Raw genomic sequence first — 71,381 nt, 5'->3', positions numbered from 1 at the left:
TCGTTTCAAAAGGAAATCGACACTAAATCCTGATTTTTTCACCTTTGTTCCAGTTTGAGTTTTTTTTTTTTTTGTTTTGAAGGATTGGAGTGAATTGTTTGGGTTTTGGACAGTGTGTGTGTGTGTGTGTGTTGGTGAATCTGCGTCTGATTGGTGGATCAAACATGTGGGCGTGGCGTGGTCTGCTGTGTGTGTCGCTGGTCTGCGGTTTGGCCTTGGACTCCAACACCATCCGATCGTCCAAAGAGGCGTCCAGCACCGAGAACACGGTAACAACACTGAACGATCACACGGAAAGGGACGAAAACGTTTGACGATAAAAACATTTCCTTTAAAATCGTGACTTAATTTTCTATTATTAGGAGAAATGTAGTTTATGATTTAACTAATAAAAGATGATGTCATCATGAGAGTTTCAGTGTATCGTTAACAAAAACAAACAAAATGATGAAAACTAGAATTGTAAAAACATTTTCGTTAAGTGAAATAAATAAAAGCTATAATTAAAAGAAAAAAACATAACTAACTGAAACTGTATTGTGTGTTTACAGAACTAACTAAAACAGATAAAAATTATGGATAAAATTCCCTTCGTTTTTTTCCCTTCGTTTTTGTCTTTGTCAATGTCGGATTGATATAAAATCGATTTATTTCGCTCAACAAATTTTAGCTAGCGGCACCATACGACACTTTTTGCTCCGTCACTTGTGTTCACTTGTGGTTTCCAGTCGTCTTCTGGTCCCCACTCTACCTGGAAACCATGGAGACTAAAGCAGCAGAGTCCTGTCTGGGATTGATTTGAATAGGAGCACAGAGAAGAAGAGAAAAGAGACCACTGAAACTACAACTGAACTACAACTGAACTACAACTGAACTACAACTGAACTACAACTGAACTACAACTAAGCATTTAGAAAAAAATTTAAACTAATAAAAACTATCAAACCTGCTCTAAAAACCAATTAAAATGAACTGAATTAGAGGGGAAAAAAAGTCAAACTAAATAAAACTAAACTAGAATGAAAAATCCAAAACTATTAGAACCTTGTGGTGTTTTTTTACAGTTAACAAGTGGAAATTAATGTCAAAAAAAAAGGACCAAATCATTATGCAGCGAAAAACTAAAACTGGTTCAGATACTCTGTGGGAAACAGCTGATCATTTCAGAGGGTTTTCAGAGGGGGGCCAGAATTTCAGAAAAATTCTAGAAAAATCCAAAATGGCTGCCAAAAACAACCAAAATAATAATAAATGTTCGACAGCTTGGACTTTATGGCTATTCTGTTTATGGACATAGACTGCCATCCCATAATATGTGCAAAATATACCATGAATATAATGTTACATGGCTTTTGAACAGCTTTAAAAAACAAACAAACAAAAAAAAAAACACCAGAATGAGACAACTCTTCAAACGGATCCTCGTTTGAGTGAGAAATTACATGGAAAATAAAAATATAAATTTTAGGTGTAAGTTTTAAACACTTTTACTGGAACTCATCTGTCACTTTCAAAGAGTAGTTTATTGATAAAATGTTCATGTGAGCAGAAATAAAGCCTTAAAACTCATAGACAGAACTTTATGCTAATGTTAGCATTAGCATTAGCCAGTGTAGACTCAGTGTGCTACCCTGATGCTTAGTTACTTAGTTACTCCACCCCCACCCCACCCCACCCCACCCCCAGTACTGAGTGTCCCTATAGTCGTCCTTTCATGTTCCTATCCTGTTTTTTTTGAGGGTCTCAATTAGCTGACAATTTTATAAGAATTTTTTTCAAAAACTCACTTCCTGTTTGAGATTTTTGGGACTCATTTTCCAGGATGTCTTCGGTCACAGGTGTCAAACATGCGTCCCAGGGGCCAAAACTGGCCCACCAAAGGGTCCAGTCCGGCCCTGGGAGAGTTTATGAAAAGCAAAATTACACTGAAGATATTAACGATCAAGGATGTTAAAATCATTTTAGTGGCTCAGAACCAGTCAAATACTATCATAATAACCTATAAATAATGAGAACCGCAAATTTTCCTCTTTGTTTTAGTGTAAAAAAAAATTGCACAAAAATGTTTACATTTACAGACTAGCCTTGTACAAAAAAATGTGAATAACCTGAACAAACATGAACCTGAAATGTCTGCAGAGAAGTCTGTGGAATTATACCAACATTCTACCTGTTATTAAATGTTTTGTAGATTCACTGTGATCTGTAAGTTATAATGAACATGTATGAATGATACACTAAGGCCTAATATTGTTAAAATTACACTTATTTTTCTGAAGTATTTTCAGGTTGTTCATATTTGTCCAAGTTATGTTCAATTACAGTTCGTAGCTGTAAACATTTTCATTCCAGAATTTTACTTTTTTCACTCAAAAACAGAGAAAACTTTGGTGTCGACATTATTTATCAGTTCTTATCCTTATGTTTATTATTTAGATTGCTTTACTGGGCCGGCCCACTTTAGATCCCAGTGTTCTGTTTTTGGCCCATGAACTAAAATGAGTTTGAGCCCCTGTCTCAGCCTCAGGAACAGTACACACACCCACGTTCGTGCTTTTGAGGTCGGTCTTCGGTGCATTTTATTCAGCTGCCAATTGTATGGACGGGCCTTTTTTTTTTTTTTTTTGTAATTCAGGTTTTTAATGGAGTTTTCACTTGGTTCGTGACAATTATACAATGTTGCTTAATGTTAACAAACAACATACATGAAAAGTATCCAAAATGCTACAAAGTGTGGAAGTTCTTAAAACGGAAACATGAATAAATAAAATGGATAAATACATAAATCAACCCCAGTGGCAGTAGCTGTTGTCTGTCTGTCATAGTTCTGTCTCCAACTGCTTCTGTGCTTCTATCCACATGCACTCAGATGAAGCAGTCGTTTCATCATGTTGAGCCATTCTTCAACCAGGGTTCTAAACTCCTGTTCTGTCAGGTTCCACATTCAGTCTGATCTGATCTGCAGTGGACCCAACCAGGAAAAGAAGAACAGAAGAACCCAGAAAGAATGACAACTGCACGAAACAAAAAAGATGTGAATAACCTGAAAAAACTGAAACTTCTTCAGATAAATCAGTGTAATTTTCTCAGTCTTCTTCCTCCACTTCTCATTAGTCCATGTGCATTCTGGATCAGATCTCCAAAGACACTAAACACTGAGGAACAGGAAGAAAAGAGTTCAAACTGGACTGAATTTAATACAGACATTTCAGGTTGGACCATTTGTTCAGGTTAGTCACATTTATTGTTTCAGGATAGTTTGTAAATGTAAATATTTTCATAATTTAATGTGATTTTTTTGCACTAAAACAAAGACAAATATTTGAAGTTGTCATTATTTACAGACATAATGTCAGATTTTCTTCACATCAAACTCAGAAGAAAACCTGGAGTCATTATTTGTTCGTAGGATATTTGACTTCAGATCATGTCGGTCTGGATGTGGAACCTGAATTTAAAGGAATCTGTGGAATTTTTGCACTTTGTAAATTCATCCCAGGGGTCGGACTGGAACCTGGGACGCATGTTTGAGACCCCTGCTTCAAACTGGGGCTTTTCCAGTGTAACAGTATGGGCGGCCATTTTGAATTTCTTCCAGAACTCACTTCCCGTTTGACATGTTTGTGGCCCCACCCCCTTCTAGGATGAGCATCCGCACTTCTCTCCACCGCTTGACGACTTTTCCCTTAACTCCTCCTACTGTTATAACTGTGTTGGTATTCCTTTGTTAGGTGGAAAACAGGCGTTGTCATGACAACAGAAGCAGCATCATGTGATTTAATCTGATGATTCATTCGTAGTTTTTTTTTATTCGTCACCTGCAAAATTCCTTCAGTTTCAGTTTTAGAAACAGGATCAGTGGGTTTTAAGTGTGACCTTTGACCTGTCCGTCAGGATCGTTCCCATGACGACCGCCGCCAGACGGAGACGACGTTCAACTCCCGACGGCGTCCGTGTTTGACGGCGGACTGCGCCACGCCCACGGTGAGTATGAAAAAACCAAAGGACGCCGACGTTTACGCCGAAGCCACGATCGAACAATGAATGAATGAATGAATGAATGAATGTGTTCCACAGAAGAACGGCTGCAGTAACAGAGCACAGAGGAGGACGACCCCGCTGGACGGACAGGTGGACGGACAGGTGGACGGACAGGTGGACACAGACAGGCTGAGTGACGTCCATTTGAACAGGACCAGAGGTGAGTCCAACTGAAACTGATTTAATGATTTAACGACGAAAACTGAACAGATAAGCAGGACTGTACGCAGAACGACTGCTTCAGCTGCATGCCTTCTGTTTCAGCTCTGTTCTCTCAGTTTCAGCTCAGTTTCAGCTCAGTTCTCTCAGTTTCAGCTCCGTTCTCTCTGTTTCAGCTCTGTTCTCTCTGTTTCAGCTCAGTTTCAGCTCTGTTCTCTCAGTTTCAGCTCAGTTTCAGCTCAGTTCTCTCAGTTTCAGCTCCGTTCTCTCTGTTTCAGCTCTGTTCTCTCTGTTTCAGCTCAGTTTCAGCTCCGTTCTCTCTGTTTCAGCTCAGTTTCAGCTCTGTTCTCTCAGTTTCAGCTCAGTTCCAGCTCAGTTCTCTCAGTTTCAGCTCCGTTCCCTCTGTTTCAGCTCAGTTTCAGCTCAGTTTCAGCTCAGTTCTCTCAGTTTCAGCTCCGTTCCCTCTGTTTCAGCTCAGTTTCAGCTCCGTTCTCTCTGTTTCAGCTCAGTTTCAGCTCTGTTCTCTCAGTTTCAGCTCAGTTCTCTCAGTTTCAGCTCAGTTCTCTCAGTTTCAGCTCTGTTCTCTCTGTTTCAGCTCAGTTTCAGCTCCGTTCTCTCTGTTTCAGCTCAGTTTCAGCTCTGTTCTCTCAGTTTCAGCTCAGTTTCAGCTCAGTTCTCTCAGTTTCAGCTCCGTTCCCTCTGTTTCAGCTCAGTTTCAGCTCTGTTCTCTCAGTTTCAGCTCAGTTTCAGCTCTGTTCTCTCAGTTTCAGCTCAGTTTCAGCTCCGTTCTCTCAGTTTCAGCTCAGTTTCAGCTCCGTTCTCTCAGTTTCAGCTCAGTTTCAGCTCTGTTCTCTCTGTTTCAGCTCAGTTTCAGCTCTGTTCTCTCAGTTTCAGCTCCGTTCTCTCTGTTTCAGCTCTGTTCTCTCTGTTTCAGCTCAGTTTCAGCTCCGTTCTCTCTGTTTCAGCTCAGTTTCAGCTCTGTTCTCTCAGTTTCAGCTCAGTTTCAGCTCAGTTCTCTCAGTTTCAGCTCCGTTCCCTCTGTTTCAGCTCAGTTTCAGCTCCGTTCCCTCTGTTTCAGCTCAGTTTCAGCTCCGTTCTCTCAGTTTCAGCTCAGTTTCAGCTCTGTTCTCTCAGTTTCAGCTCCGTTTCAGCTCCGTTCTCTCAGTTTCAGCTCTGTTCTCTCAGTTTCAGCTCCGTTTCAGCTCCGTTCTCTCAGTTTCAGCTCAGTTTCAGCTCTGTTCTCTCAGTTTCAGCTCCGTTTCAGCTCCGTTCTCTCTGTTTCAGCTCAGTTCTCTCAGTTTCAGCTCCGTTCCCTCTGTTTCAGCTCAGTTTCAGCTCTGTTCTCTCAGTTTCAGCTCCGTTTCAGCTCCGTTCTCTCAGTTTTAGCTCAGTTTCAGCTCTGTTCTCTCAGTTACAGCTCCGTTTCAGCTCCGTTCTCTCTGTTTCAGCTGCAGAGATGGCGTCCTGCGTGCGTTCCTCGGACTGTTCCTCCGGTCTCTGCTGTGTTCGGTATCTTACCGGTAAACGCTGTCAGCGGATCCCTCTGGAAGGTGACGTCTGCCTCCTCAGAGGTTCTACCAAACGCCGGCGGAACCTGGGCCGCTGCGACTGCGCCGCCGGGCTGAGCTGTGGCGCCGGCGGGCAGGGGGCGGAGTCGGGCCAGGTCAAAGGTCAGGGGGTGTGTCTTCCCCGGCAGAGACAGAGGAAAACAAGGCATTCTGGGAAGAAGAGGAGGACGGCAGAGAGAAGCTGCTGAAGCTGAGTTCAGTTTCAGTTTCAGACTGCATCTGTTTCCACCTGGTTTTAAAATGTGTTTGTACTCCAGTTCATTTAGTGTCGAACGCTTTGTGAACTTTTATTACCTCCACCAGGAGGGGGTGGGACCACTGCTTTGTGTGTGTGTGTGTGTGTATGTGTGTGTGTGTGTGTGTGTGTGTATGTGTGTGTATATGTGTGTGTGTGTCATTCTTGTGTATTTTTGAACACACCAGTATAACTCTATCAGACCCATCTTCTGTCAGATATTCGTTCTTTTTTTCCATTTGGACAAACGTTGACATTAAATCTCTTTTTAAACCCTGTTAACTCTGTCCCATTATGTGTAAAATATGTCACTAATTATTTTATTTTATATATTTTATTTAATTATTTAAAACTCCATTTTATTTAAATATTATCCACATGAGGATGGTTTGACCTGCAGTTCTGTTTACATTTATTTTCTGTTCGTTTTTTTAGGTTTTATTTTGTTTTGGTTGATGGGCGTGGTTTGTATTAACGTGGTCCACATTTTAAACCGGGTGGAACCAGAACGGTGTTGGTTTAAACTCTAGTTCTGTCCATGAACAGGAGGACGTTCTCACTGATTGATCTGAACTTCAGTCAATAAACGTTAGTGTTGAATTAAATAAAGTCTGTGTTCGACTGTTCGTCTTATTGTTAAATAAGGACAGGAGAAAAGAAACACAAAACACAAGTACTGGGTTAAAGCTAAAGGGCGCCCTCTACTGGAACATGAGGAGCATCACTCATCATCTGTCCCCTCAGTGCAGGGCTGTCCAACCCTGGTCCTGCAGATCTACTGTCCAACCCTGGTCCTGCATGTTTCAGATGTTTCCTCTTCCAGTCCACCTGACAGTCGTCCTCAGTCTTCTGCAGAACTGGAGGACAGACTGAACATTAGGATCAGGTGAGTTAGAAGAGGAAACATGCAGGACAGTGGATCTGCAGGACCAGAGTAGGACCAGGGTTGGACAGTCCTGCTCTGGGGGTTCATCTTCAGGTGTTCTTCTCTTTGAACTGCAGGTAAATACAGACGTTCTCTTGTTGGATCACAGGTTCAACACAAAACTAGGGTGATTCATGAAGAGTAAACCTATGACTGTAATCAGATTACTTTCAGGTCTAGTATGTTCATTACATGAGACAAAGTTCCATGTTCCACTTTGGAATCCTCGTCCTCACACCTGGTGTTTCACGTCTACTGACCTGAGGACGTTCAGTCCAGTTCCTCCAAACACACCTTCGACTGAAAACCTTCAGTTTGATGAATCCACCACAGACGTTCTGATGACGAAGCGACAAACGGACACATGAAGACCGGCTCAAAACATATGAACTGCCTTTTCCACAGCAGGACAAAACTGTTTTACACTTGTTAAAATGTTTGACTTCTATAGAACCTTCACTGAATTTAAAGTCAGCCCAGTCCAGGTCATGTGGTTCCTGGTGGGGTTTTTTTACCTGTCACTGAAGCTCTGCAGATGAAGCTGCTGAAGTCGTATTCTCCACAGACACTGATCAAACTGAGGGCATCAGAATCTGCAGACGTTAGTTGAAAGTTCAGACTCAGAGGAACGCAGTGGATGAAGAGCTTCAGCAGTTCACATTTAAGCTTTTACCTTCAACACATGAACTTTATCCCAAACTGGGATTTTACAGCCGAGCAGCAGCACCACACGTACAATAAAAACAGAACAAACATGAGGACAAGAGCAAATTAGAACCAAAAAAACATGTGGGTAGAACCTGGAGAACTCTAATGTACTAGAACAGCAGAACCTGCTGCTTTGGGGTCACTTCATTCACACTGTCATGGTCCTGGTGAGGATGGAAGAGCTCGTCGCTGTTCCAGATGAACCGAAACCGTCCCGTTTGTCAGCGGACCTGTAGATCTGACAGACCAGGTCCTCCAGTATGTGTGGGGCAGGTCCGGCTGGACTTCACCTCCAGGGCCTGGACACACCTGGTCCAGCTCATGAAGGGTTTGTTTGGTAGACCTCCATGACCACAAACCCCACAGACCTGCTGTGGAGCCGGTTCTGGTCCAGGTGCGAAGCAGGTCTACAGGCGCCACCTGCTGGAGCTGAAACTGACACCAGTGAATTTAACCACAGACACCGAAACGGACCAGATCAGACTTCAGCGGTCTGCGCACACATTCAACTCATCCACACCAAGGTTAGAGTTAACGAAAACTAGAATTATAAAAACATTTAACAAATAAAAACTACAAAAGAAAAAACAATAACTGAGACTGCATTGTGTTTACAAAGCTAAAACAGAAGTTATGGATAAAACTCCCTTTGTTTTCATCTTTGTTAATATCAGATATGAAATTTATTTCCCTCAAGCAATTTTAGCCACTGGCACCATATGATATTTAAGGGTCCGTCACTTGTGGTTTCCAGTCGTCTTCTGGTCCCCACTCTACCTGGAAACATGGAGACTAAAGCAGCAGAGTCCTGTCTGGGATTGATTTGAATAGGAGCACAGAGAAGAAGAGAAAAGAGACCACTGAACTACAACTGAACTACAACTGAACTACAACTGAACTACAACTGAACTACAACTGAACTACAACTAAGCATTTAGAAAAAAATGCAGACCAATAAAAACTAGCAAACCTGCTCTAAAAACAAACTGAATTAGAGAAAAAAAAAAGTCAAAACTAGAATGAAAAATCCAAAACTATTAGAACCTAGATCCACACTTCAGAATCAAACAGAACACACTTCAACTGTCAAGGCAACATTTCCATTTTATTCTTATTTATCTTTTTACTTGAACAAAAAAAACCGTCAGGACTTTGAGGAAAATGCAAAAGAAGACTTTTTTAAAAGGCAAAGTCACAATGCATGGTTGGAACAGAATAAAAAAGGAAGGGGAGGGGGAATCTGTCAAATCTCCAATAGGAATGTAGAATGGCAGGTGGTGGGCGGGGCTAGAGTAGAGGGGTGTGGCTACAGGGTGAGCAGAAGGACTAAGTGCTGAGCTCAGAGCTGCCCGCAGTCAGCGATGACGATCTTGCAGGTGGGTTTGCCGCTGTTGGATCCTTTGCTTTCCATCTTCTTGACCACGTCCAAACCTTCAACCACGCTGCCGAAGACCACGTGTTTCCCATCCAGCCTGAGAAGAGACCACACGTCAGACAAACAACCTCACATCTACAGAGCCTGAGGTAGACCACCAGGTTACAGATGAACAGTTCCTGAGCAGGACGTAGTCTGGTGTTGGCTCCTCAGGTCAGTCTATTCATGTTGAATGAAGACATGAGTGAAGACGTTGGTATTTGAGGTTCTTTTCACCTCCTTGATTAACTTCTGAACCAAGAAACTATGTAGGACATGTTCATTCTTTGTGGACAAACTACGACTGAATACAGACAACGCCTGTAGAAGTCTGATCAGTGATTGGATAAAACTGATAAAAGGCGGGACATAAGAACCACGCTCTCAAAGTGAAGTCATTGAAAATAATTGGATCCAGTTCATTCTACGTTCACATTAATTCTGATAAAAGCAGTGACTGTTAGAACGTGTCGGTTCAGATGAGGTGGTTTATTTTGTACATGTTGAACTTTGACCTTTCCTCAGGTGAAGGGTCTAGAAGGTGTCAGAGGTCCACACTGATGAATAAAAGCCCCTTCTGTTCTTACCAGGCTGTCTGTGCGGTGCAGATGAAGAACTGGGATCCGTTGGTGTTTGGTCCAGCGTTGGCCATGGACAGGATTCCAGCTCCGGTGTGCTTCAGAGTGAAGTTCTCATCGGCAAACTTGTTGCCGTAGATTGACTTTCCACCGGTTCCGTTATGGTTGGTGAAGTCCCCACCCTGAAACATGGAGCAAACTGTTGGACCGCTGCAGTGTCACAGGTAAGATGTTTGTTTACTGCAGTAGTGAAGCCTTCTGAGGTAAAACCAGCTTCAGCTGAATTGTGTTTATTCATGGACTGAATCCTCATGTAAAACCGTCCAAACCAGGATGGAACCCTCTGAGGTTCTGAGTGAGCTGTAGTCATACCTGGCACATGAAGTTGGGGATGATGCGGTGGAAGGAACACCCCTTGTAGCCGAATCCCTTCTCGCCGGTGCAGAGAGCGCGGAAGTTCTCAGCTGTCTTCGGCACCACATCAGGACGGAGCTGCACCAACAGAGGGAGTCGGAATTAGTGTTAATGGACAGAGTTAAGTACTGACATTCACAGAAACCACAGAAGAGCTCCACAATCAGGAAAAAAAAAAGGCAGATATTTCATCTACTGCATCTCCAGTGTGCCACCTGTTGGACTCCTCCATCACCCTCATTTCCATGAGTTCCAGTTCCATTTCACCTGCTTCCATCCACACCAGCCAAAGACAGTCGAGCAGGGGAACATTTAAAAGCCAAGCTACTGAAGGGATCAACCCAGTCATGGAACAGCACAATTAAGTTATCAAACCAAGACTCAAATTAATGTAGTTCACTTTCTCTGGGGCCGACCAACTGCCATCAGCCTCTTAAAACTGATCAGATCAGTCTATTTTACTGGCACGGCCCCACTGAGACCAGAAATAAACTGAAGGAAAAAAAAAACTCTGTCCATTAACACTAATTCCAACTTCCTTGTGACACCTAAAGTATAACATACAGGTGGCAGTAGTACAATAACCCACAGATTCTAAAACCAGTGAGTGGAGACAAAGGTCAGTTCACTCAAAGCCGGATCAGATGGAAGAGTCCTTTACACACCCAGTAGTTCAATAAAGCAAACAAGTCATTGTTTATTCCGTGAACAGTGGATTAAGAGTTGGCTGAGCAGGTTTATCACATACTGTGCACTTTGTCCTGTGGAGCAATATCTAAACTGGATAAAAACAGTCAGCAACTTTACCAGAACCCTGAGCACCGTCCTGCAACATGTACGACCACTCGGACCAATCTGAGCTTTAAAGTGCTGGCCTTAATTCTAACTCCACATCGAGACTATTTAAATGAGGCAACTGTAAAACTGCTGTATAAACATTAATGCTTTAATAATTAGAGTTAGATTCATCTTTAACTGCATGTGTAAACGCTGCATGTATCTGGTTGCAGCTGCAGTTCGACTTCACTGGGGCTGCTTCAGTCCTCTGACACCATCTGTTAATTATCTCCATCTCTACTTTCAGTTTTCCTGCACTCGCTGAACCCTGGGACGACACTTAAATGAGCAGAGGTGAAACGTGAACGCAGCACTGCACCAGACTGAGTATCTGCATGGCCTGCACCACCGTGACGCTACCATGCAAGTATGAAGAGGGAGGGGCTGCAGCACATGGGACAGAGCTGCAGCTGATCCTGGACCAGCGCTGCACCTCACCTGTTCTGGAACTGAGGCAGCTTTATGCACCAGGCGCCACAAGGCAGACAACCTGCAACACTGCAGAGTCATTCAACACTGGGCAGTGTTAACCCTGGAACAGCTGCAGCCGTGGCATTTTAATGCACGGTTCATGGAATCTACTCTGGTTCAGTGTTCAGGACTTTACTAAACAGACAGACGGGTAAGAAGAGTTCAAACAGAATATACTTCTGTAGTAAAACTCAGTAACATTATGCCTCCAACTGACAGATACCCTCACACTTTAAATACTCTAATAAACCTTTAATAAACAAAAGCACATGTTAGTGTTAGTGCAGCAGAGTTGAGTCTGAACTGACTTTACATCAACATCCTGTTTTAATGGATCCACTTCCTTCAACTAGTCAAATATGAGCACACAAAACCTGTGGGTTCAAACAGACTCACATGGACCAGAGTGGAAACCCAGTTCACTTCTGGACACTTTCCTTCAGAACCGTTCTAACACTGACTGGAAAGGGTCCAGCCTTTAGACCTGTTCCAACACTGACTTGAACGGGTCCAGCCTTTAGAACAGTTCTAACACTGACTTGAACGGGTCCAGCCTTTAGAACAGTTCTAACACTGACTTGAACGGGTCCCTTTGGGTTCACTGTTCCATTTCCATTGAAGGAAAACGGGTTTTGATGGTTCAGACTTTAACCCGTTCCAGTATACCCTCCCGGACCGGTTTCTTGTACCGGTACATCTCGTTTGAACCCGTTCGCCTGTCCCGGGTGCTGTGGCTCGGTTCGGCCCGGTGTTGCATCCATTCCGGTTACGCCCATCACGAACACAAAATGGCTGAGTGTTAGCCGCATGCTAACGGCTCCGACACAAAGGACGGGTCCGGTCCGCCAGCATGTGGACCGGGCCGGACCCGTTCCACAGATAGACCTCCTAATGAACCCCATACACCCGGCTGCCGTGCTCCGGTGAACCGGGGACAACGGCACACAGAAGTGCGTCCCGGTTCGTTCTCCCACATCCGCATTTTTCGGTATGCTAATGCTAATGCCCTCCTCCCTCCGCCGCCCTGGAACTTTCCAGAACTGAGCCGGCTCCTCCGCCCGGCACCGCCGCAGAAGCCCATCCGCCGGCACCGGGAGCTTTAACCCCGGTTTTAACGGAGGAACCCGGTGGTATAGCACCGGGGAAGCGGCGGACAGCGGCTGCGCTGAAGGCGGTTTTCCCGGGCTTTGCAACAAAGAAATGCGCAAACACGCGGTGCAAAGCGACGGCGGCGGCGGTTTAACTGCGCATGCACGGTTTCATTAAAACTAAAGGATCAATGAACGGCCACTTTCTCCCGCCGGTTCCGTCCACCGGAGGGCACCCCGGTAATTTGACACATTTTCCCCGTTTTCAGTGTGAAATGGCGGAAGGTCCGGATCCGCTCCACCGGAGCCATTTCCTCCGGGGCTCGGACACGTGCACGCTCCCCTCCCCGCCTCGTGCTCCTGACACGCGGATAACGGGGCTTCCCGCGGCCCGGCACATAGACCGGACCCGAACGGCACCGAACGGACCCGGACCGACAGAGCGGTTACCTCCATGACGACGCGGCCGAGGGGGGCTCCGTCCGCGGTGACGTCGAAGTAGACTCTGGGGTTGGCCATGGCAGCAGGCTTCAGCAGGGTTACCGGCGACGGGACTCACGAGGCCACAATGAACCAAAAAAGATGGAGGACGGCGGATTAATTTTATATATGGAGCCGGTGGGCGAGCCCGAGCCGCAGCTGGCCAATGAGGAACCACCGCGTCTTTGATTGGCTGATGTTCTATCCAATCAGCAGCCGAGCTTTTCCGTGATCCGGTTTGCCGCCCTCTGAGTGGACCGCCGTAGTTCGGGATGTGTTCGGTTTGTACACGAGCTTCGGCGGGTTTTGCCCACACCGGCAGATCCGCCTCGCGCCGCCCGTTCGGGGACCGCGATGATTAAAACTCCAACAACGGGCTCCGAGATCAGGACGCACCGCCTATGACTGACAACCCGAGCGGCCAATCAGAGCAGAGCGGAGGCGGGACGCCGAGTCCCGCAGTCCAAGCGCGGGCCCTGGTTCACAGGAAAACGTGGGTGCGCGGTCACGCGGCCAGGGCGCGGTCCGTTCTGCGCAGATAGGACAGAAAACAGTCAGACACACGCAGTCCGAACCGAACTGCAGTACTGGGGGTACTAATCCTGCAGCATAGGGAGTACTAATACTGCAGTATTGGGGTACGAATACTGCAGTTCAGGGGGTACTAATACTGCAGTACTGGGGTACTAGTACTGCAGTTCAGGGGGTACTAATACTGCAGTACTGGGGTACTAGTACTGCAGTTCAGGGGGTACTAATACTGCAGCACTGGGGTACTAGTACTGATGTTAAAGTGGAAACCCACCTGACATTCACCAGGGTTCAACTCCTGGAGGGGCGGGGTCATTACATGGGGGCGGGGTCTGTACTTAGCTGTGTCATGTGACCAGGGTCAGGGGGTTCAAAGGTTCCATGTGGTTCTGGGCCTGATCCGGGTCCACAGACCTCCGGTTGGACAACACCGGTTCCTGCTTCACATGAACTCGTCTCTCGTTTCAGGTCCTGATCACCTGGTGACGTTGCCGTGGTAACCGGTGCTGCTGGACCACTGTGATCCGGATCCGAGGACCATCAGGATGTGGGTCATCGATTGGTGACCTTTAACGCTGGACTGAAGAGTTGAACGGTGGTCAGTGAACGCACCACGGGCTTCAGAAAACATGGAATAAAGGATTTACATAAAAGTGGAATGTATTCATTTATTTTCATATTTAAGGTCAAAAACTGAAGAAATAGATGAAAGATGAGTTAGACTTTATATTGATTTATTATTATTTCTATATTTCCTGTTGTGTATCTGTTCCTTTTACTGACTGAAGGCTCTGTTTTGCTCATGTGTGCTGTGTTTGAGTTCCACTCTTGCTGCTGTAAATTTGGAATTTCCCCTTGTGGGATTACTGAAGGAATATCTTATAACAAATTAAACTACTTATTATTATTATTATCATCACTACTAGTTTGTCACTTGTTTGTGCTTGTATTTTCCATGTGCCATTGCGTTTTTTTTTTTTTTTTTCACTATTGTTTTTTTATAGCTTTTTTTTTCTTCTCGTTTGTATTCGGTGTTTGTGCAGCTTTTGGAACCTCAATTTCTTGATGGCTCTGCCCAAAGGATCAGTAAAGTGAGTTCTATCTAATCTTGTAAGTAATGCATTAAAACATATTCAGTCTAATTCTTGTCACTTCTTTAATTAAATATGAAATAAAATGTGTGGAATGAATGAGTTGTGTTAAATCATTATCATGTTAATTATGCTGTGTATCATATTTTATAAACCACATTAAAGTCCTTTTTATATCAAACCACTGTTTAAACTCATTTATTCAGTTTAAATGTACTTTCTTTTGGTCGATGTTAATGCCTGTTTCACTAGAATAAACCAGAACACACGTCATCAATATTAATATTCATTAAAATTAATATTCATTAAAATGTTTTTTATTTGAATGAGTCTCAGTGACTCATTTCAGAGTTTCCTGATCTAAACTGTTTAATTCCTGTTGATCCACTAATCCTATCAATACGTGTCAATAATTGGTGTCAAATACACTTCATCTGTTCATGGTCATCAGATATGACTGTATTTGGACGTTCAGAGTCTCCGTAGTTACCGTGGAAACACCGTCATCTTCTACAACATTGATTCCCCAGTAAAACCCATGGAGTTGGATCAATGACAGTGGATGGACACACTGGGGTTATGATCAATAAGAAAAAAATGAACAAAAATGAAAAATAAATCAACAAAACAAATAATATGAACAAAATAAACCACAAACTGAACAAAAATGGAAGAAAAAGTCATGAAACAGGCAACAAAATGAACAAATAAATTTTTTTAAAAAAATCAACAAAATGAATAACAAATGTCCAAAAAAGTTGCAGATGTTTGTTTTTATGTTCAGTTAATTTGACTGAAAAAGTCCGTTTTTCTTCAGTTTTCTCTGTTTTGATAAAACCTTTGATTTTACTGAGTTTTAATAAACATCTACACGATCATTGAATTAAATACAGAAAATACAGGATTTACACTGAAAAAATCTAAAATACAGAATATTACAGTGAAAGAAGCAGAAAAAAGTATTTGTGAACTGAAGTAAAAGCTTCTTTGCTTCTTTCTGAGTTAAAAAGAAAAACACAAACTATGGAATATTTTCCCAAAGTGGATTATTCATCATTAAAGCCTCGTCTCCGTCAGTTAATTATAACGACACTGGTTTTGATGCTTTATTGTGTTTTGAGCAAAAACAGTTTATGAACAAATACGACACCTGGACCGTCGTGTCCAGAGCAGTTCAAGAACCTTCCAAAGTTCTGTAAAAATGTAATAAATTAACTTTTTTTTTTCACTTGTAAAGGTTCAGATGTTGAATGAGCAGGAGAACGTGTGTGTGGATCCGTTCAAGTCCAGTGTGTGTTTATTAAACTACAAAGGTTATTAGAACGTTATTAGAACAGACACCGATCCACCGCAGGGACAGAAGTGGACCACCGAACTGGACCACAGACCTGGACCACCGAACTGGACCACAGACCTGGACCACCGAACTGGACCACAGACCTGGACCACTGAACTGGACCACAGAACTGGACCACAGACCACCACCAGGAAGACGAGGAGGATGAAGATGAAGACCAGGACTAGGACAAGGACCAGGACCAGAACCAGAACCAGGACCAGGAGCAGGACCGGGACCAGGGCCAGGACCAGGACCAGGGCCAGGACCAGGACCGACCCTCAGCTGCTGCTCTGCTTTTACCTGAGGTGAGTTTCAAAAGTGGGAGGAGCCAGTTATGACGTGGTTGCCTTGACAACGTGTCCAACAGGTGAACGAATGAAGAGCCGAGCCCTGTCTGTTTTCCGTTGAGGCTCCTCCCACTTCAGTTCAGACTCCATGATGCTTTCGGTCCAATCGTCACTTCCCGTTTCGTGTCATGTGACGCAGTGTTTGAGGACCAAAGCCCCGCCTCCATTCTGACATCGCATTAGAAACATTTGAGGAAACGGTAAAATGAGAAACTCCTCAGTCCGACGAAAGAACTGGAACCGAAGCTGAAACGTCGACAGAAGAAACGAACGTTCACAACGTTCAGAAGAAAACTTCATCCAGAAAGTGAAACTGAAGCAGATTCATTTAGCAGAAACTAAACAGAACCTCCATACGGGTCCATCAGCAGGTTCTACTGGGTTCTGCTTCCTTCAGTCTGAACCATCCACAGTTTGTCCTCAGGGCTGAAGTGGGTTCAACGACCACTTTACTGACCCTTCACACTGTGGGAAAACATAGGCTCATTCTCTATTACGTCTGTGGACGTCACTGACAAATAGGACTGGTTCTGTTCTGGTTCTACTCTGGTTCTACCTTGTTCTACTTTGGTTCTGTTCTGGTTCTGTTGTGGTTCTACTCTGGTTCTGTTCTGGTTCTATTCAGGTTCTGTTTTGGTTCTATCTGGTTCTACTCTGGTTCCTCCTTCAGGTTGGAGGTAGAACTGAGCCTATGTGTTCAGTTCAGTTCCGGTCCGTTCCAGTTTTTGTTTTTGTTTTCACTCAGTTCACAGATTCTCCTTCAGGTTCATTTGGATCCAAACACGTTCTTTAAAATCATTCATCATTATTTTTTTGTCTTCATCTTATTCTTCCAGAGCGTTGGATCGAGGAGGATCTGAGGTTAAATGTTTCCTTCTTCTTCTTCTTCTGTCGTTCAGGGTTACGGTTGTGTCTGAAACAGAACCGGTTCTACTGGACCCGGTGTGTGTCAGAGTTCGGTGTGTCCTACCACCAGTAGGTGTCAGTAAACGTCACACACTGAGCCTCCGTCCAATCGCAGCAGAGTCTGAACCTGACGTCTAAACACCGACAAACGGACAGGAAGCGCTGACGCTTGTACACCGAGAGCTTCGTCAACAGGTCGTCATCTGGACCGGAACCGATGGTTTCAGCGTGGACGGACCGGGCCGAGGCGACAACGTCCTGGAGATGAACGTTCTAGAAGCAGACGGCGGAAGGATGAAGCAGGTCTGAATGAAGGATGAAGCTCAGACAACAGGCTCAGTTCAAAACAGTAGAATACAGTCACAGAGGTCAGAGGTCACAGCTCTGAGCTTCAGCAGGGGGGGGGTGGCCTGTGGGCGGGCCCGGACCCGGTCAGGTTCTCCTGCCCAGTCCGTGGCGTCGGGGGTCAGTTGTTCTCGAACAGTGACAGCAGGTCGTCGTTGTTGTTGCTGGGCAGGTCCGGGGGTCCGAGGTACGACAGCAGCTCGTCCGGATTGGTCAGCTCCGGCAGCAGCTGTAAACACAGGGGGAGGAGTCAGAATGGGGGGGAGGAGTCAGAACCAGGGGAAGGACCCAAACCACAACTGTTGGGACGGAAACGGTCCTGTCGTGGTCCGGGTCCGTCTCAGACACACCAACATATGGTTTAACCCTTTCTGAGTGAATCCAGCCCACATTCTGAAACCAGAACCAGGTTCGATCTGCTCTGTACTCACATCCAGAGATGGTTCTGGGACGTCCGTGGGACCGCCTAGCCCGAAGGGGCCGTCGCCGTGGAGACGGGGGTTCTGGCTGCTACGCTGCATCACCTGCATCCCACCACTGAGCTGAGCGTTACCATGGAGACTCTGAGACGACTGCTGGGGGACAGGGGCACCATGGGAAATGGAGTCCAGACGCCCTGTCATCTGGAGGAGGAAGAACAGGACCCAGACCCATCTAAGAACAACTGCAATGTGTCGGTGTTGGAGGTGGAAGTGTTGGTGTTAGTGTTGGTGTTAGTGTTGGAGGTGGAAGTGTTGGTGTTAGTGTTGGTGTTAATGTTGGTGTTAGTGTTGGAGGTGGAAGTGTTGGTGTTAGTGTTGTTGGTGTTAGTGTTGGTGTTAGTGTTGGTGTTAGTGTTGGTGTTAGTGTTGGTGTTAGTGTTGGAGGTGGAAGTGGAAGTGTTGGTGTTAGTGTTGGAGGTGGAAGTGTTGGTGTTAGTGTTGGTGTTAGTGTTGTTGGTGTTAGTGTTGGTGTTAGTGTTGGTGTTAGTGTTGTTGGTGTTAGTGTTGGTGTTAGTGTTGGAGGTGGAAGTGTTAGTGTTAGTGTTGGTGTTAGTGTTGTTGGTGTTAGTGTTGGTGTTAGTGTTGGTGTTAGTGTTGTTGGTGTTAGTGTTGGTGTTGGTGTTAGTGTTGGTGTTAGTGTTGTTGGTGTTAGTGTTGGTGTTGGTGTTAGTGTTGGTGTTAGTGTTGTTGGTGTTAGTGTTGGTGTTGGTGTTAGTGTTGTTAGTGTTAGTGTTGGTGTTAGTGTTGTTGGTGTTAGTGTTGGTGTTAGTGTTGTTGGTGTTAGTGTTAGTGTTGTTGGTGTTAGTGTTGGTGTTAGTGTTGTTGGTGTTAGTGTTGGTGTTAGTGTTGTTGGTGTTAGTGTTGGTGTTAGTGTTGGTGTTAGTGTTGTTGGTGTTAGTGTTAGTGTTGGTGTTAGTGTTGGTGTTAGTGTTGTTGGTGTTAGTGTTGGTGTTAGTGTTGTTGGTGTTAGTGTTGTTGGTGTTAATGTTGGTGTTAGTGTTGTTGGTGTTAGTGTTGGTGTTAGTGTTGTTGGTGTTAGTGTTGGTGTTGTCGGTGTACCTGGCCGGACAGTGGGTGGGGTGGCGGCTTGTCGGGGGTCAGGAGGGCACTGGACAGCTCAGACTGGTAGGACAGTGGGGGCGGTCCAGGTGAAGAGAAGTCTCCTCCCACCCCTGGAGTCCCAGGACCAGGACCTGCGCTGAAGTCTGAGAAGCTCCCCGATTGGCTGGGATAGGACGGAGCTGAGGGGGAGGAGCATATGTCAGCGTCACGACACACAGTCCTGGTTAAACCAAGACCTGGATCTGGACTCGGCCCGATCCACGCCCGAGGTTACAGTACCACTATAAACCACCTTTCCCTTTGGCCACGCCCCTGGCCACACCCCCTCACCTGGTCCACTGTAGTCTGGCGTGTTGCTGCTGCTGTTGCCGCCCCCTGCGGGTAATGACGGATACTGCATCGGAGAGGAGGCGGAGCTTGCTGACGCAGACGGGGTGGGGCCTAGCGACGCGATCATCTCCATGACGCTGGGTAGGACCATGTGACTGGGGCTGAGGGTCCGGCAGCGCTTCAGAACCGGCCCGTCCGACTCCTCCTTGACGTGGATGTCGGGTTTGACCGGGACCGGCTTCCAGCTGCAGACCGGGTCGATGCTGATCTCCTCGTACTCGGAGCTGCGGCGGAACAAAGGTTAAGGTCAGAGGACGACCCGGGCCCAGGTCAACAGGTCCGAGGTCCACCGGAACCGGATCGGATCATGTTTGACAGATGAACCTATTTGTGTCCAGGTGATGATAAACAGTCTGTTCACAGAAACCCTGAACTGCTTTTGTGACCACGTACTTTTACTCTGCGTAAAGTCATAGTTTTTAGAAAATCCTTCATTTTAAGTTCATTACATCAAACAGTTTCAACAGATGGTTCACTTCAGGAATAGGGCTGTGTAACGGCAAGAATCTGGTGACACGATACAAATCATAAAACTAGGATCATGATACCATATATCATGATACTGTTAAAAAGGCAATTTTTTTTTTCTTTTTTTAAATATGATTATTTTCTTGAAGAATGTAATTACACCTGAAATCTCCACAAATACTAAACACATTTTTGTTTAATCACAACAGGATCTAATGTTATATCACAAAACGTTCCTGTGTTCAAACTTAAAGGTGCTGTAGACTTTCATGACCAATTCTTCATCAGATCTGTGCATCCTCAGTCATACCCTCAGTCTCATGAATCTGTTGGTCTGTCTGTCATTCCTCAGCTGAATCTCTTCCTCATGCTGAACAGTTTCTTAGTTCCATCCACCACAAACAAACCATGTGTTTAAAAAAAGAGCCAGGAGGGAATTAGGCACCTGAGGAATTTTGTCACAACGTGCATTGTGGGAAAGTGAGGTTCGCGCAGCCCCCTGACAGCAGCAGTGGCAGCACAACCATATGATACATGGATGAAACAAACACGACGCAGAAACGGCTGAAACGGCTGGAGGAATATGTATGGAGGGAAGGGAGCTCCTGCTGTTTCAGCGTCGTGTCTATTCCAGCTGCCGCTGTCAGGTGGCTGCATGAGCCTTTGTTTCCCACAATGCACGTCGCGACAAAATTCCAAAGAAGTTCCCTCCTGGCTCTGTTTGTAAACACATGGTTTGTTTGTGGTGGATGGAACTAAGCAACTGTTCAGCATGAGGAAGAGATTCAGCTGAGGAATGACAGACAGACCAACACATTCATGTTACTTAGGCTACGACTGAGGTTTTACAGATTTGATGAAAAATTGGTCACGAAAGTCTCCCGCACCTTTAAACTCTGTTTTACAGACATTCCAGTTTCAGATCCTGTTCAAATGTTCATATTCTATTAGTTCACAACTAACATCAGAACAGTATTTTAGTTCAATCCCAACAAAGAAACGAACATTATTGAATAAAAGAGTGTTAAATACGAATAAATAAAATATACAAAAACAAAAATGAACCTCCACAATATCTGCATTTGAATAAATTCTTAAAAATATTGATACAGTACTTTTTAATATCGATACAGTATTTTGAAATGAAATATTGCAATATATTGCAGAACTGATATTTTCTTACAGCCCCATTCAAGAACTCTGATAGTTTTATTTTCAGCTGAATCCAGTTGAGTTAAAATTATTATTATTATTATTCTTGGTGTTAGTTCTTACTTCTGGACGTAGATGAGGATCCCCAGCATGTACTGATCCACCTCCAGACCCTCCAACAGCGCCGTTTTACTGCAAGCACACGCACATGTTAAACACCAACCACATCCACGCCTACAGGTCATGTGATCCAGGGTCTCTTACTTGCACACGGGACATCGCCACGTTCCCCGTTCACAGTTCAGCTGCAGGTACGACTCCAGGTCGAAGCACTGAAACATAAGGGTTCAACAGGTTAGAAACACCTGGAAATACAGGATGGACCCACCTGATTGGACGGTCGTTACCTGTAGGTGTCTGTGATTGGATGGTCGTTACCTGTAGGTGTCTGTGATTGGATGGTCGTTACCTGTATGTGTCTGTGATTGGACGGTCGTTACCTGTATGTGTCGACAGTCATGTCCTCTGGCCGGCAGCTGGATGCGTCTGAACGTTATGGGACACTTCAGGGACACTCTAATGGCGGTCTGTTCGACACCGTCCTCTCCGTTTAACCCCGGCGTCCCAGGGATGGAGCCACTGCTGAAGTTCCGCTTTACTGTGGGGGAGGGGGACAGTTACCCACAATGCACTGCATCACGACAGCATAAAAACCATGGGGGAAAAACCTGAACCTGGAGAATTAAAGGATTGATTACAAACCAAACTCTCCTTAAACCTGCAGCTGATGAACCTGAATCATACATCTCTGCTGGGTTCCATGTGTGTTTAATGTGTCCGTTTGTGTCTGTAGGTGTTTAATAGAGAGTCTGCACATACATCACTTCCCCCCAGGCCACGCCCCTCTAAATCAGACTGAGTGCCTTAAACCAACCTGCTCAACATGACGGAGTATAGCAGTAAACACAGCCAGAGCAGGAAAATGTGAAAAATGAAATGAAATTCAGGACAATTGGACTGGACATGGATCTGTACCAGCTACCAAAGAACAAGTGGTCCATGAACACTGACATGTGGACACAAATGGAGGATCCAGACCTGATCCAGAGTGGAGGGGATCAGTGCTATTTTTGCCTGAAACAAATATACATGGTTTCATCAGGACTGACAACCAGGGTCCAAAACTAGGGCCCAGAACCAGCTGATCCAAAGTGCATTTCCAGTAGACCATGGACTGAGCCCAGTGAATATATGCATGATCTACTGGGACTGAGCAGATTTAGTGAGTCTAGTTCAGATCAAGTAATGGATTGGATTTATATAGCGCCTTTCTAGACACCCAAAGCGCTTTACATTATTGACCCATTATTCATTCACTCTCACATTCTCCCTCTGGTGGTGGTAAACTACATCTGTAGCCACAGCTGCCCTGGGACAGACTGACAGAAGCGTGGCTGCCAATTTGCACCTACGGCCCCTCTGACCACCACCAAACATTCATACACCAGTGTGGGTGGCACTGGAAGCAGGGAGGGTGAAGTGTCTTGCCCAAGGACACAACGGACTGACTAGGACAGAGTGGGATTCAAACCGCCAACCCTTCAGTTATTAGACGACCCGCTCTACCACCTGAGCCACAGCCGCCCCTAAGTACTTTATCCAACACAGATACTACTGCTGTGGACCAGCAGGGCACCACTGGATTCTGGGAAATTAGCAGATTTACACCACCTGGTTTAAATTAACACATTATTCTGACAATATTATGGTTTTATTGTTGGAATATGACAACTTTAATCTCATAAACGAATGACATTTTTGTGAGTTTTTTTTTTTTATAACTACGACTTTATTCTCATAACATTGTGATTCTTTTTGTATTTGACTTTATTCTCATAAAATTACGGGTTTTATCTCCATATTTTCTGACTTTATTCTGGTAGTGACCAGTGTTTTTCTTTTCTTCTGTGGTGCTAATACTCCGTCGTAGCTTTATTCTCCAGTTCCCCGTATTTGTAAAACTAGGTTGGCCTCAGTTTCAGTTAGTTTACTAATCATGTAGGAGCACAAGGTTCAGAATCACAAAATGAGACAAAAACCAGGAAAGATCTGATCATGAAACCAAGAGCTGCACTAAGAAGGACCGTTAGCCAAAACAATAGGTCATTTCAGCTCTGATTGGACCCAAAAATACAGCATCAATGAATGCTAGCTGACACCAAACAGGATCCACAGATCTAGGTTTGGTTTCCTGGATTTGTGGATCCATCTCCTTCTCTTTTCTTTGTCTTTGGGTGTCTGTAAAACGATAGCTCCCACTGCTTTAAGAACCTGAAAATACAACCAACCAACAACAGCTCTGCCCCATTTATTAAATATTGTTCTTCAGCTTAGACAGTATTGAAGCCAACACTGTCACTCATCTCCCTCTTTCTGCCACTCAGTGGGCGGAACCACGGTGACTTCTGCTAGCGGTGACGTCAGCTGCAAACCCTCTATTAGTCATCATGGTTACACGTCTTACTCTTGGTGACGCAGTGCTCTGCAGCCAGAAGCCTCTTCTTCATCAGACCCTGCAGAACCGAGCGAACCGACGGGCGATGGACGAGTTGGAGGATGAACAGGTGAGACTGAAACACATACAGGTGACAAACATGAAACCGACTCGTTAACACGCAGATGAACATGCTGTGGGGCGTGTCTGTGGGCGTGTCCTTACGCAGCAGCAGGCCGTCACCGTGATCTGGATGGTGTTTCTGCCCGGTTGGCAGACTTGCTTCAGGTACAAAGGCTTATGGGAAGTTTTGTTGTCGCCTCGTTCGATGGTGAGAGGAGTGGCATTCACGCTCACCTGAAGACGAGGAGAAGGAGAACAGGTTTAACCTACAGACGTACGAAGCAGAGGCAGATGTGACAGGAGCAGCACAGAGGTCAGAGGTCAGACCTGGACGGATGCGGGCCAGTTGGTGTTGGTCTGCCGGTCCTCGTGGTGGTAACACTTAAACTGGAGCTCCAGGTCTGGTCTGAAGGATAGAACACCAACAACACTGTGAGGATCTGAGAACATGGTCCATGGAGCCAGGTCTGAACCAGAACCGAATGGGCTCTGAACCTGGTCTGAACCAGGTCTGAATCAGAACTGAATGGGATTTGAACCGGGTCTGAATGGGCTCTGAACCGGGTCTGAATGGGGACTGAACCTGGTCTGAATGAGGACTGAACAGGATCTGAATGGGGTCTGAATCAGTAACGAACGGGGTCTGATCCTGATCTGAACCTGGTCTGATCCTGGCCTGAATGGGGTCTGATCCTGGTCTAAACCTGGTCTGACTAGGGTCTGAACCTGGTCTGATCCTTGTTCGAATGGGGCCTGATCCTGGTCTGACTGGGGTCTGATCCTGGTCTGATCCTGGTCCGAATGGGGTCTGATCCTGGTCTGACTGGGGTCTGATCCTGGTCTGAACCTGGTCTGAATGGGGTCTGATCCTGGTCTAAACCTGGTCTGAATGGGGTCTGATCCTGGTCTAAACCTTGTCTGAATGGGGTCTGATCCTGGTCTGGACCTGGTCTGATCCTGGTCTGAATGGGGTCTGATCCTGGTCTGGACCTGGTCTGAATGGGGTCTGATCCTGGTCTGGACCTGGTCTGATCCTGTTTATGACCTGGTCTGATCCTGGTCTGAATGGGGTCTGATCCTGGTCTGGATGGGGTCTGATCCTGGTCTGGATGGGGTCTGATCCTGGTCTGGCCCAGGTGGTCGGTGGTGCCTGTACCTCATGATCAGAGTCTTGTAGACGGAGTCTCGCAGCTGGAAGACATGGTTACTGACGGCCAGGTTGTGCTCCAGTCTGAAGGCGTCCAGCACGACTCCGTCACGGACCGGAAAGTTGAGGCGCAGGTCGTCACTGGGGTTTCCTGGAGAGACCATTCACACCGCTTTAGTTTGGAACCAACACAAACTGGGATCAGAGGAAAATACGAATGGTTTCCTGTTCATTTTTGTTCTTGTCCTTGTTTTATGTAAAACATACCGTACCAACTTTATTCATAAAGCACTTTAAAAACTTTACAGCTGGCCAAAGTGCCAAACACAAATCGTAAAACAAGGGACAAAATAACTAAAACACTGATAACATGAGATGCAAAGTGGACTAAGAACAACAAAATACACCCATCGTAAAAACAAAGACCAATTCAAATCAGGTAAAAACAACACAGGAAATCTAAAAAAAAAATCTCACTCAATTAAAAGCCAATGAGAAAAAGTGTGTTTTTAGACGTGATTTAAATCCAGGCCCAGACTGAACCTGTCCAACATCTAAAGCACAGGTGTCAAACATGTGGCCTGGGGGCCAAATCTGGCCCACCAAAGGGTCCAATCTGGCCCGTAGGATGAATTTGTGAAATACAAAAATTACACTAAAGATATTAATCAATACTGTAAAAATCATTTTACATACACAAATAAACCAATTAGACCTCAACTGGGTAAAAAAAGTAAAATTACATGAAAATGTTTACAATAATAAACTATCCTTTCACAAAAAATGTGAATAACCTGAAGAAATACGAACAACGTGAAATGTCTTGAGAAAAGTAAATGTAATTTTATCAATATTATGTGTATTTGTAATTGTAATGTAAGCTGTAATGCACATGTGTAAATGATGAACTGAGGCAGAATATTGTTAAAACTGCTCTTGGTTTTCTTAAGACATTTCAACTTGTTCCTGTAATTCAGATTTTTAAGGAAACGATGTAGATATGAACATTATCCTAATGTCATTTTACTTTTTCACTTGTATTTTTTTTACTGGTCTGGTCCACTTCAGATCATACTGGGCTGAATATGGAACTGAAACGAAATGAGTTTGACAGTCCTGACCTAAAGGAAACTGGTTCCACAGCTTTGGAGCAGAAACAGAACAGGCCCGGTCCACAAACTGAAGCTGATCTGCGGACCTGAGAGCACGGGGGGGGGGTGGGGGTGGATCAGGTCAGACAGGTAGGAGGGGCCAAGGCCATTCCAACATTTAAGATCAAATAAAAGGATTTTAAAATCAGCACTAAAACACACCGGCAACCAATGGAGTGGAGCTCAAACCAGTGGGACACGTTCATGTTTCTGTGTTCCTGTTAAAGGCTGAGCTGCTGTTGGAGGTTGGGCGGTGAGCAGGATGTGGGTCATATGCATGTTTTTAGGCAATGCACAAAATTATCCCAATGTTGGAATAATATCAGTGACGAATGTAGAAAAATATTGGGATACGAACTATCAAGGACATGTTCTGTGTCATATTTGGGTCATTTAACAGGAAAAGACAAACCAAGTAAAGACAAATATTTGATTAAAATCCTCTTGGTAGCGTCTAAAAAAGCCATCACACAAAAATGTGTAAAGAGGAACCCCCCCCTAGAGGACCCCCCTACCCTAAATAATTGGAGAGACATGTGGAGGAAATTCACAACATGGACAGACACATTTATATCCTAAAACTACAGCAAGAAACATGTGAAGATCGAAGGAAAAAATGGACAATATACAGGACGACAACTGACACTGTGTTCTGAATGTTTGTGTTGGAAAATTCAAAAAATTAAACAATAAAATAAAAGTAGGGCTGTGTATCGGCAAGAATCTGGTGATGCAATACAAATCACAATACTAGGATCACGAAATGATATACCATGATACTGTTAAAAAAGGCAATTTTTTGTTTTCTTTTTTTTTTTTAAAGATTATTTCCTGGAAGAATTGAATTACACCAGAAATTTTCACAAATACTAAACACATTTTTATTTGATCAGAACAGGACCTAATGCTATATCTCAAAATTTTTCTCCTAGTTTCCAAAGGAACTAACACCTGCCACTCTCAGCAAAAAGTGCTTTTAGGATGATTCAAATAATCATTATTTAATAAAGCAGAGTTAAATAATAATAAATAAGATATAAACAATAAAGAAAAACAAAAACAAAAATGAAAATTCGCCATATCTGCATTTGAATAAATACCTAATAATATCGATACAGTACTTTTTAATATCGATACAGTATTGTGAAATGAAATATCACGATATATTGCAGAACCGATATTTTCTAACACCCTAAAATAAAAGTTACCAAAAAAAAAAAAAAAAGCCAAGCTGCAGCATTTTGAAGAAGCTGCAGTCAGGACAGTGCATTTTCACTCAAACTGGCATAAAGTTCCAAAAGTCTGGATCACAGTTTCAAAACAATCCGTAGACAAAAGTGGTTTGACTTTTGAAACTTGTCTTCAGTCAAAGAAACTGGACTGGACAACACCACTAATTTCAGACTGAGGTCCAAAACATGAAAGAACTGAATAAAAGCAGGCAGGTCAAAGGTTACCTGTTGGAGGGGGCGGGGCCAGGCCTGCCATGTTGGGTTTGATGTCAGGCAGGAAGTTGGAGGGCACTGGCTTGACATCACTGTTGCCGGGCGACATGTAGGGCGGGGCCATGGAGCTACCGGGTGTGATGGGAGGAGTCGGGTTTCCAGGAACCGGGGAGCTGGGGTACCCGGGTAGCCCTCGACCCGGCTGAGGGAGGACGGGGGGGGAGGGGACATCATCAAAACACTACAGCTCCCATGATGCTTTGGTTTTCCTGTTTATTTCACAGTTTGTGCTTTTACGTCTAAACTCATCACAGTCTGGAATCTGTCATGTTTTATTTGATTTATCTGAAAAGACTACGGTGGCCCAGAGGTGCAACAGCCCAAAAAATTATCCACTGTAAGAAAAAAAGAGAACCGCCCAACAAATGACCTGCTATAAGAAAAAAAAGAGAACAGCCTAAAAAATTATCCACTATAAGAAAAAAAAGAGAACCGCACAAAAAATGACCCGCTATAAGAAAAAAAAGAGAACAGCCCAAAATATTGTCCACTATAAGAAAAAAAGAGAACCGCGCAAAAAATGACCCGCTATAAGAAAAAAAAGAGAACAGTCCAAAAAATTAGCCACTATAAGAAAAAAAGAGAACCGCCAAAAAAATTACCCGCTATAAAAAAGAAAGAGAACAGCCTAAAAAATTTTCCACTGTAAGAAAAACAAAACATCATCCACCTTTTCAGTTAAGGGGGCGCTGTTTACCCAAAAGGTCTCTTGCTTTAAAATTAAGGCCACCACAAAAAATAAAAACATAGGCTGAAAATTTTTAAGGCCTTCAGCTAATGTGGCTAATGCTAAGGAAGTAACCCACAGGAAGTGGAGGTCGGTGCGCTAAAAATAATGTTATTTAAAAATAATGGATAATTTTTTGGGCTGTTCTCTTTTTTTTCTTATAGTGGATAACTTTTTGGACTGTTCTCTTTATTTCTTATAGTGGATAATTTTTTGGACTGTTCTCTTTTTTTCCTATAGTGGATAATTTTTTGGGCGGTTCTCTTTTTTTCTTATAGTTGATAACTTTTTGGACTGTTCTCTTTATTTCTTATGATGGATAACTTTTTGGACTTTCTCTTTTTTTCTTATAGTGGATAATTTTTTGGGCGGTTCTCTTTTTTTCTTATAGTGGATAATTTTTTGGGCTGTTCTCCTTTTTTTCTTATAGTGGATAATTTTTTGGGCTGTTCTCTTTTTTTCTTATAGTGGATAATTTTTTAGCTGGTTCTCTTTTTTTCTTAGAGTGGATAATTTTTTAGCTGGTTCTCTTTTTTTCTTATAGTGGATAATTTTTTAGCCGGTTCTCTTTTTTTTCTTATAGTGGATAATTTTTTGGGCAGTTCTCTTTTTTTTCTTATAGTGGATACTTCTTTGGGCTGTTGGACGTCTGGGCCACCGTAAAAACCCTGAACCTGAAACACCCTGAAATCTGAGCCAGTCTTTACAGCGGTCTTACCCCTGAAGGCTGGTTGAAGGAGTTGTAGACCCCCGTGCTGCCCCCTGCTGTCAGGGTATTCAGAGCCCCCCCCTGGCCGTTAAACTGGTCCTGCACAGACACAAACAGCAGCACCGAGTTATGGCGGACACACCCTAAAACACCACCAAACCACTGACTAAACCAGGTCTTACCTTATAGTACTGTGAGCTGGGGGGTCCAGAGGGGGGGTACTGTGGGAGGGGCATCTTATGACTCTGGTAAGAGGGGGAGGAGCCTGAGCGTTGGGGGGTGGGGCCTGGACCACCAGGACCTACAGGGAACAGACAGACAGGTGTCAGAGTAGTGTTCCTCTGGTTCTGGTGCTCGTTGATTGGACCCCCAACAGGACACCTACAGTACCTGAATGGTACTGCATGCTGGGTCCAGAGTATGGTCCAGGTCCGGGTCCGGCGTGGCCACCTCCTCCTGAACCAGAAATGGAACCGGTAGCTCCCCCAGGACCAGACATGACGCCAACGTTGGACCCAACAGGAACGCTGTACTGCTGAGACATCCCTGTAAAAGACTGACGGAAACCACAAGAACCCACATCAGACTCCAGTCCACGTCCAGAACCACCTGAACGGACCTCACATCACCCACCTCTGAGCTGTAGGGCCGTTTGAGGGTCTGGGGGGGCCTCAGGTGGCCCTGCTGAGGCCCGGGGCCATAGTTTGGATGCTGAGGGACCCTCTGCGGACCCCCTCCTGGTCCATACATGGAACCCATAGAGGGGGGGCCTCTGTTAGGTCCAGGACCAGGACCCATACCTCCAGGAGCCATTCCTGGGGGGCCACGGGGACCGGAGTGGGCCATGAACTGGTTATTATAGGCAGGAGCCCCCATCTGGTGTACAAAGAAGCACACGACAAAACACACAAAGATGCATTTTAACTGAAATTCAAACAGGCCTCACAGAACCAGAACCAGAACCAGATCCACATGAACATTACATTCAGCCTATGGACAAAACACCTTTCATCTTTGTCCTTTTATTCTGATGGAAATTGTATTTTAGTGGATGAACCTGGTGTTAAGGTTCTAGTTTGTTCCAGGTTCACACCAGCACATCACATGTCTGTCCAGGTCCAGGTCCAGGTCCTAGACCAGGCCCAGAGTTCACCTGAAATGGGACTGAGGTGGGCCTGGAGCTGGACTGAGACCCTGGGTTAGATAAACCTGTTCCGCCCTGGAGGTCCATGTCAGTGGGTTATCTACAGATGTTCTGATCCAGTAAATGGGACCGGGTCAGGTGGATCCGCTTCAGAACTGGGGCTGTGATGTCAACTGTCGGGTGGTTCAACAACATCTGGTTGTCTTCATGACAATAACAATAAACTGAAACTGAACTGAGACCATACAACCTACAGATGAACCAACTCCTCACCTGTCCGTAGTTCATCTCCTGGTTTTGTTTCTCCTGGATGGCGGCGACGGTTGCCGTGGCAGTGGCGGTTGCCGTGGCAGCAGCAGCAGCGACAGCGGCGGCAGCAGCAGCCTGAGTGAAGTCTGCAGAACCTCTGGATCCACCAGGATTGGATGGGTAACTGAAGGAGAAACACCTGTCAGTGGAAGGCCTCTGGACTCTGATCCTTCAGTTCATCCACTCAACAGTGACCCACCTCCCTGTGTACCCCCCCGGGCCTCCGGCGTACCCCCCTGGGCCTCCAGCGTAGCCCCCCGTGGTCCGGCTGTACATGCCCTGGTTCATGTAGCCCTTACTGGGTTCTCCGTAGCCCTGCTGACCCATGTATCCTCCGGGACCTCCACCCATACCTGGACCTCCAGGACCCTGCATCATGGGCCCCCCAGCTGGGTTGGCCCCGGGCCCCATCACCCCCCCTCCCAAACCCTGAGGGGACATGGACAGAGAGACAGAGGGTCAGACTGACCTGCATCAGACTCTGTTACTTAACTGAAGACGCAGCAGAGGGGCGGTACCTGACTGGCTGACGGATTGGTCACGCCCCACACAGTGGTTACCACGGAGAGGGATCCTGTCGGCTGATTGGTGGGCTGCTGCCAGCTGGAGGGGTCGTAGGGGTACGAACCGTCACTGCGGACAAACATAGAGGTCAGCGTACGGCGCAGGATGTGTGCACTCTGTGAACTGGGTGGTGTCGAATGACAGATATTGGCTGTGGGAGGAGTCTGAGTGTGGGAGGAGTCTGGGTGTGGGAGGAGTCTGGGTGTTACCTGTGTGGGTTATTGGCCAAGCCCGCCTTCATCTGGTTCAGAGGATTCATGGTGCGGTCGGGAGGTTCGCTGAGGTAGACAGACAGACAGACTCAATGAGTGACAGGTAAGTTCAGTAAACGTCATCACACTGATTATTGGTTATTGATCATGTCTGTTTGTTTATTACCTTTATTAACTGTCTTAAAGGGTTTTGTTTATATATAAAAACCTTTGTGTTCATTTCTCCTTCTTAAACTGACTTTAATACTTCGGTCCATGTCAGATTTACTGAGTCTCAGTATCTCCATCTCCAGTTTGGACGTTTAGTGATGAACCTGAGGAAAACCTGATCCATCTGAACCCTGTAAACCCTGTTTCAGTTCTACACTCATAAAGTCATGTTAGCGTTTGTTAAAACATCAGAAACATCTGTTTAATTCCAGAAGAACCATCTTTAATGTCAGGTTTATATTGTTATCTCTCATACAAATAATCTAAAACCACCAATAACCATCTGCTTTCTGTAAATTTTAGCCAAAAATCAGACATTAAATCAGTACAGAACCACTCATAATCTCCACATCTGTTCATTCAGATGGAAACGATCCAGTATTTGAAAACACTTCACAGGTTCATTAAGGCTGATTCATTAATAAGGAAGAGCTAATTGGAATCTTTTTCTTAATGTTGTCTTCTGTTATTCGCAATTATCCTACACGATACTAATGCAAATCTAATCTTCCTTCCTACCAAACTTCTGTCAGTCAGTATTCTCTAAAATATGGTGGACCACATCTTTGGAATCATCTACGTCCTGAACTTCAAACTACATCTTCTTTATCTGTATTTAAAAAGCATCTGAAAAGGACTGGAATTTACAAAAAAATGTAAGGCTGTATATAATTTGATTTGTATTTCTATTGTTTTTACTTCAGATTATTATTTCAGTTGTATCATATGTTTAATTCTTTTTTGTTTGTTTTTCCTATGTGTTGTTTATCTCTTAGGGGGGTATTTACATCAGCCTTTTTTGGCTTCTATCCTCTCCTGCACAATAATATTACTTGCATTATTTTTTATTTTTATTTTCTCTTGCTGTTTATGGTGTGCAAAAAAGCAAAATGAAATAAAAGTTAAAAAAAAAAAAAAAAAATCATCTGATAAACTCAAAGCACTAATATAGAACTGGTGTACAGAGGAATGAACACATGACCATGAATGTGTGAAGCACATGGACATGAATGTGTCCACAGGTGTGAGTCCACAGATGGACAATACAAACTAACACCAGAGGAGTCAAACTCACAAAACACATGATTCTGACAGATCAAATACATCATAATAATGAAAACTGTGCTGTTGGAGCTAAGACGTCGTCCAGACTGGAGAATGAAGCGCACCAGTTCAGCCCAACTCCAGTATTCATCCATTCACATTCACACAAACTCATGAAATAATAAAAAAAAAAAGAGCAGCATCACAATCTGCACAGATCAGATTATCATGGGTGGTGAATTAGTGGTTACTGTTTGTGTCAGTATTGATTAATCTGTTTTTATTTTGTTCATGTCTTATGTCGTTTTTCACCCTAACGTCACCGTCTGGTTTCTCCATCTGTGACTCTGGTGTAAAATCAACACCAGGAACAAAGAACACTGAAGAATGATATGGAAATGGTACAGTGTTGTATTTGGTCACCTTAACCTGGTTAGTCCAGTGTTAGTTTAACCCGGTTAGTCCAGTGTTAGTTTAACCCGGTTAGTCCAGTGTGTTAGGTTAACCCGGTTAGTCCAGTGTTAGTTTAACCTGGTTAGCCCAGTGTGTTTGTGTTCCCTGGTTAGTCCAGTGTTAGTTTAACCGGCTTAGTCCAGTGTGTTAGGTTAACCTGGTTAGTCCAGTGTTAGTTTAACCCAGTTAGTCCAGTGTGTTCGTTTAACCCGGTTAGTCCAGTATTAGTTTAACCCGGTTAGTCCAGTGTTAGTTTAACCTGGTTAGTCCAGTGTTAGTTTAACCTGGTTAGTCCAGTGTTAGTTTAACCTGGTTAGTCCAGTGTTAGTTTAACCTGGTTAGTCTAGTCTATAGTCTGGTCTATTCACATTCATCATATTCATCATAAATTATTAGTATTTAATCCAGTCGATTGTTGATATTAATCAGTATAATCAGTTAAATGAGGCGCAGACTCGTTAAACACATGGTTCCAGATGTAAAGAGTCCAAAGCTCTGCTCTTTACGGATCGATTAACCGGTATTAACCGATCAGCTACGGTCAGATCATTAACCTGTGTTTACAGCCTCCTGCACGGGGCCGCGTGCGCCGCACACGCACGCGCCCCTCTTCATAACACTGTATCTGATTCAGAGATAAAACAAGGACAAACCGGGCCGTGCCGTGCCGGGTCTACTGCCCCGATGAGTCCCTGTCTGAACCGAAATGAGGAGACATTTTGAGATTCCTTAGGGGAGAACAAGCTAATGCTAACAGGATAGCAGCTCTGTGGCCGTTCCTACTGGAGTTAGCACTGCTGTTAGCATGCTAACACGGCGGAAAAACCCGAACCCTAAATGTGTAACAAATAATCGAGTTTCATACAGACACACCGGCCTGTTCCGAACACAACAAATGTATTTAACTGGGTTCAGTGATAAAAATCGGCACGTTTCAGAGCGTTTTGAAAGCTGTCCTGTTAGCATGTTGGTAGGCTGTGACAATGGAATGCTAGCGGCTACCATGTTAGCTTGTCCATGTAGATCCACACTGAGCTGTCGGACCTTCGGTCCTCTGCACACTCTGTAAAAGGTTCATTATTACATACATGGAACTGTCACACACGGACACACACACACCTCCGGGACAGCCGCTGCTCTCCCGGGGCGGACCTACCTGCTCTACTTCCCCGGTGTCCGAGCCCTGCTCCGGGACTCCGCAGTCTGAGCTCCCCGGGGCCTCCGGAGCATCCAGGAACAGTGCACCTTCCGCCGGCACAGTCCGCCTCCACAACAGCCGCTTCACACACACAAAGCCAAAAAGTCCCGGTCCAAATCCCCGATCCAGCACCTAAAGCCGGCCGGGAGTCCAGGCGTCTGCTCCGAACAGAATGCCCTGCTCCTGCCGCCGCTCCTGGACTCTGCGGCCGGTTATCCGGCTTCAGTAGGCGGTAGGTAGGTCGGCACCATCCGCCGCCGCTGCTCCGGGAGGGGCTTCACCCAAACACGGCCCAAGGACAACACTGTGGAGCGGCCAGGAGGGAACACAGCCGACAGGAGAACCACAGCAGTGTGTCCTCTGCAGTGAGACAGGACAGGCCAGGGGGTGAGACAGGCAGGAGAGAGAGAGAGGGAGGGAGAGGGAGAGAGAGGCAGGCAGGAGAGAGAGACAGGAGGAGGACAGGCCAGGGGGTGAGACAGGCAGGAGAGAGAGAGAGAGGGAGGGAGAGAGAGACAGGAGGAGGACAGGCCAGGGGGTGAGACAGGCAGGAGAGAGAGAGAGAGAGGGAGGGAGAGAGAGACAGGAGGAGGACAGGCCAAGGGGTGAGACAGGCAGGAGAGAGAGAGAGAGAGGGAGGGAGAGAGAGACAGGAGGAGGACAGGCCAGGGGGTGAGACAGGCAGGAGAGAGAGAGAGGGAGGGAGAGGGAGAGAGAGGCAGGCAGGAGAGAGAGACAGGAGGAGGACAGGCCAGGGGGTGAGACAGGCAGGAGAGAGAGAGAGAGGGAGGGAGAGAGAGACAGGAGGAGGACAGGCCAGGGGGTGAGACAGGCAGGAGAGAGAGGGAGGGAGAGAGACAGGAGGAGGACAGGCCAGGGGGTGAGACAGGCAGGAGAGAGAGAGAGAGAGGGGAGGGAGGGAGAGACAGGAGGAGGACAGGCCAAGGGGTGAGACAGGCAGGAGAGAGAGAGAGAGAGGGAGGGAGAGAGAGACAGGAGGAGGACAGGCCAGGGGGTGAGACAGGCAGGAGAGAGAGGGAGGGAGAGAGAGACAGGAGGAGGACAGGCCAGGGGGTGAGACAGGCAGGAGAGAGAGCGAGAGAGAGAGGGAGGCAGGCAGGAGAGAGAGACAGAGAGAGAGAGGCAGGAGTGAGAGAGAGAGAAATTGGAGAGAAACAGACAGACAGGTGGACTTTGCATGTGTGGTTGAACCTGGTGTTTGTGTGTGCATTGTTCATGTTCAGGTCTTCAGTGGTTGGTCGGTTGATGGTTGGTCAGTTGGTTGGTTGATGGTTGGTTGGTTGGTTGATGGTTGGTCAGTCGGTTGGTTGGTTGGTTGGTTGGTTGATGGTTGGTCAGTCGGTTGGTTGATGGTTGGTCAGTCAGTTGGTTGGTCGTTGGTTGGTTGGTTGTTGGTTGGTCAGTGGGTGGTGGTGAACCCTCAGATCTGGACCAACACTAAACCCAGTAAAACTTGCCCCAGTTCATTTAGGTCTGGATCTAAACCACCTCAGAGCCATGGACCATCTTCAAACAGAGGCCTGATCCCACATGTATGCAGAGGCACCAGTTCAGGTCCAGATTCAGGAGGATTAGAACAAGTCCCTGTTTTAGATCTGGTGAAGTGAGCAGACCACGGACCTTCAACAACACATTTCTGTGTTTTTACGTTCGATTTGGTTTCAGGTTCACGGTCCAGTTTACATCCACATGTGGCTCGGATTCTTAAACCGCTTGTAGAAAATCTGATTTAAGAAGATTCACATCTGCAGATGAGAGGGTTTAGTCCTTTTTATCTGCTTTGAAGCTTTTTTTTCTCACTTTTCAATTGTTTCATCAGTTTTTTGCTGTGTCTTTACAACTTTAAATCTGAATGAATAAAATCAGTTTCTTCTAATTGAACTTTATTATTTGACTGTATTTTTACTTTCAGCAGTAGGATAAAATAGTGAGTAGATCAGAGATAAAATGTAGCGGTTCTGGTCGGTCATATTCTGTTTGACATCTGCTGTTGAATGCTTTGTGGTTCTCAACAGAGGGTCCACGGCCCACCAGTGGGAACGTGGTTTCCCTCCAGTGGACGACACAAGAACCTGAAATATTTTAACACCAAGTTCACGTCTTCGTCTCTTGTTTTTACAAAGATGAGCAGACAAAGCCGCATTCATGCTCTCCCTTGTGGGTTCTACTGATCAATTCTCCATGAGGAACCTGACATGTATGAGAACATTCATCTTATGCTGCGTTTCCACTACGTGGCACTGGCTCGACTCAGGCTTTTTGCATTTCCATTATGAAAAAGGACCTCGAATCTGGTACCTGGTACTAGTGTTTTGGTCTCACCTCCGCCAAGGTTCCAGGACTGGGGAAGAGACACTAAAACGTGACGTGTAAACACTGCAGACCACTGATTGGTCAGAGCTGTCTCTGTGACCCACTGTTTTACAAAAAACAGATGCAGAAGTGGACAGTAAATATAGCGGTAGGTTAATCCACATGATGACCCGCAAAACTACACCATGGTCGGAGGAGATTTAGTCTTTGTTGGCTGACGTAAAAATTCAGCATGAGTTTGACGAGACAACACGCAACGAACAAGTTTATCAGCAACTCTGAGCAGACGACACGGAAGTAATGCGCCGCATCGCTATGACGTCCAGGGACTGTAAAGTCAGTAGTATCCTGTAATGGAAACGGTCTGGATTAGGACCTGGTACCAGAGTCGAGTCGAACCGGTTCCATGTATGGGAAACGCGGCAACATACTGTCTAAGAGCAGACTCAGAGGAATGACCTGCAGACGGACGAACCGCCGACACCACATGGAACCAATGATACAGACGAACCTCAGACACTTTACAAAGTCAAAGCCTTAGAAACACAAGAAGAAACCAAACCAACCTGGAGCTCGAACCTTCATGAACTCAACACACACCAATGTGGTGTAGTTTTCACCCAATCAGTATCTGTGACGTATTCATTGACCTTTGTGTTGTCATCTGGTCTTTCACCGACAGTTTAACCCCTTCAGTCCTGTTGTGGAACTACAGATCAGTATCAACGCAACTGTTTAAAGGATAAGGATAAGACCGGTCCAGACCACATTAAACCATTTCTACATCGTCTGGTTTATTAATGTCAATGCTGTGATTTGAAGAAGAATCCACGTCTTTAGATGCTGAACATTTTTTAAATTCTTCATTCAAGATGAAAACATGATGGAAACTTCAAATGAAACATCAACCACACACAACGGGTGTGCACACAGTGAAGTTTAATGTAAATAAATGTTGACAGTGAAACCAGATCAATGCATTGATGAGTCTGGACTTTACACAAGTTCACATGAAGCCTATGGGTGGAGTCAGCCATCTCCAACTGGGTTCAACTGGTTCTGATGGGCTTAAAGTGGAGACAGGGACCAGACCATGGACCTGCACTGGTCCACCTCCTCTGAACATCACATTCCCCTAATCTACATCACACCCATCATGTCCATCATCATGTCCATCACACCCACAAACTGCATCACCTCCACCATCTCCACTCCATCCACCATCTCCACCCCATCCTGTCCCACCCCCACCCACTCCATTTGGGTCTGGGTCACAGGAACAGCAGAAGCAGGAACACTCCTTTCTTCTATTTCTCTTTCTTCTTTCATCTGTAAATAAATAAACACAGCTGTTGTCTGTCCACATGTATCTGCACTCAACCTTCATCTGAACATGATGTGAGTGCAGCGTATAACTCACTAGCCATGAGCCTCGGAGTTCTTCTTACGTGACACCTATCAGTAAACAAAAGGGTCTGGAATCCAACTTTTCTGTTTGCGGTCTTTACTTAAAACTTACAATAATACAAACAAAAGATGAATTTCTAAATTAAATTACATGGCGGTCAAAAGACTGTGATGCTCCAGGCTTCAGGCTTCTGGTTCCGCTCCTTTTTCTTCACATATTTATAATCTAAGCGGCCAATAGGATTGCATCACAAAATTATATCAAGACTTACTTATTACTACTCAACATTCATATAATATACATAAATTATTAATGATAAATCAAACCTAAATATAAATATGAGTTTTTAACTGAAACACAAAAAATGGCTCTAACTGAGTCCAAACATGAACCTGACACCGTCCACGCCCTCAGTTCAGTTGAACTCACCATCAGGATGCGCAGTCAGCACCTCCACAGGATCTGCAGGAACACAACATGGAGTTCTGGTGAGGATACAGGAAGTGGAGGAGAGTTTCTGTTCCCTACAGGGGGTCATGAGGGGACGCCGTGGTTACCAAAACTAACCCTAGGTGTCCTAACTGGTTCTTGGGGACATGGACCGTCATCTGTCTGGTGGGAGGAGCCTCAGCTAGTGCAGGAGGTTCACAGACACCTGCTGGTCAGGTCCACCTCAGTGCATGGTTTGGTCTGTGGAACCAACAGGTTCTGGACTCGTCACCTCCTGGAGTTGTCCTGGTGAGAGGCAGCAGGTGTGGCCTTACTCAGACCCTGATTGGGTGTCTGAACATTGAGTTTTCACCTGGTGAACCTGCAGCTGGTTCCCCTGAACCTTCAGGTCCAGACCAACCTCATATGGTGAGACCTGGAGGGTTGGTAGGACCTACCTGATCTGAATCCAACTGGTCTTCTCTGACTAGATTCTGGACTAAGCACATTTTGTTCAGAACCAACACCATACTGGACCATAAGGGTGTCCATAAGTCCACGTGGCACCAGGAGAACCCGTGTGATGATGTCATCAGACTTGTGGTCCAATGTGTTGGACCCTCAGGTGAAGAGAGGAGCTGGTCTGTCAGCTGATCTCCACCTGGTGGTGGGTCAGATCTGTGGCCCAGACCTGTTCGACCCAAACATGTAGTGAGGGTGTGATGGGAAGGCCTGGCAGAGACCCTGTCCAGGTGGTCTTCAACTGCCACCTCTGGCAGGACTTCAACAGTCCATCCAGAGGGATGTTTGGGACATGGGGTCCAGATGGACCGTGTTCAGAACCTTCACTGTGGATGTGGTTGTTTGAAGCTGTGGTCCTCTATATGACCATAAACCAACTGGAACTGAGCACACACCAGACGACTGGATGAACCAGGGAATTCATCCAACACTAGAACAACAGAAGAACCTGAGGAACCAGGGGAACCTGAAGAACCTGAAGCAGAGGTTGTGTGGGTGGACTCACAGTGTGTCTTGCTTCTCTTGGGCTGCTGGGTTTGGACTGTAGGAACAGAAGACACAACATTCACTCACTGTTCACATTTATTCCAGAACACAAACAACACTGGAACCAGAACCAGAACCAGAGTTGGACCAGAACTGGATCCATTTAGTCCTGAACACTGTCTCTGAACTGCTGGTGGACGGCGGACGCTTCTGCCTCAGATCAACATGTTTCAGACTCTGACGTTTGTCGAAGCCTTTGGACTGAACAGACAGAACATGTGGACGTGGGCAGCAAAGTTATCATCGTTAACGAAAACGAACAAAATGACAAAAACTAAAATTGAAAAAAACATTTTCATTAACTGCAATAAATAAAAACTATAATTAAAAGGAAAAAAAAACAATAACTGAAACTGTATTGTGTGCTTACAAAACTAACTAAAATGCATAAAAATTCTGGATAAAATTCCCTTCGCTTTCGTCTTTGTCAATGTCGGATTGATATGAAAGCGATTTATTTCGCTCTAGCAATTTTAGCCAGCAGCACCATCCGACACTTGATGGTCCGTCACTTGTGGTTTCCAGTCGTCTTCTGGTCCCCACTCTACCTGGAAACATGGAGACTAAAGTTGGGAGAAAGCAGCAGAGTCCTGTCTGGGATTTATTTGAATACGACAAAAGAGAGGATGAGAAAAGAGACGACTAAACTAAAACTAAACTAAAACTAAGCGTTTAGAAAAAAATGAAAACTAACAAAAAGTAGCAAACCTGCTCTAAAATGAATTAAAACTAACTGAATTAGAGAAAAAAAGTCAAAACTAAATAAAATTAAACTGTAATAAAAAATCCAAAACTATTAGAACTTTGATGGGCGGAGCTTTCATTTGAATGTTTAATGGATGTCATGAAATGTTCACTTCAACAGGTTTGATTTATGAATAATTACAGTAAATGATTGAAGTTCATGGGCTATTTTCAACATGTTGTCATAGGTTGTTTGAAGTATTATGGTCTGGTTTCAGTCACTGCAGGTGTGTGTCATTTGCAGAAACTTATAAGACAGGAAGACGTTCAACATTTACACAATAAAAGCTCTGTGTGTATGTGGTGATACTGTGTCTGTATGTAGACATTCATTCATTCATCTTCTGAACCCACTTAACCTCACTAAGGCCGTGGGGGCGGAGCCTATCCCAGCTACCTATGGGTGAAGGCGGGGTTCACCCTGGACGAGTCTCCAGTTCATCACAGGGCGGAACATATAGAGACAAACAACCAATCACATTCACACCTATGGGTGATTTAGAACCAATTAACCAATCAGTGCATGTGTTTGGATGGTGGGAGGAGCCAGAGGACCCTGAGAGAACCCACGCAAAAACGGGGGAGAACATACAGAAAAGTCCCTGGTCGGAATCAAACCCAGGACCTTCTTGCTGCGAGGCCACAGTGCTATCCACTGCCCCCCCCCCCACCCCCTTATGTATAGTTTTGTTTTTTCTTATTGAATTTAATAAATGTCATATATATATATATATATATATATATATATATATATATATATATATATATATATATATGTATATATATATATATATATATATATATATATATAAGGCCTGTAATGGTACACAAAATTTTGGTTTGGTACATTTTTGGTTTTCAAAGCCATGGTTCGTTTTTTTTCGGTTCAGTACGTGAAGAGAGAAAACCCCTCAAAATGTCTATTAATGCATTTATGAATTTTTTAAAACATTTTTCCCCCAATTTTTGGAGACAACAGAATATAAAAAACAGGAATAATATAATTCTGCTGCTACAAATCAAATAGAAAATAAAATAAATTATTAATATTACTAAATGTATTTTAAACATTAGTATTGCACTTTTCCCTGACAGGTAGTTTTGAACAAACAAGAAAAATCTAATCACAGTTCTGTCAGTTCACATTCTGCTTTAAAATAACAACAAAAAAATTCCACATGAAGTGCAACATTAACAAGAGGGTAAACTGGTGTTCTGTTTAAACGAACTGAAGAGAAACTTTGACAACACAATGAACCAAATTATTTATTTTAGGACAGAGAACAAACTGTTTAGGACACTGTGTGTATTTGTGTGTGCCTGTGTGCACGGGGGATTTTTAATTTTTTTTGGCGGGGGGGGGGCAGTTATATACCTGGGGGTGCGGTCCATAACTAACGTAACGAACGCTGTCGTGAAACAAAAGTGAAACTTTACATACTTTCAACGTTCTATTTATTCCTCTATTATACAGCGTGAGTGACAGACAGACAGACAGACAGAGCTAGTGTAAGTGTTTTAGAACTACCGTAGTTCCTAGGGACCAAACAATGTCCGTCTTATCACCGTCTGTTTCCTGGTTGTTGTCTTTCACCTGAACCTGAACTGATCCAAACTGGACTGGACTGATGCTGGAGGGTCTGCAGTCTCTTCCTTCCAGGTTCACATCATATTTGTTGTTTTTTTTAACCTTATATCAGCTGTTATTTCATATTTCAGGTCATTGTGTGCTCCTTTATTAAGTCTGTGTGAAACTTGCACGGATTTAAAGTTCTGCATCGAACGACGTCTTTCATTCCTTTTTCTTTTTCTCATCATACTGTGCCATTTCCGTACAGCTGTGTACCGAACCGAACAGGTGTGTACTGAAACGGTTTGGTTCGGTACGTGTACCGTTACAGGCCTAGTGAATATATATGTATATAAATAAATATATATCATCTCCTACAATCTTGGATTTATAAATTTACTTAACAGACAGTAACTACCCCCCCCCCCCCCCAATGTGTAGCTCTGTTTTTTCTTATTTAACTTAATTTTTTAAAATTATTTAACGGTTCTTACATTTTTTATTATATCTTGTATTTCTAATTTACTAAACAGACAATAACTACTGTCAAAGAATTCCATATATGTTTCCATACATGAATAAAGATGATTCTGATTCAGTTTCTGTTCACTGAAATGCTTCAGTGCTTTTATTTTGGAATGTGAAAGGAAGTGCTGCATTTGTCAAAAGGCCGTTGGAGTTCTATGAACCTCCCAAACAGGAGTGGATCAAATGGACTAAATGTGAGTATTTCTACCAAAACAAAGTCCTGACAGTGATCCAAACCCCCTTAAATAAAGGAGCGGTACCGTCTGCAACCGGGCCACAACCACAGGAAGTACTGGTCCAGTTTTCAAAATAAGAGTCCAACAGCTGTTTCATGGTTTTACTGTAAATCTACCCCTGAAATCTGCATCTATGATCATGGTCACCAAGTCCAGTTCAATCTGGTTTGATCCAGACTCATGAGGTCTGACTGGACTCACCTGAATAGGGTCTGCTCATGTTCTGACCTCCGACCTTTGACCTTTGTGTGAGTGTGACAGCAGGTCCGCTCAGCCGATGGCGCTGTTTCCTAAAGGACGGAAACATTCACTTTATGAGTCAAATGTAAAGTCTGAGGAACCAGAACCAGAGCAGAACCTGGACCCAAACGGACCCAAATACACATCCTATTACTTCTACGTCTGTGGTTCAGATTAGTTGAATAATAATGACTCAGTGGAACCTGGAGTGTTGACTGTATTTAAGGATTTTACACATTTACTGCAATTTAAATAGAATAAATTAGAGCGAAAACTTGTAGTTCTTTGAATATTTTCCAGAGTAAAAATTCCTCAAAGTTAAACAGAAACTTATTTTCGGTTCAAACGAAGCCCAGACATTAACATGTTGAAGTCAGTGAACGTCTTTGTGGGATTCAAACCAGACTTTTACTTCATTACAGCTCAAACATTTGGTTTATTAATAATTGCTCCTGATGTTTAAAGTGACATTAAAGCAGTTCTGCAGGCTGGACTCATCCCTTTAAAGACACCTTTAATGCTCTTTATGGAACTGAACTGAACTCACCAGAAAATGAAGCTGCGACAAAACCATCAAGGAAACGAGGAAACGGAGTCAAAGCTGTACAGAGGAATAAAGTGGAAGGTAGCAGTTTAATAATGCAGATGAACTGGTGAAGCTGGTTGAACTGGTCCAGTCCCAGCTGTGAAGGTTCTGATTCATGTGGAAAAGAATGAGGAGAGAAACACAGGAGAACATTTAGATATAGAATAGAACAGAAAAGACAGAATAGAATAGAATATTAGTGGCTGTGAGTTGCAACAATTCTCTCTTGTCATTTCCTTTCTTTTTAGTTTATTTCTAGTCTTTTCCTCCTTTGCACTAAATCCTCTTGCAGTTCCACACCTAGGAGTTCACACTTTGTGACTTTTGCGCTCCTTTTTCTTTTGTGGACTTTTTCAGACCACCGTTCAGCTACTCTGTTTTCTCTGTGTCTTCTATACTCAAAACCGTCTGGAATTGGTCGTCTCTCTGCGGTACCAGGATCGCCGTCACCCAAACGTCCCACCTGGGTTGTGGAACCAGAGGTGTTCCTTTTCCAGAGCGTTCCAGAATCCTGGTTCCACCTTTATCAGGGTTCTGTTCCAGCCTCCAGGGGAGTTCCAGAGGTGGAACCAAACGACCCATCATTTCATTTACACAGACGACGTTCAGGAACGTTCCAGAAACTGAAGAAAAGCAGGGGTGGTGTCATCATTTGTTTTTCTGTGACTGTAAGTTGGGTCTACAGGTGTTTGTGTTCTGCAGTGGATCTGAAAATAAACCTCTACCTCCTGTGTCACTATTGACACTGAACAGAGACTGTGTTACTATTGACAGTAACTGAACAGAGAGAGAGAGAGAGAGAGAGAGAGAGAGAGAGAGAGAGAGAGAGAGAGAGAGAGAGAGAGAGAGAGCGAGAGAGAGAGAGATACTTTATTCATCCCATAGGGAAATGTGCAGGTTCCAGTAGTATCACAACCTAAACAACAACAGTAGTAAAAACAAATTAAAAACAACAAAAAAACAAGGGGAAAAATCAGGTCAATTATTAAAGCTGGTCAGTGTGAATGCCTGACCTCATTAATATGAGAAACCACACCCACAGAATTCAACTGGTTCAGGGACAGATTTCATATACAGCAAGCTGGGGCACAAGAAGGGGGGGGGGGGTAAACATGATTGATTTATGGGGCCCAGCAGTGGAGGGGGGCCTGGTGATGATGAAAACATGATGGAAACTTCAAATGAAACACATGGAAACTTTACAAGTTTCAACAGCTCATCGACCACAACAACAGACGTGGACCCAGTGGAGTTTAATACAAACACAGACTGACAGTCAAACAGGATCAGTGTGGATCTGAGTCTGGACTAACACAAGTTCACCTGGGCTAACACAAGTTCACCTGGGCTAACACAAGTTCACCTGGACTAACACAAGTTCACCTGGGCTAACACAAGTTCACCTGGGCTAACACACTGGACTAACACCCACCACATCCACCACCCCCACCACACCCACCACCCCCACCACCACCCCCACCACACCCACCACCCCCACCAAATCCACCAACCCCACCAACCCCACCCCATCCACCTCCTCCATTTTCATCTGGCTCACAGGAACAGCAGAAGCAGGAACTCTTCTTTCCTTTATCTGTAAATAAACACAGCTGTTGTCTGTCCACATGTATCTGCACTGAACCTTCATCTGAACATGAGTCCAAACATGGACCTGACACCGTCCACGCCCTCAGTTCACTTGAACTCACCATCAGGATGCACCTTCACCTCCTCCACAGGATCTGCAGGAACACAACATGGAGTTCTGGTGAGGATACAGGAAGTGGAGGAGAGTTTCTGTTCCCTACAGGGGGTCATGAGGGGACGCCGTGGTTACCAAAACTAACCCTAGGTGTCCTAACTGGTTCTTGGGGACATGGACCGTCATCTGTCTGGTGGGAGGAGCCTCAGCTCGTGCTGGAGGTTCACAGACACCTGCTGGTCAGGTCCACCTCAGTGCATGGTTTGGTCTGTGGAACCAACAGGTTCTGGACTCATCACCTCCTGGAGTTGTCCTGGTGAGAGGCAGCAGGTGTGGCCTTACTCAGACCCTGATTGGGTGTCTGAACATTGAGTTTTCACCTGGTGAACCTGCAGCTGGTTCCCCTGAACCTTCAGGTCCAGACCAACCTCATATGGTGAGACCTGGAGGGTTGGTAGGACCTACCTGATCTGAGGCTAAATGGTCTTCTCTGACTAGATTCTGGACTGAGCACATTTTGTTCAGAACCAACACCATACTGGACCATAAGGGTGTCCATAAGTCCACGTGGCACCAGGAGAACCCATGTGATGATGTCATCAGACTTGTGGCCCAATGTGTTGGACCCTCAGTTGAAGAGAGGAGCTGGTCTGTCAGCTGATCTCCACCTGGTGGTGGGTCGGATCTGCGGCCCAGACCTGTTCGACCCAAACATGTAGTGAAGGTGTGATGGGAAGGCCTGGCAGAGACCCTGTCCAGGTGGTCTTCAACTGCCACCTCTGGCAGGACTTCAGCGGCACGTGCAGATCATCCAGTTTCTGTCCTCCTCATTCCATCAGTTCGTCTACTCAGTGTAGATTAAACATCCGTTCACATACTGATCAATGAACAGAATAAACTGGGTCAATTCAGTACGACAGGTTTCAGGTTTCCTGGTTGTTTACATCGAAAAGAATACATGCACATGCACAAGAAGACCTAGGGTGTGTGTGTGTGTGTGTGTGTGTGTGTGTGTGTCAGCATGATTCTGACAAATGTAGACTTGTTTTTCTGTCCATGTGGTTCCTACAGTTCAGGACTCGTCCCGTCTCCACATTCAATATCTCAGCAGGTTGATCGGACCATTATTTTTGGAGATATTAGTCATTTTGGATTCAATGGCCTTACAATCACAGAAGCACAGTGCCACACTGCATGATGGGAAATGAGGTTCAAAACAGGTAGGTCTCATTTACACCACATCTCCGGTGTTTTGGTCACACCCGCAGAGGCTGGAGTCAGAGTTGGGCTGTTTCATGACCAGATGGATCTGTTCAAACTGAGTGTTTCTTCTAAAAGCTGCTGCAGCTCCAGAACACAAACAGGGAACTGACACTGTACATCCAGAACATGTAAAGGTTTTTGTCTTTTGTCAATACAATCCAAAGGTACTTCCTGTTTTGACAGCCTCCAAAATAAAAGCACTTTCTGAAATTACATAAATTAAAGCGTTTTCTCTTACAGGTCCTGTCCAGACTTTCTGTGTGATCTGTAAAAAGTCTCATTTTTCTGTAGATATCTGATCATAGTCCACAGTTTAACATGACATTCTCTTCACCTAAACAGGTTCTTTCCAAATGCTATCTCCATCTTCCCTGGTCGGGTCGGACCAGACTGGACAGATTAACAGCAGACTTACATCACTATGACAATAACACACCCACCGGCAGAGTTAAGTAGAAAGAAGTCAGAAGAACGAGTGAGGAGTCAGATGTGTCCTTGAACTAAACAAAGGGATGAGTTGGACTGGTGTAGTTGTACTGGTGGACACTAGAACTGGAGCTGGACTGGCACAAACAAACAGAAAACTAAAGGGTAGAGTGGACGAGGCCAGACTCAAACAGTGCATATGAGCCTAGTAGTCCTGCTACCCTCCACAGCAACAATTTTATGAACTTCTTCAGTAAGAAGATCTTGCGCATCAGAGATCAAATTAATGGTCTCTTATCCTCTACAAATTCTAGTCCACCCTTAAATCCTTCAGACCCAGAAACCACAGAGTTGACTATTGAGCCATCTGGTTTTATGGATTGCTTTTGTCCCGTACAGATCAGTCAGCTGACTTCGATGGTCTCTTCATCTAAATGGTCTACCTGTCTCTTAGACCCAGTTCCATCAAAGATGCTTTACCTTTACTTAGCCCCACCTCCTTGATATGACGAACCTGTCATTAACAACAGGCTATGTCCCATGGTCCTTTAAGGTAGCTGTAATCAAACCTTTTCTTAAAAAACCCAGCCTCGACCCTGCAGTTTTAGCTAACTCTAGACCCAGATCCAACCTTCCATTCAGATCTAAGGTTCTGGAGAAAATAGTGTCCAATCAGTTCTGTGATTTCCTTCAAGCCTACAGTTTCTTTGAGAACTTCCAGTCAGGTTTTAGGGAACATCATGGAACAGAAACAGCACTGGTCAAAGCTACCAATGACCTTCAACTGTTTCAGATAAGGCTCTGGTTTCTAGACTGGTTTTATTAGACCTTAGTGTCGACCATCACATCCTTCTGCAACATTTGGAAAAATCTATTGGCATCAAAGGATCGGCAATAATGTGGTTCAAATCCGATCTAACAGATCGTTCTCACTTCGTTAACATTAATTATGAATCCTCTCAGTGCACTACAGTTAGTTATGGAGTACCTCAAGGCTCGGTTCTTGGACCAATACTGTTTATCATATACATGCTTCCTTCAGGTAACTTAATAAGTAAACATTCCATCAACTTTCATTCCTACGCTGATGATACCCAATTATATTTATCCATTAAACCTGATGAAGCCAATCAGCTATCCAAACTACAGGAGTGCATTAAAGAGATTAAAGATCAGATGAACAACAACTGTCTGCTGTTAAACTGAAACTAAACTGAAGTCATTGTGTTTGGACCTAAAACTGTTAGGGATGCAGCGTCCGGCGAAGTAGTCACCATGGCTGGTGTTACCATGGAGACCGAAACCACTGTGAGGAATCCAGGCGTTATTTTCGATCAGGGTCTATTGTTTAACTGTAACATAAAACAGATTTATACAACTGCTTTCTTTCATCTGCGTAATATTTCTAAAATTAGACGTATTTTAACAAAGAATGATGCAGAAAAATTAGTCCCTGCTTTTATTCCATCCAGACTAGATTAGTGTAACTCACTTCTCTCAGGCTGTCCCAAAAAGTCCTTACAAACCCTTCAGCTAATCCAAAATGCTGCTGCCCGTGGACTGACTAGAACCAGTCTCAGAGACCACATTTGTCCTGTGTTGGCTTCTCTGCACTGGCTCCTGTCAAAGCTCAGATAGACTTTAGATCCTCCTCCTCACTTCCAAAGCCCTTCATGTCCAGACACCTACTGATCTGAAAGAGCTTTAGTTCCATCCAGTCCATCTACAGCACTACGCTGTCCACATGCAGGTGCACTGGTGGTCCAGATAATCTCCAAAAGTAGGACGGGGGCCAGAGCCTTCAGATATCAAGCTCCACGATTGTGGGAACGCCTCCTGCCTCGGTCTGAGAGGAGACACCCTCTGTCTGTTTCAGAGGAGGTTCAAAACCTTCCTTCAGATGAATCTGATAGTTCGTTCAGCTCAGGCTGATCTGAGTTCTGCTGCTATAGGCTTAGACTGACGGACACTGAGCTCTGCTCTGATACGCCTCCTCTATCACCTCCTCTCTGCTCCTCCTCCTCTCTGCTCCTTCTCCTCCATGACCTCCACTCTGCTCCTCCTCCTCCTCTATGACCTCCTCTCTGCTCCTCCTCCTCTATGACCTGCTCTCTGCTCCTCCTCCTCCTCCTCAATGACCTCCTCTCTGTTCCTCCTCCTCTATGACCTGCTCTCTGCTCCTCCTCCTCCTCCTATATGACCTCCTCTCTGCTCCTCCTCCACATGTTACTGACTTGACTTCTTCCCTGGAGTCTCTGTGCTTTATCACCTCACAGGTTTTCCCTGGATCATCACAGGTTTTCCCTGGATCCTCTCTGGACCTGCTGCTGTGCTCCTCCTCTCTCCTCCTTCCTCGTCATCCCTCTCTTCTCCATATAGTTCTGATAGTGTTTATTCTACAGTTCCATAGATGTTCTAGTTCAGTTTTCTGTGCATCAGTTCCATCCATGTCCCCCCCCCACCTCCCTCCTTCTCCCCTTCTCCCCCAGTCTCTCTCTATCGCTCTCTCTTTTCTCCTCCTTTACTCTCTCTCTTTAATCCTCTCTCTTCTCCTGTCACTCGTCCATCCTCCTCAGGTTTCTGCTGTTAAAGGTCCTTTTTCCTTCCTCTGTCTCCACTCACTAGTGTTTACTCCTGGAGGATTCTGTTGGTTTCTGTAAATTGGCTTAGAGTTTGGTTTGGACCAACTCTATATGTAATGTGTCATGAGAGAACTTTTGTTATGATTTGGCGTTATATAAATAAAATTTGATTTGATTTGATTCAAACAGAGGGAAATCTGTGCATTGAACCCATGGATGAACCTTCAGAGTACAGCTGCAGTAATACTGGACTTAATGAGTCCTATCCACTTCAGGTGTCACATCAAGAGGTTTCTGAAAATCATCTTGTGACCTCTTGCTGGTGGGGGGTCATGACTCCTCACTCTGGGAACCCCTGTTGGGGGGGGGGGGGGGGGGGCTCTATATGACCATCACCCAACTGGAACTGAACACACGAACAAGTGAATTCATCCTTCATCCAACGCTACAATAAATCCCAAGACTGAGACGATGAAGAGAATAACATCCACCATCAGAACCTGAGGAACCCTAGGAACCTGAAGAACCTGAGGAACCCTAGGAACCTGAGGAACCCTAAGAACCTGAAGCAGAGGTTGTGTGGGTGGACTCACTGTGTTTCTTGCTTCTCTTGGGCTGCTGGATTTGGACTGTAGGAACAGAAAACACAACATTCACTCACTGTTCACATTTATTCCAGAACACAAACAACACTGGAACCAGAACCAGAACTGGATCCATTTAGTCCCGAACCCTGTCTCTGAACCGCTGGTGGACAGCGGACGCTTCTGCCTCAGATCAACATGTTTCAGACTCTGACGTTTGTCGAAGCCTTTGGACAATCTGACTGAACAGACAGAACATGTGGACGTGGGCGGAGCTTTCATTTGAGCGTTGGAGGGAACACATTTAATGAGGGTGTGAGGCTCCTCCCCCAGGACAGTCATGGGCCAGCGTTTAAACGTCTGGTGTCTGTCATGAAATGTTCCCTTCAACAGGTTTGATTTATGAATAATTAGAGTAAATTAAAGATGCAAGCGGCATTGGGAGGCCCTCGTCAGCTGAAGTTAGCGGTGTATGCTAACACCCCTACCACGTCCCCTTGGACAGAGTCTGACCAGTACCGCTCCAGCTTATGTCCCTGTGAGACCCCAGACCCCTCCTCACCCACATCTGGATGGATGGACCTCTGTCTTCTCATTCTTAGCACAAAAAATAGGACATGCTCCCATTGACATTTTGATCAAAGTCATAGCAGACAATTTTGTGGCAAATTTCGTACAGTTCGAAAAACTGCATTTTTTATGTCCCATACAAATATGTCCATCATTCTGCAGGGGGCGCTATGGCGTAGGTCCGGAAGATTTACAAGTGATTCAGATTGAAGCCAAGGGTAACCCTAACCCTGAGTTTTGTGGCTCTACAGTAAACTTTATGTGATATAAAGTCCCACTGGCATAATATAGTTCCGCTTTCCGATTGGACGCCGTCGTGCCTTTTTTTTTTTTATTTATTTATTTTTTACAGACATCTGTAAAACCTAAACGTAAATTCAGTTTCATGCACTTCTGAATTTTGGGCATAATTTGGTGAGTTTTTGTAAATGTTCAGTGAGTCAAATTCATACTCAAAGAGCAGAAGAAAGAAAAATAAACATTGCGATTAAAGAAAAATAAGAAGAATTTGAGCAAAAATAATGTATCCGTTTCCACGGCAACCACATATTGTACCTTTTTTGAAAGCTCTCAAGGTCCCCCACATCACCACGGGGTCAAGGGTCAATGACATGCACTTCTGCTCACATCATGCACACTTTTGTGCCTGTGCTCCACACAGTGGACACAGTCGGTACTGCGCCGGCGTTAGCTCAGCTCAGGCCTAATGACGGAAGTTAATGAGCTATTTTCAACATGTTGTCAAAGGCTATTTGAAATATTATGGTCTGGTTTCAGTCACTGCAGGTGTGTGTTATCTGTAGAAACTTATAGGACAGGAAGACATTCAACATTTACACAATAAAAGCTCTGTGTGTGTATGTGGTGATACTGTGTGTTTTTACAGTTTTGTTTTTAATTATTTAACGGTTCTTATATTTTTTTATTATATCTTGTATTTCTAATTTACTAAACAGACAATAACTACTGTCAAAGAATTCCATATATGTTTCCATACATGAATAAGATGATTCTGATTCAGTTCTGTTCACTGAAATGCTTCAGTGCTTTTATTTTGAAATGTGAAAGGAAGTGCTGCATTTGTCAAAAGGCCGTTGGAGTTCTATGAACCTCCCAAACAGGAGTGGATCAAATGGACTAAATGTGAGTATTTCTACCAAAACAAAGTCCTGACAGTGATCCAAACCCCCTTAAATAAAGGAGCGGTACCGTCTGCAACCGGGCCACAACCACAGGAAGTACTGGTCCAGTTTTCAAAATAAGAGTCCAACAGCTGTTTCATGGTTTTACTGTAAATCTACCCCTGAAATCTGCATCTATGATCATGGTCACCAAGTCCAGTTCAATCTGGTTTGATCCAGACTCATGAGGTCTGACTGGACTCACCTGATGGGGGTCTGTCCATGTTCTGACCTCCGACCTTTGTGTGAGTGTGACAGCAGGTCCACTCAGCAGATGGCGCTGTTTCCTAAAGGACAGAAACATTCACTTTATGAGTCAAACGTAAAGTCTGAGGAACCAGAACCAGAGCAGAACCTGGACCCAAACGGACCCAAATACACATCCATAAAGGAGGACATTTGGGTCTGTAAGGGTTAAAGGTGGACGTTTGGGTCTGTAAGGGTTAAAGGTGGACGTTTGGGTCTTTAAGGGTTAAAGGTGGACGTTTGGGTCTGTAAGGGTTAAAGGTGGACGTTTGGGTCTGTAAGGGTTAAAGGTGGACGTTTGGGTCTTTAAGGGTTAAAGGTGGACGTTTGGGTCTGTAAGGGTTAAAGGTGGACGTTGGGTCTGTAAGGGTTAAAGGTGGACGTTTGGGTCTGTAAGGGTTAAAGGTGGACGTTTGGGTCTTTAAGGGTTAAAGGTGGACGTTTGGGTCTGTAAGGGTTAAAGGTGGACGTTTGGGTCTGTAAGGGTTAAAGGTGGACGTTTGGGTCTGTAAGGGTTAAAGGTGGACGTTTGGGTCTGTAAGGGTTAAAGGTGGACGTTTGGGTCTGTAAGGGTTAAAGGTGGACGTTTGGGTCTGTAAGGGTTAAAGGTGGACTGGTTTGTGGAAAAACACCACCACAGTCCGACTCGACTGGTTCCTCGTGTATAAATTGTCAGTGTAATCCAAAACTGCCAGAAAAGTTTCCTCAATGAGTTTCTTCCTTGAATGAAGAGAAAAGTTTTTGTGTAAAAAAAACAAAACAAACAAAACTTTTTTGTCTCAGTTTAGTTACCACAGATAAAAATTACGGATAAAAACTACAGATAAAAACTACAGATAAAACTACAAATAAAACTACAAATAAAACTACAGATAAAACTATAGATCAAAACTACAGATAAAAAACAAATAAAACTACAAATAAAAACTACAAACTAAAACCAGAAATGTTGCTAATTTTAAAAACACTGTAAACTTCAAATTCACACAGTAAAACCATGTGACATTTATGGAACTTCAGTTTAATTGAACTCACCTGAAAATGAAGCTGCAAAAAACCAGAGGAAATGAGGTGGAGCGAAACAAGATGCTTCTGAAAATGAAGAAAACCAAAGTTAAAAAAGGACACAAGTACGAACTCCAGCAGCTTTGACGACACGTGGAATAATGAAGGAATTTTCCTCAGACTGATTCATGGAAATGTTTTGTCTGGTGTTTGGAAGGGCTTTGAACACAACACAAAGATCAGGTGTCTGGAGGCGGAGTCTACAGTCCTCTGGGTTTTAAATCTAATATGGACCCCATCTACCTGGACGCTCTTCGCTTCAGTTTTGTTGAATTAAATTTGACTCAGTGGAACCTGGAATGTGTTGGAGTTCACGATTTTACGCATTTTTACCGCAGTTTAAAAGAAGAACATGGAGCGAAACATCTGAGTTCAACCAGAGCGGTGAGTTCAAAGGCACTAAGGCAGAGCCATCCAATAACCACCCACAGAAGAGAGGTTATACAAAACACACACATATATATATATATATATATATATATATATATATATATATATATATATATATATATATATATATATTTATACATACACACAACAATGATGTTGATTAATATAGAAAAATACTCATAATATATATGTGTGTGTGTATATGTGTATACCACATAAAAACATATAGAAACCACATAAAAACATATAGAAACCACACAAAAATAAATATAAACCACATAAAAACATATAGAAACCGCATAAAAACATATAGAAACCACATAAAAATAAATATAAACCACATAAAAACATATAGAAACCACATAAAAATAAATATAAACCACATAAAAACATATAGAAACCACATAAAAACATATAGAAACCACATAAAAATAAATATAAACCACATAAAAACATATAGAAACAGCATAAAAACATATAGAAACCACATAAAAACATATAGAAACCATATAAAAAATACATATAAACCACATAAAAACATATAGAAACCACATAACAATAAATATAAACCGCATAAAAACATATAGAAACCACATAAAAACATATAGAAACCACATAAAAACATATATAAACCATATAAAAATACATATAAACCACATAAAAACATATATAAACCACATAAAAATATAAACCACATAAAAACATATATAAACCACATAAAAACATATATAAACCACATAAAAATACATATAAACCACATAAAAACATATAGAAACTACAAAAAAAACATAGAAACCACATAAAAATACATTTAAACCACATAAAAACGTATATAAATCACATAAAAACATATAGAAACCACATGAAAACACATAGAAACCACATAAAAACATATGTAAACCACATGAAAACATATAGAAACCACATAAAAACATTAGAAACCACATACAAACATATGTAAACCCAGGGGTGCAGGTTTGACTCGGTGTGGACACTACAGTGTTCAGAGGCAGTGCTCCTGAAAGCTGATGTTTTTTTGCATTTATAATCATAATTCCACTTCATGTTGAGCCGATCAAACAAACAGAGTCAGAAAAACAAATTCAGTGTTTGACACGTTTATAAAGTACATCTGAATATTTAAAGACAATAGAAGAATTTAATGCATTCTGGGATGTTATTCTGATGACCAACATATGCATTAATATTTAAACTCAACTGCAAATTTACAGCTCCTCCTGCTCCTCCTCCTGCTCCTCCTTCTGAGGCTTTTATTGTATTTTTCCACTAATTGTCTCTATTTGTGTTTTTAAACAGTTGCTCTCCTCTACAGAAATACATGAAAATAATCAGTAAAATAACTTTTCAAAGTGGATCTGTCGCTTTAAATACTGACTTTTATTCAGTATGTGAGTTATTGAGCTTCTACAGTTCTAGACCCTTGAACTGTCCATCTGTCCAACTGTCCACCTGTCCATCTGTCCACCTATCCTACTGTCCACCTGTCCTACTGTCCATCTGTCCAACTGTCCACCTGTCCATCTGTCCACCTGTCCATCTGTCCAACTGTCCACCTGTCCATCTGTCCTACTGTCCATCTGTCCTACTAACAGATTTAGTTTACTAGTAGATGGAGTGACAGCGGGGACGGCCAATCACATGCACATTAGCAAAACTGTAGAGCCAATCGGAGAGCGATATTTAGGTTAGAGGCGGGACTTCTAGCACAGACTGACTGTTAACCCTTTGTGTTCCATCATCATAGACTGAACACTACGGACAGACAGAGGCTGGATTATAGAGAGGACACAGAAGTGGGTGGAGACAGAAAGAGGCGTGTCCCTAGTGTCTCCACCCACTTCTACACCCATGTATAAACCACAGAGAAACATATATAAACAAATTAAAACATATAAAAACCAAATAAAAACATATAAACCACATAAAAACACATACAAAATAAAAACATATATAAACCACATAAAAACATATAGAAACAAAATAAAACATATGTAAAACCACATAGAAACATATATAAACAAAATAAAAACATATATAAACCACATAAAAACATATATAAACAAAATAAAAACGTATATAAACCACATAAAAACATATATAAACTAAATAAAAACATATATAAACCACATAAAAACATATATAAACAAAATAAAAACATATATAAAGAAAATAAGAACATATATAAACCACATAAAAAGATATTTAAAGAAAATAAAAACATATAAACTAAATAAAAACATATATAAAGAAAATAAAAACATATAAACCACATAAAAACATATATAAACTAAATAAAAACATATATAAATTAAATAAAAACATATAAAGAAAATAAGAACATATATAAACCACATAAAAAGATATATAAAGAAAATAAAAACATATAAACTAAATAAAAACATATATAAACCACATAAAACATATATAAACTAAATAAAACATATATAAATTAAATAAAAACATATAAAGAAAATAAGAACATATATAAACCACATAAAAAGATATATAAAGAAAATAAAAACATATATAAACTAAATAAAAACATATATACACCACATAAAAACATATATAAACTAAATAAAAACACATTATAAGCAGCTGCACCTCCTGAAACTCAGGCTTTGACTGGATCTGAGTCCCAGTGGAAGCACTGACTTCAGATCAGAACCAGGAGGAAATGGAGCTGGAACCTGGACCTGGAACCTGACAGGTCTGAGGAACCACACCTCAGATGAGCTGATTGGTCCATTTATGGAGATCCTGCTGAGACTGTCATGTGGTCCAGGTCTGGTTTTCAACTTATGCAACGAACCAGAACAGACAAAAGGACAGGAAAGTGAAAGTAGTATTTAGTCTGACAGAACAGAACCAGGACAGAACCAGGGCAGAACCAGAACAGAACCAGAACAGAACCAGGACAGAACCAGAACAGAACCAGGACAGAACCAGGACAGAACCAGAAGAAGGAAGGAACATGTCCCAGAAAACAGGTGAGAACCAGACCACAGCTGGACAGACTGGGCTCAGAACCAGGACACGGACTGGGTTCAGAACCAGGACACGGACTCAGTGAAGGGTCAGACCAGGACGGGAACGGACCCGAGACCAGTAAGACCACAGAGGAGTCCGGACCAGGACCAGAGCCACAAGGCAGGCAGGAGGCGGGGTCAGAAGTCAGAGGCCACGGTCTGGAGGTCAAAGGTCATGGTCGGAGGTGGACTGGACACCTGTGACGGTCAGACGGGTTCTGTAGTTCTGTATAGTTCTGTGCTTCTGTTGTTCTGTTCTCCCTGCAGATCCATCTGGATCTGATCAGTGATTGGCAGCAGCTCTGGCCTTTCCTGTCGCTCCCTTTCACTTTCAGTCTGAGTGTGTGAAAAGACACATGGACACACATGTGTGTGTTTTGGACCAGTTTAGACCAGTTTGGACCAGTTTAGACCAGTTTGGACCAGTTTGGACCAGTTTGGATCAGTTTGGACAGTTTAGACCAGTTTGGACCAGTTTGGACAGTTTAGACCAGTTTAGACAGTTTAGACCAGTTTGGACCAGTTTGGACCAGTTTGGATCAGTTTGGACAGTTTAGACCAGTTTGGACAGTTTAGACCAGTTTAGACAGTTTAGACCAGTTTGGACCAGTTTGGACCAGTTTGGATCAGTTTGGACAGTTTAGACCAGTTTGGACCAGTTTAGACCAGTTTAGACCAGTTTGGACAGTTTAGACCAGTTTGGACCAGTTTAGACCAGTTTAGACCAGTTTGGACAGTTTAGACCAGTTTGGACAGTTTAGACCAGTTTGGACCAGTTTGGACTTGTCTGTTCTCAGATGTCCAGTAGTAAACGGGCTCATGGACCCACTGGTACTGGTCACATGTTCACCTGTGGAACCAACATGTGTCCAAAGGGGGACTGGAGGTTTGTGGTCCTCCAAAGGGGTGGGGGTCAGAATCAGAGCCCTGGGTTAAAGGAACAGTTCTTCTGTTCTTTTATTCTCTGTTTCTGTGTTTTTGTCGCGTTTCTCTTCAGTTCAGATCATGTGATCATCTTTTAAACTCTTCATCGTGTTTTCCAGTTCGTCGTAAACATATTTCCGACAGAATCGACTGAACTTGTAACGACTGTCGGCTCAGAAACAAAACAGACTTTTGTCAAAACCCTGAACCGGTGGAATCAAACTGAGTCACATAGGCTCCGCCCACAGCAGGTCTGAACGCACTGTTGAGATTTTTAGGTCAAATCTGATTTTGTGTGTGTGTGTGTGTGTGTGTGTGTGTGTTGGTTCATAATCACATTAAATGTGACTTCTATCAGTTTGGAGTCTGAACTGAATGTGACCCTGAAGTGACCCACATGGACTAAAGAGGTCCTGAAGTGACCCACGTGCACTAAAGAGGTCCTGAAGTGACCCACATGGACTAAAGAGGACCTGAAGTGACCCACATGGACTAAAGAGGACCTGAAGTGACCCACGTGCACTAAAGAGGTCCTGAAGTGACCCACGTGCACTAAAGAGGTCCTGAAGTGACCCACATGGACTAAAGAGGACCTGAAGTGACCCACATGGACTAAAGAGGACCTGAAGTGACCCACATGGACTAAAGAGGTCCTGAAGTGACCCACATGGACTAAAGAGGTCCTGAAGTGACCCACATGGACTAAAGAGGTCCTGAAGTGACCCACGTGCACTAAAGAGGTCCTGAAGTGACCCACATGGACTAAAGAGGTCCTGAAGTGACCCACATGGACTAAAGAGGTCCTGAAGTGTGTACTTTGACGCCAGCCTGATGTTAACAGAGACCAGAAATCAGGCTGTAATCAAAAAACGGGTATTAGATGACAGAGCTGAAGAAAAGTTTATGAACATAATGCGAACAGTGGCGCCTAACAACCTAGACTGCTCTTTAAATTCCATGGTGGACAATTTTAACAATGCACTATCATCTGCTTTGGATGCTGTTGCTCCGTTAAGGATTAAAAGGAAGTCGAAGGTCAGAATTTCCCCATGGCTAGGCAGCAGCACTGTTAGTCAAAACAAACAAACCTGTCGGAGAGCTGAGAGAAAATGGAGAAAAACCAAACTTACAGTTGACTATGATGCATATAAACTTGCAATTACCACCTATAATCAATCCATTCGAGTTGCAAGAAAAGATTACTTCTCCAAAATTATCACAGAGAATGCTGGAAATTCCAAAATATTATTCTCCACTATCGACTAGCTGCTCAACACCCCACCCCCCACCCCACTACAGCCCTCCACATCCAAGTGCGAGGAGCTTGCAGTGTTCTTCAAGGACAAAATAAGTTCAATCAGATCTAGCATTAATTCCACCACATTAACAGATGCTGTCTGCAGTCCCTGTACTGTGACCATGGGAAAATTCACCTGCATAACATCAGCAGAACTCTACCGAACTGTCAGGGAATGTAACTCCTCAACCTCGTGTCGATCCAATTCCCACTGCATTCTTTACGAGAATATTTGACAGCGTCTCAGATCATTTACTCCAAATCATAAACAAATCTCTTCATACTGGTATCTTTCCAGATGCCTTCAAAACAGCTGTTATCAAACCCTTACTAAAGAAACCTAACCTTGACAGTAACGCTATGACCAGTTTTCGTCCTATATCTAATCTCCCGTTCATAGGCAAAGTACTGGAAAAGATAGTCTCTGCTCAAATAAATCACTATCTCAAAGAGAATAACATCTTAGAGGAATTCCAATCAGGCTTCAGGGCTGGTCATAGCACTGAGACCGCCCTCACCAAAATAATCAGTGACCTCAGGCTCAACTCTGATGCCAACAAGGTCTCAGTCCTGGTCCTCCTTGACCTAAGTGCTGCATTTGATACAACTGATCATGACATCCTGATTAATCGGCTGGAAAAGCTTGTAGGTCTCTCTGACAGTGTACTACAGTGGTTCAAAACGTATATTAAGGGAAGACAGTACTACGTCAGGCTTGGAGATCACGTGTCAAACACACATGATACATGCTATGGGGTTCCACAAGGGAGCTGCCTGGGTCCACTACTGTTCTCCTTATATATGCTACCACTTGGAGATATCATCAGAAAACATAATGTTAGCTTCCATAGCTACGCGGACGACACACAAATATACATCTCAGCAGAACCCAATGACGTGACAGCCATCCATTCCATTACAAACTGCCTCACAGCAATGAATCAGTGGATGTGCAGGAACTTTCTGAAACTGAATGAGGAAAAAACTGAAATCCTGCTTGTTGGCCCAAAGCAAAAAGGGAAATGCTGATGAGTAGGATGGGCAAACTCACTTCCTGGATCAAACCAGAAGTGACAAGTCTGGGAGTCATTATAGACTCAGACTTAAACTTTAAGTCCCACATAAAGAAAGTCACTAAAACGTCATTCTTCCACCTCAGAAACATAGCCAAAGTAATGCCGGTTATAAATGGAAAGGATGCTGAAAAAACTGGTCCATGCTTTTATCTCCAGCAGACTGGACTACTGTAATGCACTCCTTACAGGTCTCCCAAAAAAGCAGCACAGACAGACTTCAGCTGATTCACAACTCTGCAGCTAGGTTATGAACCAAAACCAAGAAGAGAGAGCACATTACTCCAGTGTTGGTTTCCCTGCACTGGCTACCGGTAACCTACAGAACTGATTTTAAGATACTACTCACGTATAAAGCTCTAAATGGAACCGGACCAAGTTACATTGCAAACTCACTGATCAATTATGTACAAACTAGAACACTGAGGTCATCAAACGCAGGTTTACTAGCGACTCACAGAAATATTACAAAGAAAATGGGGGACGCAGCCTTTACTAACTATGCACCAAAGTTATGGAATACAATTCCAAAAGACATTAGAGAAGCCAGTTCACTGAATATATTTAAAACCAAATTAAAAACATTTTTATTCTCATTAGCCTTTGAAAGGAGATAAAAATGGGGTCACAATTCAGGAACCAGGAATGTGCGGTTTTTCATTTTTATTTTATTTTATTGTATTTCTGTTTTTATTTTTTATTTTACTGTATTTCAAATTTCATCTTATTTCTTGCACTTCAAAAATTCTATGTATAATCAAATATTTTAATGTGCGCTGCTTTTATTTTTATTTTATTGTATTTCTCACATTTCATCTTATTTCTTGCACTTCAAAAATTCTATGCATAATCAAATATTTTAATGTGCGCTGTTTTTATATTCATTTTTATTTTATTGTATTTCTAATCAAATCTAAATGTATTTTAATATTGTATTTTTTTCAATCAATGTGAAGCACTTTGGGCTACAATTTCTGTATGAAAGGTGCTATACAAATAAAGTTTATTATTATTATTATTATTATTGAAGTGACCCACGTGCACTAAATAGGTCCTGAAGTGACCCACATGGACTAAAGAGGTCCTGAAGTGACCCACATGGACTAAAGAGGTCCTGAAGTGACCCACATGGACTAAAGACGTCCTGAAGTGACCCACATGGACTAAAGAGGTCCTGAAGTGACCCACATGGACTAAAGAGGTCCTGAAGTGACCCACATGGACTAAAGAGGTCCTGAAGTGACCCGCATGGACTAAAGAGGTCCTGAAGTGACCCACATGGACTAAAGACGTCCTGAAGTGACCCACATGGACTGAAGAGATCGTGAAGTGACCACATGCACTAAAGAGGTCCTGAAGTGACCCACATGGACTAAAGAGGTCCTGAAGTGACCCACATGCACTAAAGAGGTCCTGAAGTGACCCACATGGACTAAAGAGGTCCTGAAGTGACCCACGTGCACTAAAGAGGTCCTGAAGTGACCCACGTGCACTAAAGAGGTCCTGAAGTGACCCACGTGCACTAAAGAGGTCCTGAAGTGACCCGCATGGACTAAAGAGGTCCTGAAGTGACCCACATGGACTAAAGACGTCCTGAAGTGACCCACATGGACTGAAGAGATCGTGAAGTGACCCACATGCACTAAAGAGGTCCTGAAGTGACCCACATGGACTAAAGAGGTCCTGACAGAATACCAGACCACGCAGACACACACTGTGTTTACAGAAGGAAATCTGGTTTTCCCTCCGCTCCGACAACAACTGGGACGTTTGTCGCATTTCAATGACGTAAAGTTCGGATAAATGCGACCTGGACGTTCAGACTGAAGTCACATTGGAAAATATCAGATCTGGATCAGATTTAGGACCACATATGGACACATCTGTCTGGATCTGATCGTAGTCTTAGTTCTTTTTTGTTTTTTCTTCCAGAGTCTTGCAGTCCATCCTGGCCTCCTCCTGCTCCTCCTCCTCTCCTCCTCCACCTCTTCCTCCTCCTCCTCCTTGTGCACCTCCTCCCTGCTCTCTCCTATCAGATCGGGAACTCCACCCAGTGCAGGTCAGCTGACTTCGTCCCGGGCTCTCACCTGGTGGGGGAGGGCTTTGATGTGGTCACCCTGCGGCGTAAAGGCGTCTACCTGATCAACGTGGGCGCCTACATGACCTCCCACGGCTCCTGTCGGCTCTATCCCAACCCTCTTCAGGGAAACCGTCTGCAGAAGGTAACTGAACCCGCCTGGAACGCTGTCTCCGACACACCCTGGGTCGGTAACAGGTTGGTGTTGTGTTTTCTCCTTCAGGTTCCGGTTTCTGTGGAAGACTGGCGTCCAGACACCGACTGTGAGCTTCACCAGGACCACTCTGTCCACACCTCCATCAGGTCGTCCGTCCAAAAACACACCTTTTACTCCACCTGCAGTTGGTGACATTCACACCAAACCTGTGCTTCCACTCACATCCTGCACCATGTCCCAGCATGCACTGCATGAGTGAAGCTAAAGACCAGAACCAGCAGCAGAAGGACCAAAGCTGTGGAAGCACATCTGTCCCAACAGAATCTGAATGAGAAAAGACAGTGAATTTCTGGCACTAAATTTTTTTGCACTGAAATTAAGTATATGAATTGTTTGTCTCTGAATTCGACCATGTTCATAAATTTAGAATTTAAAAAATTCAGATACAAAAATTCAAAAATCTGCCTTAAATATTGGCCTCAAAACTTGGCTGTAGATATCAGTCACTGGCTGACCAAATTTTTAAAAATCGGCCTCAGAAAAACCCGTATCAGTCGACCTCTAGACCGAACATTAGGCTAACATGTTAGCATTAGCTTCTGTCAGACTTCTTCTTCTTTTTCCTGTTTCCAAGTAACAAACCTGGAAACAGGAAGTGATTACAACTGTCCCAAACTAAATGAAACTGGTTGTGTCTGCAGTTCACTGATGGACACCATAAGTAAACAAGACGTACGCGACTGGACGGTAAGAAACACTCTGGACCTGTTCCACAAACGCACCGTCACGTAGACGTGTTCCACAAACGCACCGTCACGTAGATGTTGGGAACATCACTGAGTCCGTTTATGCCCACATTCAAACTCTGATCACTATCAGATAATTATTGATCAGATTACAGTAGTAATCAGAGTATAATCAATCAGATTAACACACCTGGATTGGTTCCCAGTACTTTCTTTTATTTTAACGGTCAAAAATTGAGAACGTACCCACTTGTCCAGGTACCGCTCCACCTCTGACCTCACATATTTAGTTCCATTAAATGTGGAAAAACTGTTCAAATCGTAGAAAACTGAAGTGACTGACGACAATAACAGGGAAGTCGGATTCTACGTCACTACGCACGAACAAACTCTGAAATAAATCCGATAACGGACTGAAACGACTAAACCAGGGTTTACAGATTATCCTATTTATGAAGTGACTGTAAACGCATCATGTCTGATTCTTATAATTATGGGATGTTTCTGGTGGTGTAAAGGGGGTCAGTGACAGACTGGTTGATGTGGGCGGGGCTCTGGTTTCTTTCAGTTCAGATTAGACCTGGACTCCACAGACCTGAACGCCAGAGGGGGACGGTCCACGGTGCTGGACTTTGTCAGATCCAGGATGCAGGAGGACCGGCAGACCTTCAGCTGCCACCGGATCAGCTGTACCCGGTACAGGTAGGACCAGAAGACCTGGGCATGGGCATGGGTGGGGGCGTGGGTGTGGGCGGAGCTGACGTTCAGCTGTGTTCTGTAGGCTCGGCCTCATGCCCACCCCACGCCTCCACATAGACTTCAGGAAGGACTTGGAGAAGCTGCCGAGTCACTACAACTCATCCACCGAGAAGGACTACCAAGACCTGATCCGCACATACGGGACCCATTACATCCGCCAGGTCAGAGTCCAGCGCACACGCTGTTGGTTCTGATGGGTTGACTGGTCTGTATTCTGTAGGGGTGGGAATCAAGAACTGGTTCTTTTTGAGAACCGGATCCCAGTAGCTCGATTCCTTGGAATCTTTTGCCTGTTTAACGATTCTGCCTTCGTTGCACATGTGTGATGACATCACACACACACTGCATTGTTTTGGTTAGAACCAAGACAACATGGTGTTGACGAAAAAAAACAGTCCAAACAGACCACACCAGGTCCAAACAGACCACACCAGGTCCAAACAGACCACACCAGGTCTAAACAGACCACACCAGGTCCAAACAGACCACACCAGGTCTAAACAGACCACACCAGGTCCAAACAGACCACACCAGGTCTAAACAGACCACACCAGGTCCAAACAGACCACACCAGGTCCAAACAGACCACACCAGGTCCAAACAGACCACACCAGGTCCAAACAGACCACACCAGGTCTAAACAGACCACACCAGGTCTAAACAGACCACACCAGGTCCAGTTGAACTCTGTCAAAGCTTCCATTTCTTCTAAAGGTGGAATCCCTCCAGTCTGTTCAAACTTTTGTCCACATGTGATTCATTTGATTCTCTACTTATGAAACACTTGTGAACCTAGCGGCAGAGTGAACACCAGGCCGTCATCTGGGTCCAGTTCTGGTTCCGGTGCGGGCAACAAACGTCGTACCCCCTCAAATACAAGTTTCTGAAGGTAGAGGAAAGGAAATGAGGAGCACAACAACAGGAGACGAGCAGAGTCGAACCGGTTCCATGTGGTGGAAATGCAGCAACAGAGGAATTAGTAAAGAGTCTGTAGGTTCACTGTCACTGTACACCCCCCCCCCCCCCATCCGAAACTAGGCAAGGCATCATCTGTTCTTATTATTTGTTCATACTGTATATGTTGTATTTTCTGTGCAGATGGAAATATAAAACACAGTTAATGCAAACACACCTGTTTGTACTCTTTTATTCCCTCAGCCAATGAGAATCGATGAGAATCCGATCAATAAGCAAAATCGACAATGGAATCGGAATCTTTAAATTCTTACTGATTCTCATCCCTAGTGTTGTGTTGTGTTGTGTGTTGTGTTGTGTGTGTTGTGGTCCAACCATGGCTGACAGTCATCTGCACCTTCAGGTTCACCTCGGAGGTCGGATGAGGGTCATCGGAGCCGCTCGGACCTGCTTATCCAAACTCAACGACTTCACCTCGGACCACGTAAGACCAGAGACCTGTTGATGACAACACGCTTCTGTTCATCAAGGAAACATGTTCTGTAGTAACCCCCCCCCCCCCATGTCCCCCCCCTCTAGATACTCAAGTGCTTCTCGGTGGGTCTCAAAGTGGGCCTGGGGATGTCCGGTCTGTCCCCCTACTCCCACTGCTCCACCTTCCTCCAGAACCTGGCCATGAAGGTCTACTACGACGCCGGGTTCCACCAACACCACACAGAGGTGGTGGGGGGCTCCGGGTGGGGGCGTGGCCAGGGGGGCTTTTCTCTGCTGCACAACGACTCCCAGGGCTTCCATGAGTGGATGGACTCCCTCAAGGACCACCCTGACACCATCTGGTCCAGAATCAGACCCATGTACATGCTGGTGCCGTTCAAGAACCAACGGGCTGGACTCAAAGCCGCCACTGAGCGCTACTTAAAGGACAACGCCGTCTCCGCCTCCAACACGCCCTCCTGCCGTGGCTCCGCCCTCCTCGACTCCGACTGCTGTCCCTTTGAAGGCTGGCGGGGGGAGCTGAAGGTCACCATGGTCCAAGTCTGGGGTCTGAAGGGGTTCGGGGTCAGCAGTATCCAAGCGTAAGTCTTTATTCTCCTTCGGTTCGGTCGTTCAACTTTAACGACGACATGAATCTGGACCGAACGAACCGACAGGAAGTTGAACATGTTTGGGTTCAACTGTTCTTCTTCTCTTGTTCTAATGTCCGTCCACATCTGTTGTTTTGGTCAGTGACTCTAGTTGGACTCAAAGGTCTTTCTATTACAGTTTTGGGTCAGATACCAATTTAACTTACGAACACAACACCAACAACAACAACAACAACAACAACAACTGTTCAGAGAAAAACGAGAGTTTGAATGAAACTGTCGTTTTGTGTCGTTATATGAACAAGTGAAATTGTATTTGATCAAAAAAGTTGATCAAATACTGAACAAAGTAAATGACGACAGTAATACACAAAGAACAGGTATTACACAGTATTACTACCACTACTACTGATACTACTACTACCACTGTTACTACAGCTACTACTACTAATACTAGTAATACTACTAGTACTGACACTACTACTACTACTACCACTGATACTACTACTACTACTACTACTACCACCACTGATGATACTACTACTACTACTACTACTGTAGTATGGCTCATTCAGTCACCATCGTACGAGTATCAGGACACCAGACTAGACTGCAGTACTCACAGCTTTAATGCCTTTAAACACCTTAGAACAGGTCAGCAGAGGCATGTACTGGTGACACAACTGTGACACAGCTCCCAGAACACAGGCTGCTCAGCTCCAACACGGAGGTACATTGTTATAAAAGGTTTATTATATTATAATAATATATGTATTATTGTGCTATTAATAAAAGTTATATATAACAATCATGTACAAATGTATAATTAATATATAAAAACTACTACTATAATATAACTTTATAACTTTATACGATTTAACATTTATCCAAAAATAAAATAAAACATGTACAAAACAATGTTAGTACACTTAATTTTCAAGCAAACAAAACAACATAATGACAATAAAACCAACATTAAAAGTGCAGTACTATTTTATATATGATTCCATAAATAAAAGAAAAGAACATGTACAGACAAACCTTTGATCAGGTCAGCGGAGGCATGTGTTAGTGACACAACTGTGATACGGCTCCTTATATGAGCAAAATGGGGGAAACAGAAATAAAAACAACCCTTAATACGATTACGTTACTATATTTTTACTTATAAGTTTATTTTTGTATTTTAACTCTCATTTAGAGCTAGTTAGCTAGGTGGTAAACTTTCGCCGGCACAAGGCCTCCCCTCCCTCTCCGGTGAACATCCAGGGAACAGACATTGAGACAGTGGACTCTTACAAGTACCTGGGTGTTCACCTGAACCAGAACCTGGACTGGGCTGCCAACACCCAGGCCCTTTTCAAGAAGGGCCAGAGCAGACTCCACCTACTGTGGAGACTGAGGTCCTTCGGAGTGCAGGAAGCTCTCCTGAAGACCTTTTACAACTCTGTGGTTGCATCTGCCATCCTCTACAGTGTGGTCTGCTGGAGCAGCAGCATCACGGCAGCAGAGAGGAAAAGACTGAACAAACTGGTGAAGAAAGCCGGTTTGGTCCTAGGCTGCAGTCTCCATCCAGTGGAGGTGGTGGGGGACAGAAGAATGACAGCGAAGCTGTCATCAATCATGGACAATGTCTCCCACCCCCTACATGAGACTGGAAGAGCCCTGGAAAGCACCATCAGTGAGCGGCTTCTTCACCCACGCTGCACGAAGGAGAGATACCGCAGGTCCTTCCTTCCCTCTGCTGTCAGACTGAACAACCAGTCCTGCTCCCAGTAGATCAATGCACAATGTGGAATAACAACCCTCCCTCCATTCCACTTGTTGTATATATTCAATCCGTATTTATATATTTGTGTATATATATATATATATATTTTTTTTTATAACCATTTGCACTACATCATATCGAACAATATTTGCACTCTCCTTTTAAACACTTTTTTATTCAAATTTATATGACTGTTTGTTTTTATGTGTATGTATGTTTTTTATGCTGCTGACAACACTGTGAATTTCCCCATTGTGGGATCAATAAAGGAATATCTTATCTTATCTTTAACAGTAAAAACCGCTAGCTTAGCTCATAGGGCGATCGAGTTGTACCATGACTCAGCAGCACACAGGAGAGAGAGAGAGAGAGAGAGAGAGAGAGCTGCGCACATGGAGGAGGAGGTGTGCCTCACTAATTACTTCCCCCACGCAACAAGTGAAAGTGGAACCAAACAACCGATGGTCTGAAAATATATTACAGAAAAATAAAAGAGGCCCTTCCCACCGCAGGAACTTTGCAGGAACTTTCTGTATTCCCCTGAACTTTCAAAGTTCCTGGTGCGTTTCCACTGACAGTTACCCTGGTAACTGACCCTCTCCCGGCCCCGAATTTACCCCGAAGAAGTTCCTGGTACAGAGGTAGTACTGTTCAGATTACCAGGAACTTTAAGGGGCGGGGCTGTGTGCTGCAGAACTAGACTGACAGCGTTTCCACGTTCTGTTCACAATATTTAACTCATTTAATTTCCACAAGCTTTGGATTTTGATAATTCGGAAAATGGACCAAAAGAGAAGCTACAACAAGAGGACGGACGACGAGGAAATTTAGACGGACTTTGAATCACAGACACGAAATGAGCGAGTAAAAGCTGTCGGAGCCAAATATAAGACACAAGCCTAAAGAAATAAGAGAAAAGAAGAAGAAACTTATGTAGGATTAAAAGAAACTAAAGGAGCACAACCGTCACAGTGGATCTGACTGTGGAACAAACCAAAGGTCTGAATAGGACACAAATATTCACTGTTATGTTCATTCCATGCTGTAACAGTATGAGGGTACGTTTACACGGCAACACTAGGATCTAATTCCGCAAAGATTTCTCCTTTGCGTTATAAAATCATTCCGCGTTTAGACGAAGCCGCTATGATAACGATCTGCGTTAACATGAGTCCGCGAGGACGTCTGAATACGCTGTAGTGACCATGCCAGACCAGTAGCTGGCGATCTCCTAACTGTCCTCCTTCGATGGTACGTTAGGGATTGACTCAGGCATTGGCGAATATAAGAAATGCGTCTCCACTGGTAAGAGTGTAGACGCAGTAAGTCTAACTTTTGGTGGAGAAGCGACAGCAAACTGAGCACAGTTAGCAGCACGTATGTTGTTCTGAAACCGGCCATTGTTGTTGTGGTTGTTCCTTCTTTTTCTGCAGCTTTATTGTGTCATAGAGGCTGGCAAACCAGCTTGGAGGCGCATTACCGCCACCAACTGGCCTGGAGTGGGTTAACTGGCGGTTCATGGCTGCGTGCGCATGCGGTGACGTCATATTTTACCCCGGAACGCTCCGATTCACGTTAACACGGAGCTGAAATGCGGAGCGTATCAATAACATTCCACCCTGGACCCTGGTATCAAAAGTTTCCGGATTCAGGCACTCTAGGCACTGTTTCCATGGTAACAGAAGGCTAATCCGCCATGAAATCTTCCCGGAGTCGACTGAATCCTACGCCGTGTAAACGGCCCTCAGTGGAACATCAGCTGTTTAGACAAAAGTGAAGTCCAGTTAACCTTATGCTAATGCTAATGCTAACTGGTCAACAGTCTGACACTAAATCTAAATCACAGAAGTGGATGGATTCGTGTTGTCGCTGTGAGCTGAGCACTGATTTATTCTGTATGTTTGGGATTTCCACCTGAAATGGAGTGGACGGACTCACCTCTTTTTCTGAACCTGTGGCTCGTTTGTGTCCTGGTCCAACGTCTACTGCTGTTTACAACAGCCCAGGTCAGAGATCTGACATGACACGTCACACTGATAGGAATCTGTCATCATGTGTTCTGGTATTCATTTATGCATTTTTATTAGTTTTCCTGTAGGAAAGAGAAAAAGGGACCAGGACCATGGAGTTCCAGACCGGCTGTCCTGGACCAGCTGGACCAGACCCTGGTCCAAAAGCCTGAACCTTTCACACGTGTTTATTTCCCTTTTAATCTTAAGGCCCCTTTGTTTTGTTTCAATTTTTAATTAAAAAAAAAACTGAACTTAATACTGTCTGTTCATTTACAAGGCATCCAAATATGAGTATCAGTACTTTTATCAGTAATCTGCAGTTGAATTAATTGCAGGTATTTGAGTAAATGTGTGTGACTTTAGGTTGAACCTGGACTATATCTGTAGAACAACAGAAATGAAACAGAACCATCCATCACACTTAAAGTTAGATGTGATTTAGTTTAAGGAATGAGAAGTTGAAAACACATGTTCTACCATTTTTAAATACAAACTAAGGATCTGGAATGATGGTTAACTGCATTTAAATATATTCCAGATGGATTAAAGGTCCTGTATTATGCTATTTTTCAGTCATGTCATATAGGTCTCAGAAGCCCAAAAACATAGTATTTAAGTTTGTTCGCCCCAAAATCATCCTTTGTTCGGAGTTTCAGCGGTGGAAAAGTCCCTCTCACCAGCCCTCCTCAGAACAGGCTGTTTCTGCACGTGCTTCCGGGTATGCAAATGACGGCATCTGTCCACGCCCACTCCCCCTCCCCTCTCTGGGAGAGGACGCGGCTTCCGCTAGCGGTACAACGCGCTAATGTTGACTGTGAAGCCATCATACACATGTTTCAGACAGAACGTCTTTCCAAACACTGGCTTTCTCGGAAAACGGCGGTGTTGTGTCGGGTTCGTGGACCTGACACGGAAAGACGCCTGCCGCCACTAATGCAGGCAGCTGCTAACAAGCCTGATGCTAACTGTACTGATGCTAACCACAAAAGGCCCGTGTTCACAGTAGTTCTGTTCAATGTCTCTGGATATTATCAGCTCTTGCATGTTAACGGGGACGCAAACGTTAGCAGCAGTAACCGAGCTATGTTAGCTGCCATGCTAACGTTAGACGTACACATCAACAACCAGCTTCTCCGTAATGTAGGGTTATGCAGTAAAGATACAAAAACATGATCAGAACTTCCATCTCCCACACTTGTATTTGGGTCACGAAGCGTTGGTACTGCGTCCTTCTTGGTTCGGAGTCTTTGTGCTAAGCCGCAGCTGTATGGGCCCATGTTCGAAAAACACTGGTCCGTGAAATGCCGGGCACACACATACAGGTGTTTGGGAATGTTGTTTGGTCCATGACCATCACAGACAGAATCCAGACACTTTTTACGGAGAGGCTCGGAAGTGGGGAGCAAAACTAAACTCTGGTGTTGGTGTGTGCAGCCAACAACACCACAACCTGCGTGTCTCGCCTTCGCCATGTTTGTTGTCCCAGAGCTACTTTTCCAGGGCGGGGCTTATGTTTTCATGTAGGGTGGGGCCACAGTCAGGGGGAGGAGTTAAATCTGCTTATTTCGTCATAAACGGACCCAACTCAAACTGGGCCGTTTGAGCATTTTCACAACATGTGGTGTAGCAAGGCAGGAGGAAACAGACAGTTTTCACATTCCAACCTCATAATGAGGAACTGCAACACACACTACTGTAAGAAAACTGTCACAGAGCGACATGTGCAGAATATGGGAGCTTTAAGAGAGTCAACAACCAGTCAGATGTTCAACCCAAACTGTCCACTTACAGAACCGGGTCATTTTATTCAACTAGAGCTGAGTTTGTGAAAGGACATGAACTGGACTACAGGTTCTGGTTCTGCTCCTCATACATGAACTGGACTACAGGTTCTGGTTCTGCTCATACATGAACTGGACTACAGGTTCTGGTTCTGCTCCTCACACATGAACTGGACTACAGGTTCTGGTTCTGCTCATACATGAACTGGACTACAGGTTCTGGTTCTGCTCCTCATACATGAACTGGACTACAGGTTCTGGTTCTGCTCCTCACACATGAACTGGACTACAGGTTCTGCTCATACATGAACTGGACTACAGGTTCTGGTTCTGCTCCTCATACATGAACTGGACTACAGGTTCTGGTTCTGCTCATACATGAACTGGACTACAGGTTCTGGTTCTGCTCATACATGAACTGGACTACAGGTTCTGGTTCTGCTCCTCATACATGAACTGGACTACAGGTTCTGGTTCTGCTCATACATGAACTGGACTACAGGTTCTGGTTCTGCTCCTCACACATGAACTGGACTACAGGTTCTGCTCATACATGAACTG

The 71,381-nt window shown here is 44.1% G+C and overlaps 4 protein-coding genes across 5 annotated transcripts in view; 2 read left to right on the top strand and 2 right to left on the bottom strand.

The window, feature by feature from the left end:
* The window catches only part of LOC115425782 (dickkopf-related protein 4), a 6,821-nt gene extending 425 nt beyond the window's left edge, over positions 1-6,396 (top strand). The window contains exons 1-4 of the mRNA XM_030143539.1: positions 1-269; positions 3,895-3,984; positions 4,078-4,201; positions 5,649-6,396. The exon at positions 1-269 is cut by the window's left edge and continues 425 nt beyond it. Coding sequence (XP_029999399.1) covers positions 165-269; positions 3,895-3,984; positions 4,078-4,201; positions 5,649-5,956 — 627 coding nt within the window. The 5' untranslated portion in view covers positions 1-164 and the 3' untranslated portion in view covers positions 5,957-6,396. The remainder of the gene's footprint in view (positions 270-3,894; positions 3,985-4,077; positions 4,202-5,648) is intronic.
* Positions 6,397-8,720: 2,324 nt separating this feature from the next.
* On the bottom strand, positions 8,721-13,046 carry ppiaa (peptidylprolyl isomerase Aa (cyclophilin A)). Its single transcript, XM_030143542.1, has 4 exons — positions 12,889-13,046; positions 10,001-10,120; positions 9,638-9,810; positions 8,721-9,108 (listed from the first exon to the last, which is right to left on the bottom strand). Exons 1-4 carry the CDS (start codon positions 12,955-12,957, stop codon positions 8,976-8,978), a joined length of 495 nt encoding a protein of 164 aa, XP_029999402.1. The 5' UTR covers positions 12,958-13,046; the 3' UTR covers positions 8,721-8,975.
* A 2,575-nt stretch (positions 13,047-15,621) lies between these two features.
* On the bottom strand, positions 15,622-34,407 carry LOC115425747 (zinc finger MIZ domain-containing protein 2-like). Its single transcript, XM_030143488.1, has 21 exons — positions 33,980-34,407; positions 31,114-31,182; positions 30,859-30,973; positions 30,540-30,769; positions 30,305-30,464; positions 29,521-29,763; positions 29,278-29,443; positions 29,070-29,188; positions 28,897-28,986; positions 27,404-27,593; positions 24,805-24,946; positions 23,976-24,054; positions 23,751-23,882; positions 23,556-23,661; positions 21,532-21,689; positions 21,296-21,363; positions 21,155-21,223; positions 19,352-19,635; positions 19,019-19,200; positions 17,909-18,100; positions 15,622-17,706 (listed from the first exon to the last, which is right to left on the bottom strand). Exons 2-21 carry the CDS (start codon positions 31,161-31,163, stop codon positions 17,599-17,601), a joined length of 2,883 nt encoding a protein of 960 aa, XP_029999348.1. The 5' UTR covers positions 31,164-31,182; positions 33,980-34,407; the 3' UTR covers positions 15,622-17,598.
* Positions 34,408-56,129: 21,722 nt separating this feature from the next.
* LOC115425768 (perforin-1-like) overlaps positions 56,130-71,381 on the top strand; it is a 20,001-nt gene continuing 4,749 nt past the window's right edge. Inside the window, exons 1-8 of one of the 2 annotated variants that reach the window (XM_030143519.1) lie at positions 56,130-56,184; positions 61,450-61,739; positions 61,818-61,897; positions 62,453-62,498; positions 63,066-63,199; positions 63,279-63,417; positions 64,575-64,655; positions 64,751-65,247. In XM_030143519.1, the coding sequence (XP_029999379.1) occupies positions 56,169-56,184; positions 61,450-61,739; positions 61,818-61,897; positions 62,453-62,498; positions 63,066-63,199; positions 63,279-63,417; positions 64,575-64,655; positions 64,751-65,247 (1,283 nt within the window). In that variant the 5' untranslated portion in view covers positions 56,130-56,168. The remainder of the gene's footprint in view (positions 56,185-61,449; positions 61,740-61,817; positions 61,898-62,452; positions 62,499-63,065; positions 63,200-63,278; positions 63,418-64,574; positions 64,656-64,750; positions 65,248-71,381) is intronic. The other variant, XM_030143520.1, reaches the window with a different exon arrangement.

This window comes from Sphaeramia orbicularis, chromosome 9 (genome assembly GCF_902148855.1).
Source record: "Sphaeramia orbicularis chromosome 9, fSphaOr1.1, whole genome shotgun sequence".
Taxonomy (NCBI): domain Eukaryota; kingdom Metazoa; phylum Chordata; class Actinopteri; order Kurtiformes; family Apogonidae; genus Sphaeramia; species Sphaeramia orbicularis.
This window is presented reverse-complemented; position numbering and strand designations above follow the sequence as displayed.

Bases quoted from the DNA above. Each gene is read 5' to 3' on its own strand.
- ppiaa (XM_030143542.1), bottom strand. From the start codon at position 12,957: ATGGCCAACCCCAGAGTCTACTTCGACGTCACCGCGGACGGAGCCCCC. The intron at 10,121-12,888 runs GTAACCGCTCTG...CTGTTGGTGCAG, and splicing joins TCGGCCGCGTCGTCATGGAG to CTCCGTCCTGATGTGGTGCC. The intron at 9,109-9,637 runs GTAAGAACAGAA...GTCTCTTCTCAG, and splicing joins TGCACCGCACAGACAGCCTG to GCTGGATGGGAAACACGTGG.
- LOC115425747 (XM_030143488.1), bottom strand. From the start codon at position 31,163: ATGAATCCTCTGAACCAGATGAAGGCGGGCTTGGCCAATAACCCACAC. The intron at 23,662-23,750 runs GTAAGGACACGC...TATGTGTTTCAG, and splicing joins CGGTGACGGCCTGCTGCTGC to TCTCACCTGTTCATCCTCCA. The intron at 19,201-19,351 runs GTGAGGGGGTGT...CCTCCCCCTCAG, and splicing joins GCCAGACTACAGTGGACCAG to CTCCGTCCTATCCCAGCCAA.